Source organism: Macadamia integrifolia, chromosome 2 (genome assembly GCF_013358625.1).
Source record: "Macadamia integrifolia cultivar HAES 741 chromosome 2, SCU_Mint_v3, whole genome shotgun sequence".
Taxonomy (NCBI): domain Eukaryota; kingdom Viridiplantae; phylum Streptophyta; class Magnoliopsida; order Proteales; family Proteaceae; genus Macadamia; species Macadamia integrifolia.
The window spans coordinates 2,851,802-2,923,672 of NC_056558.1; the positions used below are offsets into that span (position 1 = coordinate 2,851,802).

The 71,871-nt window shown below is 38.6% G+C and overlaps 2 protein-coding genes and 2 pseudogenes across 6 annotated transcripts; 2 read left to right on the forward strand and 2 right to left on the reverse strand.

Moving 5' to 3' along the window:
* The first annotated feature begins 4,977 nt into the window (after window positions 1-4,977).
* Window positions 4,978-38,767, forward strand: LOC122071911 (MAG2-interacting protein 2). 3 transcript variants are annotated; one of them, XM_042636385.1, is made up of 13 exons: window positions 4,978-5,196; window positions 5,302-5,350; window positions 8,885-9,058; window positions 12,669-12,870; window positions 14,381-14,580; window positions 14,798-15,806; window positions 16,196-17,172; window positions 17,805-17,893; window positions 19,897-20,256; window positions 33,910-35,152; window positions 35,328-35,593; window positions 35,985-38,618; window positions 38,651-38,767. In XM_042636385.1, exons 1-12 carry the CDS (start codon window positions 5,113-5,115, stop codon window positions 38,613-38,615), a joined length of 7,284 nt encoding a protein of 2,427 aa, XP_042492319.1. In that variant the 5' UTR covers window positions 4,978-5,112; the 3' UTR covers window positions 38,616-38,618; window positions 38,651-38,767. The 3 variants fall into 3 exon arrangements, with proteins under 3 accessions (XP_042492319.1, XP_042492318.1, XP_042492320.1); XM_042636384.1 differs by having other exon boundaries at window positions 35,985-38,767; XM_042636386.1 differs by lacking the exons at window positions 4,978-5,196; window positions 5,302-5,350; window positions 8,885-9,058; window positions 38,651-38,767 and adding an exon at window positions 11,395-12,162 and having other exon boundaries at window positions 35,985-38,632.
* Window positions 38,768-44,989: 6,222 nt separating this feature from the next.
* On the forward strand, window positions 44,990-58,617 carry LOC122072049 (inosine-5'-monophosphate dehydrogenase 2-like). 3 transcript variants are annotated; one of them, XM_042636573.1, is made up of 5 exons: window positions 44,990-45,203; window positions 52,779-54,014; window positions 55,791-55,970; window positions 57,224-57,481; window positions 57,599-57,811. In XM_042636573.1, the coding sequence occupies exons 2-5, from the start codon at window positions 53,019-53,021 to the stop codon at window positions 57,689-57,691; spliced, it is 1,527 nt and encodes a 508-aa protein (XP_042492507.1). In that variant the 5' UTR covers window positions 44,990-45,203; window positions 52,779-53,018; the 3' UTR covers window positions 57,692-57,811. The 3 variants fall into 3 exon arrangements, with proteins under 3 accessions (XP_042492507.1, XP_042492508.1, XP_042492509.1); XM_042636574.1 differs by having other exon boundaries at window positions 52,782-54,014; XM_042636575.1 differs by lacking the exon at window positions 57,599-57,811 and adding an exon at window positions 58,271-58,617 and having other exon boundaries at window positions 44,991-45,203.
* A 2,005-nt stretch (window positions 58,618-60,622) lies between these two features.
* On the reverse strand, window positions 60,623-62,390 carry LOC122093024 (annotated as a pseudogene).
* A 1,134-nt stretch (window positions 62,391-63,524) lies between these two features.
* Window positions 63,525-66,311, reverse strand: LOC122093044 (annotated as a pseudogene).
* Between the last annotated feature and the right edge of the window lie 5,560 nt (window positions 66,312-71,871).

The window sequence follows — 71,871 nt, forward strand, 5'->3', positions numbered from 1 at the left end:
GAAAAGCAGACCACCAGATGTCTGTATAATACCAGCAAAGATTGCACATAACCCAAAATACTACCTTTTTTTAAGGTAAATATGTTAATATGATACATTTTTGTAATTAAATATATGAATATTTATATTCTTATATATAGTGACCATTTAATTATCAATATATGTCATAGCACTGTATTGGCGCCATAGATGGTACTCACATCCATGCAGTAGTTCCAAGAGAGGATCAAACTCGATATAAGAATCGAAAGGGGATCACAACTCAAAATATGATGTGTGCATGTTCAATTGACATACGATTCACACATGTGTATGAGGGATGGGAAGGTAGTGCAAATGATTGTCGAATACTTGAATAAGCAAGGAATGATCCTCAATTGAGTTTTTCACATCCACCTCCAGGTATTAACTTTATTCTAGTATATTAGATTTTCATTTGAGTATGTAATAACATATATTATTTTTCGTTTGTCGGAAAGTATTATGTTGTCAACTCTGGGTGTGCTAGCCAATCTGGATTTTTGACACCATTTAGGGGTGAGAGCTACATGACTATAAAGGGCCTAGAAGATCCCCAAGAATAGCAAAAGAGTTGTTCAATTATAGGCATTCATCACTTCGGAATATCATTGAACATACATTTGGGGTATTGAAGAACAAATTTCATATTTTAAGGCAAATGCATGGGCACCAATTCTCAGTGAAAGTTCAGGCATCAATCGTACTGGCATGTTGTGGGCTCCACAACTATATTAGAGAAGAGCATGTTGTTGATGCTGAATTCGTGGGGATGAGTAATATTCAAAAGTTCCAGAAGATGAATTGAATCCGCCACATGAAAATTTCATTGATCATTCTACAGCATAATCAAGTCAACGAAATAGGGTAAAAGAGATGAATATCGCTAGGCTATGAATTACAAATGTAATGGCTAAACAGCAAAGAATGCCTGAACTAGTTGAAAACTGAAACTGATAACTAATTGGACAAAGCTGAAAACCTAAATTGATGTTTCAAGTGATGTAGTACTTGTTTTATGTTACATTTATGTAGGTGGTACAAATTTATATATTATTAAGAATGTCATATATTTGGATGCTATTTTAACTTCTTTGATATTTAAATTACTGTTATAAATGACTTCTTCTACGCCTCCACTCATAATAGCAAATTGTGAAATTTACGGGAAGAGTTATGCTAAATATACAACTAAGTCGGGTAAAAATATTGGAAGAGAATTTTTCAAGTGTCAAGATTCATGTAATTTTTTCATATGGGTGTACCAACTACATCTATGTAGATGTGGTAAAGGTCAATGCAAAGTACGAACTGCGATGAAAGGTCCAAAGAAGGGATAGTATTTTCTATGTTGTCCAAATTCAACTGGGATAATTTATTTCTACGATTGATCTATACCTATGGATAATTTTAGATTCTTTTTTTAATTTGATGTTAAATTTCAACGACCCTAATCACATCTATTATTTTATATAGGCTGATAACCGTGGATGTGATATATTTGTAATTGAAAGATGAAACACATATCTCTACTATACAACATACATTATATTCAGAAAGCTCAACATCAATAGCATCCACACCACCGTCCACTTCGAATGAGTACATGAAAGGATATCTGGAAGGGACACTTAAAGGATTATAGGACCAAACAAATAAGATGAAAGAGATCCTCTATGCATTCAGGTCTTTAGATTTTGACAAAAAGTAAAAATTTAGGGAATTATGTAATGCATAATTAACTTGGACAAGGCATTGTTAATTCTGTACTTTATTTATCCTTAAACCATTTTTTTTTAAATTTGGTATGTAATACTTTATTGTCCCAAAGGATAGTAATTTCTATTAGTATTTTAATGTTATTTATGTAATTATTGATTTAAAAAAATGTTTCTGAAACAAGCATTACCAAACGGCACAACTATCATTTTTCTATTCTAAAACTATTCCAGAAACAGATTCACCAAACAACCTTAAATCGTTTAAAAATGGCGTTTTGACACAGAAACTGAAATTTCCATTTTTTACAAAAACGATACCAAACGGAGCCTTATTATTTTCTGCAGTTGGTCACGTTACTTTGGAGACTTGGTCGGTTTTAAGTTTTCTAACCAACATCTATAATCCTTGCTAAAGCAATAAACAGAACACGAACTGAACTTGGCAGCTACCCGGGTTGCAGCCAAGTAGTTGCAACCCCATGGGTACGGATGGAAAATTCCATCCTATGAATGTATTGTCCAACCTACTACTTTCCCAACTGTTATCAAGGGTTGCAGCCATGGTTTTAGATATTGGTATTGATTGAGGCCGATCTGGATTGGATTTGATATTATCGTACAAAATACCTAATTTTTATAAAAGACAGATAAAATTGACCGATCCAATGATGCCGATAACTAAATCCTTGATTGCAGCTGATGAAATTTAAAGCATCATAATTCCTAATCAGATTAAAAGATCTTGCCAACATACCATGAATTGTTTCAATACAAGAAGGGGAAACGATATATCGTTTACCATCAATGACGTGCTGTTCCTAGTGGAGCTTGACGCAGCCATTGATACTATTCTTGGATGAATGAACAACCTTCTTCTTCTTCTTCTTCTTCTTCAATCGTTATCATTGTCATCTTCTTTTTCAGTGGAATTAGAATGGGCGGTGTGGCTTGCAGCAGCAAGAGGCAGTTGGGGACATTGGGAGAGAAAGAGAGGAGTTGCAGTGGAGCCTGTGCTTTTGGGATGGAGGTTGGAGAGGTAAGTGGGTTGGGGGTGTTGGGTATGGGTCGAAATAGGGAGTGATCGGTTAAGTTGGTAAAGTTATTCTTCTTTATTTGCAATCATTGGACTTGTTCCCTCCATGTGTTGCGCAATCAAGCCCCTATGGGCACTCTATAGGCAATGCACCCTATGGTGAGGATCTGGATCCTCATGGATTCTCTTTTATTTCATATATTTATTTATTTTGTAATTTGTAATTCTCTCATAGAATAATGAAAACCACACGAAAGGAGGAGGCAGCTGCCAGCTAGGGTCAGATCAAGGCAGGCCCAACCTTAGGGCTTTCAGGGTAGGCTGAGCCGGGCCTGTACTGATCTAAGAGGACCCAGAGTTGGGCTTGGAGTTTTAAAAAGCCAGCCCAATCCGGCCTCGTTGCATGAGAGAGTGCCAAACCTTTTTTTTTTGGGTAATTTATAACGCCACCCCCTGGAGAATGCCAATAGTAGAGGGAAATCCCCTCTCTTTCTCCAAATTAGACTCAGACCCCTTGCTGTTAGTCACTATTAAATGATGTTGTAAAATGACAATTTAGCCCTTATGAGTAAAATAACCTTATTATATTATTCTAAAAATACCCCTCTATTCACCCTTATCACTTTCTCTCCCTCGTTCCTTTTCCTTGCCTCAACCCTTCTTTGCTCGCATTCTGCAGTCCCCAAGAGCCTAAATTTGTTATGCAGGAAAACCCTAAAACCTCAAGTTGTTCAATTTACTTAGTAGACCATGAAGAGAGCTTGGAGAGTCTCCGAGGCAGCAAAGTTGGAACTGCTTATGCAAAATTGCTCTATAGAATCCAAGTCTAAGTCTTTGTCTTTGTTCACTCCACTCTAACATCTTGAGGAGCTCAAACCGCAGTTTCATCAGAGAAATCTCAGGTCAGATGCCTAATTGCTGCTCTAATGGCATCCCGAAGTTGTTTAGTTTACTCACGAAGAAGAAGCCTTTTATGGGCCTCATCACTGAAGAGGATATGACCCAAAAAGTGTCGGAATTGAAAAATAAATTGGTCGCTCATATTGAGGACTCCAAGAAGATCTCCTCACTGTTGGAATCCGGAGCTCCTTCCTTGATTCATAACTACTATAATGGATTTGGGTTGATTGAGCTGTTGGAGCAATTGGGTTCATGGCCTGAGTTAGCCGTAGAGGTGCCATTCTTTCTCCTCATTCCAATGTTTACGAAAGCCTTTGGATAAGTTCAATTCAATTGTACCTTCTAAAGATGTTTGCTTCTTCAAACTATAAAACCTACAACAAGAGGACAAGACTGCAAACACCAACAAAACAAATTTAATTTTTTACAAAGAGGATTTTATATACGAGGAGAAGAAACAGAGGAGATGAATGGGAAAATTTTGATTTGTTTAATTTGTTAAATTATAATATCCAGGTATTTAACTGGGGAAGGAAACAAGCTGATGATGTTGGTATACCAATGGTATCTAAGGAGTATGCCAAAGGAATTAGAATTGCAGGCAGAGATAATAATAATGTTGATCTATTGAATGTTTTACGGATGCTACTAATAAAGGAATCAAATCAATTTCTATACATAATGCGCTCATGGCTGCTTATATGTATAGCGGTTTGGCTAAGAAATCTCGGTCACTTTTTTGTGATTTAAAAAGAGAACCAGATTGTAGACCTACGATTGTAACGTACAACATTCTCATCTCAAATTTAAGGGCAAAATGGTATTTAGGAAAAAAAAGACCTGATGATGTTAGTATTCTTGGTATATTCTGTAACACTAAGGGCCCGTTTGGTATCATTTCTGTTCTAGAAACGCCATTTCGTGTCAAAAACGAAAATTTCAGTTTCTGTGTCAAAACACAGTTTTTAAACGAAAAAATGGTGTTTCAAAATTTCAGATTTTTATCGGGATTTTTTTTTTTTTTTTTATGTAAAATGGAACGAAACTGGGAAGTTCCGTCCAATCTTGTTTTTTCAGTTTTTTTTTTTCACTTTTTGTTCCAAAAAAACAAAAAGGGACCATAAGTGCACCAAGCAGAAGATTCTGTTTTTTCGTTCTAATAAAACAAAAAAACTCTAGAAACGTTTTTTTAGAACGATACCAAATGGAACCTAACTGACGGTAGGGGTCCAAGTACAATTTGGTTAAAAGAAAGGCGATGTCCCTCTAATATTGGCATTCAATTACCTTTTTTTTTACTTTTTTAATACATACGAATTGGGTCTTGATGAGTGAAAGCTTTTTCCATGAAACGAAGAGAAGACGACATTCACAAATTTTGAGCAAATGGGGTTTTGAGATCTCGGGAGGAGGAATCGCAGTTGACACAAAGATACTCCAATGGAGGAATCCGTTAGAGATGTGGTATTCGAGAAGCGTTATCATGCGTCGAGGCCTTTCTCTTCTAATTATCCTCCTCAGCAGGTACTAAACTTCATAGATTCTTTTCATTGCTTTATTTTCTCTGATTTGAAGGGAATCACTTTCCGTTGGATGCTTTGGCAATCTGATTAGGTTTTGAAATTTCAGTTAAATGACGGAGCTAGGGAAGGTTTCTTATCGTTTCTCTCTGCTAGAGGTATGCTTTGTTTTGTTGTTTCTGTATTTCCCCCCTCAGATTATGAATCAATCTTTATTATAGAAGCTAGACTGGAGGAATTGGTCACTGTGATTTCCTGGAGCTTTGTATAATACAATTTCATGGAATTTAGTTTCTGGGTTTTCCTGCTGAGCTTGGTTTATGGCATGTACCAAATTTCAATTTTTATCCTGGGTGGGTAGAGAAATCTTATTCTTGGATCATCTTTTTAATCTAATGTATCATTCTGTCTTGTGCAAGTTTGATGTTTATATGAATTGAAGCTTTTCGGAATTTATTTTCTCTTATCTACATGCCAATCAAATGGGCTGTCCTTGTTATTAATAAATTAAAATAAGTCAGTGGTTGCAGAAACATGGCTGCGTCACTGATTCATTACACATTCCTCTAGGAACTCTTTACCCCCCTTTTCCCTTACAGTAGTGAACTGAGTGAATAAATATACAAGTGGAGCTCATGATATGAAACTTCAACTACTTCATTAAGAGGTTCTGTTGTTCATTCATTATCATTCTCTTTGTTGAGTATATTTAGCCAAAAATTCTACACATCTAGTCCCATTTTTATAAGTTTCAGAAACTTGATATTTTCTATTCGTTCTGCTGGGCTTTTGATATCATCTACTAGTACTTTATTTGCCAGCCTGGTTTTTTCTAAGCCTTACACAGATTCTGGTGTTGTATTGGGAATTGTATTGCGCTTCTGAGTCTTCTGGATCCACTGTCTGCAGCCAGCTTAAGTGTTCAGATTGCTTTTACCTATGGCAGCTCTTCAGCTGATCCTGTTTGGCACATCCAGTGTTGAATATGCCCATGCTGCTTACCAGTACTGAAACAGATAGAGCACCGTCAGGGCTAAGACAATATGGTTTCCATCCTTCAGTTGCTGGGTATAAGTGGCTATAATTTTGTGCCTAGGTTGATTAGGAAGATGAAGAAAAATTTACCTTGGAAATGGATTTGGAGAGATTGCAAGGGAGAGTCTGGCATCTGTAGGGAGGTGTTGCAAGTAAATGTGGTTATGCAAATATGTTGGAAGAGAATAAACAATCAGTCGAGGGATGGTATGGGCCTGTGGTAAGGCATAATGAAGCAGCGTGAAAACTTCTTTAATGTTATTTGTTTAGATATGGTAAAAGTGACTCTGTATCTCTTTGAAAGGACAAATTGGTGCAGGATCTCTGCTTCAAAGACCTATTTGTACCCATTTTTAGAATTGCCAGAATAAAATGGGCTGCTGTTGCTATGATACTACGGACATATCAACCTTTCATTTGTAGACTGTTAAGTTATTGGTTGGTACTTCCCTCCTTAGGTTGATCTTCTAAGTTGCCTTAAGATGGATTCAATCTCAAGAATGGAGTTAATAGAAGGGTTTAGACTTTTGGAAATACAGGTACTTTTGGTCAATGCCTTCTGTGCAGGTCAGCCTTTGATATCTTCTTCATAGGATTTTTCAGTTGAGTCTCATTCCTAGCAGACTGAGATTTCTTTTATGGACATGGGATAGAATTCTGGCCTTTTATTTGAGAACCAAGCCCAATATCTGATTAATGTTTGTGTTATGTGCATGGGAAATGAGGTAGCAATGTTCATTTCCTCTTGCGACTTGCACTTTTCTTATGCTGGGACAGTGTGGCAAGAACTTATATTTGCAAGTTGATGTAGTGGGCTTTGGGCTTGAGATATTCTCTTCGATTTGATTCCTATTCCTTTCCTTTTTAGAGCTAGAATCAGTTTGATAGTATGTTAATTTAGGTTGGATTTTTATTTTAGTTGCTATGTAGGTTAGTTTCCATTTTCAAATAGTTTCCATTAATTGTTTGATTTTTCCTTTATATTAGTCATGTAATGGTTAGAGGAACTCAGTCTTTTGAATTGAATGAATTGAAAAAATTATGTTTTGGTTGGAAACGATGGCTGCCCTTGGTGGTTTTCTTCGTCCCCTTCTCTGATATTCTTCTTTCTTCCTCTCTATTATTCTGATTTTTCTCTTCTTATCTTCTTTATTTTCCCCTCTGAAATCTCTTCTTTTCTCCTTCCTACCACTCCTATTCTCTGTTGCTGTTATCGGTTCCCAGTTCTAGGCGAAAGTTGCAGCCCACGGAAACTGGGTTCTGCTCCTTTGTGGCTGATCTATTTGAGCCAAGGTCTTGAGCGAAGGGATCCCTCTCCTAGGTGACTCCACCCATTGAATCCTAGACCAGAAGCCTTACTCTGTGTTGAGGATCCAAGTCTGCTACTGAACTGCTAGAAGCTCCACCGCCAGGTTCTGTTTCAGGTTCCTCCCGCAGCCTTCCAACCTACAGATCCGATTGTTTGTCTTGTGGGTTTGCTAGAGCCCTGTCCTGAGAATCTCCACTTGAAGTTTCAGAGCAAACCGAGGCCTAGTGAAGAGTTTCTCTTGATCTGAGTTCTCCTAACTCTACCGCCCCTGTTTTGGTCCTAGGAAGAAGATAACAAAATCGTGAGTTGCTCCTTTTTTCTGTCTTTTAATTCTGATTTACCATTATGCCCTTCTTTTTGTCCCTAATTCTTTCATATCCCCTGTTCCTATTTTATTTCCTATTGTAGCCTCATCAAATTACTATTAATTCCTTTTAAGTCCCCTCTTCCAAACAGCTCATTAATAATCTGGACATTTACAAGTCTGCCACTCTTTTATTATTTCTGTTTATTTACAGTATTGCCACTGCCTTTGTTTCTTGAGTATTCCTATTTGGGTGGGCTATTAAGCGAACCGAACAGGATTTTCTTAAACCTTGGTTCTGCATTACAAGTTCTACTATCCTGCTGGCGTGGGGCAAAATATGTGTAAGTTCTAGTATTCTGCTGACATGGCTCAAATTGGGATAAAATGGTTCGTATCATATCTAAGCTGTTATCAGCAGCAATTTGCTGGTCTTTGTTGTTTGAAAGGAACCATAGATAGTTTGACAGCTATGCTGAACATACATACTGACCAGCCACTGAATTAAGGAGCTTGTGAATTTTTAGACTTCAGTGAATAACTAGCTTAGTGGAGTTACTCATTCTGATTTCAGGGTGAATCCACTTTTCTTTATTATTTCCTGGCCCTGACCGGCTTTTGTGAAGTTTTTTGTCTAGCTTCTTGTATCTTGGTAGGCTTATGGCTGTCTTATATGTAATGATGGGCAGTTTTTGGCATTTGTTCCTTTAATAAAATTTATAATGGGTTTGTTTTATTTTATTTTATTTTTATTTATTTATTTATTTTTTAAGTAATGCCCTTCACAGTTTCATTATTGGTCACTTAAGAGTGTCTACTTAAGATGTTATATTTTATTTATTGCTTTCTTGAGTGATATTTATGAGATGAAATGATCCATTATTTGTCTTGCTCTCCTAAATACTATTTTCTTGGGCATCTTTTGCTGTCATGCGACTTTTTATGATGTCAAGTTGACCTCAATGTGGCTATCATGATGCTTCAATAGAATTTGTTAATTCTGATAAAATATAGAACCACTGATCCATTGCTTATGAAATGAAGGTGTTAGTCAGCTAAAAGAGAAATGGAATGAATATAAGCGACCGAGAAAGCTGAAGAAGTTTGTATCCTTATTTATCTCTCCCAGTGGTCAATACATTGCTGTAGCTGTTGGAAATCAAATAACAGTCTTGCATAAGGATGATGATTACAAGGAGCCATGTGGCATTTTTACCAGTAAGGGCCACTCTGATTATTTTTTTTTTTTTAAAGAAATGTTAATGAATTGTGATTTGTGATAGTCATTTTAATAACAAATAATATTATAGACTGGCTTCATATAGATGTTGGTTTGCATGAAAATTTCTAAGTTATGTGAAATTAGGGTTATTAGTTGTAATTTGTTCGGTCGACCCTATTTAGATCGGAAAAGGCTCAGTCGCTGTTGTTGTAGTTTGTTATTTGTTTGATTTGTGATCGCAGTAATTGCTTTTAGCCCTATTCAAAATTGAGAATTTATGCACCTTAAATTCCAGCTGCTAATCTGACACACCTAAGCATCCTCATTTATCAGGTTGGAACTGGCAGTGCAAAAGCTCTGTGGAGTTAACAGTCAAGAATTTATTTATTTATGTAAATTAAAGAAACAGTGGCAACGTATTAATGGATCTTCTTGCGATCAAAATCAAAGTTTGCTACTTTTGTATTTCATATGCTTGGCCAACTACAGAATATGGTTATGTAAATGAAAACTTTGTTACTGATGGATCTTATTCTGTAGGAAAAAAAAAATGGTGCTGCTTTTTATTTTTTAAATATCATCTGTGTGGAGAACTACAGTTTATGGTAATAAATGGAAGCATGATTTTTCATTCAAAGTAAGAACTTAATCTTCAAAACTTCATTTAAGATGAAGAAATGACACTAGGGATTTTTTTCTGATTTAAAACAATAGTTGTGCAATTCATTTTCTTTATGTAAAATTACAACCCTGTTGATTTGGTCATTTGAAATTATGTGCTTTGTGTTTGAATGGTAAGCTGTATATTTACTTGTGCTATTAAATGGTGGATTGAACTTGTTGGATGTCACGAATACTTTTGGGATAGGGTAGCAAAAATGATCAAGAATATAATAACACTTTTGCTATTAAATGGTGGTTTGAACTTGTTGGAATTATTTTGATTCCCCCCATCACCCCCTTAGGGGTGTATCCTATTTCTTTTGGCCTTCCGATCTTGTATATTCCCCCCCTTTTCCCCTGTTTTTAAATTTTCATATTCACCAAAAAAAAAAAAAAAAAACCCAGCCTTGTCCCAACAAAATAGGGTTGGTTACATGGATCCTCTTTCGCCATTCCACTCTATTCAACGCCATACTTGAGACCTGTTTTAAGCTATGTATGTTTTCTCATCACTTATCTTAGAATCATCTTACGCCTATTACTCGCTCTTTTAGTTCCTACAATTTGAATCGTATCACTCTTTACTGGAGCATTCAAAGCATAGTGTCAAGACGACCCAAGGTGGTGGAGGGGTGGCTAAGTGCTTAGGTTACAAGTTTCTTGACTAGGTGATAAAGGTGCTCAAGTGTTATTTTTTATTTTCCCTCTTTTTTATCATTATTTATATGTTATATATACCTTGTTTCATAAAAAAATCAGTATTGTGACACATCAAGTTATAAAAAAAGCAACATTAAGCCACATTAAGTCATCAAAAATCAACATGAAGTCACATTAAGTCATAAAAAATCAACATTTAGAAAAAAATATTCTTGTTCTCTAATAAGTTTGACTATTCAAATGATTTTATTTTTACATGAGACTTCTTGTATTAGATAGAGCATAACACTAGCTTCCCAACAAGTCTAAGATTACTTAAATATAAGTCGTAATGACAAAGTTATGTTTTGATCAAACTTATTTTAAAGTGCGCGAATGCTGTTAAAATTGTTTGAATGAAAATAATTTTATGGACATCAAAAAAAAAAAAATTATTTTACCGCACTTTTGGTTTTTAGCAATGTTTTACCATATGATAAGTTTTATGAAATTTTGAGAATTGAGAAAAACCTAAGCATTAAATTTTGAAAATCGTCTTTACAACAAAAAATCCAGTTTTTGTTCTTGGATTAGGGGGTTGACTTTTTATCTTTTTGAAATTTGATTTTTTAAATATTTTATTGGATGGGTATTTGCTTATTTATGAATAATATATTAAGTAAATGAAATTAAGTGTTGTGCCTTGCCATAAGGCAACAGTCGCCTAGACCCCAGCTAGGCCGCCTAGATGCCTAGTCATTGCCTAAGTGAAGCCTTGACAACTATGATTTGAAAGGTCATTGTTGCATATGTACATACCAAATCTAACAACTTTTTATCAGCTCATGTATCTAAGCTACTCCTAAAATTAGTTCTAATTTGTTCATCCCTTATTTTAAGTAAAAATGATAAAAAACATATAAAGTAGTCCTCTTGCTGAATAGCATTTCTGCTTTTTTGTTGAACTTTGCTGAACTTCTTTTCCTGCTCTATTAGATTTAAGCAGGCTTCAACACCACCCCCCCCCAAAAAAAAAAAAAAAAAAAAGATTTAAGCAGGCCACTGTCATTGGGAATGTTATAATAGGATGTTGATGATAGTATGATACCGCAGTTCAAGCTTATTGGCATCTATATAATGGAGAAGCATGATGATGGGAATCCAATGGGGGTAAAATGGGAAGAAAGAAGAAAGAGAATCCAAATTATGTGCTATTTCTGTTTTAATTATAATAGGGTCTACACAGAGACTAGAAAACCACTTCTAACATTTTTCCCGACATCCATACTTTTTCTTTTCAATTCTTTCCTAATATCCAACTATGAACCTTAGCAGACCTGCTTTTTCACATTTTCACTGGAATACTAGGTGTCACTGGTGAACAAGCCAACTGAACCTACTATACCTGCTTAGAAAACCTACTTTGTCTCATTGAAAACCTATTTTCTTGAACCTTAAGTCAACCTAAACCATCAAGTTGGTACCCTCATTTGTGGGGAGCTTTGTAAAAAATTAATAAACAGCAACCATTCTCTTTGTACACTTGCTGATTGCTAGGAAAGGGTTGTTTTGGTGTTACTTGCACTCTTTGGCACATTTGTTATTGTCTGAACTGTAGTGCTACATCTCTTGACGACTATGATTACTTAACACCTTGCCGAGTGACTGTGATATGTAGCTATGTTGAGATCCCATTATCAGATGGTATTTTCCACCAGGAGGTTTGAGATCCCATTATCAGATGGTATTATCCTTCAGGAGGGTTGATATCCAAGGTCAATTACATATTTCTCGAGATGTGAGGCTCCCTCTTTTCAAAGATTTTTTTATTCCATGACAAATTTTCATGATATGCAATCGATATATTGGCATTACTATCGTCCAGAAGATTTGACAAGCTAAAAACTTTCCAAATGCTCTGTCAAGCATTCATAAAGTGCAAGCATATGGGTATCCATTTATCAGATGGTGATATCCTCCAGGAGATTTTTCATGCTGAAAAATTAATCGTGTATCTTTTTGCTGAACATTCTCCACTTGGCTCAGATAGGATAGAACTGTTTATGAGCTAAGCGCAAATAAAATCTTCATAGCATAAGAATGCTTTGAAGTAGATTACATATGCAGATGGCCAAACATTTGGATACTTTTTTTTTTTTGGTAGAACATTTGTATGCTTGTCAGTGTTAAAAAGGTAGATGTAATATGGCTTAAGCTAGCTATGTTCAATGTCCTTTCGATTATACAATGTCTAACCATTCTGGTTCAATAAAACCATTTCTCTCCTATATTCTTTACAACCAGATGACAGGATGTCTACATTCATACATGGAGCTTGGTCAGATTTCCATGATGTTCTTGGAGTTATTGATGAGGAAGATACCCTTTATTTCATCAAACCAAATGGAGATGATATAGCAAGGATAAAAAAACAGCAGCTAAAAATAGCTGTTCCGATCATTGGCCTGATTGCACAGAATGATCATGATGCAAAGAGTTCTTGTTTGTAAGTGTTAAATTTCCATCTGCAGTCCTGCAATATTTCAATTTACACAACACACAGATGCCCTTGTATGGTTTGGATTTTCATTTCAATTGCCGAAAAAGTTGGGAACATGGTTCAAGAGATTGGAATCGGTCAAGGATCAGCAGGTATCTAGAAACCCTGATCTGAATTGGCCAGAATCGGGATCGGTGTTGGCCAATTCCGATCTGAATCTGCCTATTCCTCCGATCCCTATTCCTCAAACACTGGTTCAGAATCAAGTTGATTCATCTTGCATCTAATATAGTCTCAATGCCTAAAATTTTTTTGCTACCATTGTGATGCAGTTCAGAGTTCTAGAAAAAATCTAGGGATAAGAGCTACAGTTACATCCGGGATCACTTAGAAATTAATAGAACAACCAGGATCACTTAGAAATTAATAGAACTAGAAGAATAATTAAAAACGTTTCAAACCAATGATCAGATCTAATAAAATTTTGGTCGAGTGAGAAGGGTAATCTGATCTATCTGTTGATATCAAAAGAAAATCAGATTAGGTTTTGTAGAAGTTTCCTATGGTGCTTTAGTTTCAAGATAAATTCAGTATTATTAGCTGCTCAATAATAATGTTAATTGATCTCTAATAACCAGATTTGGAAGATAGGATTCAGGTTCAGCAAGTATATAGGCAGAACAATAATTCGATGAATAGAGAGGAAATTAGAAGAAACCCAGAAAGAAGTAGTGAAAATAGAAGGAGTATAGGAAGAATATGAAGGATAAGTAGAAGGGATAAAAGGAAAGAGAATACCTGGTGAATTAATTGATCAGCTAGGAGGAGGAGGAGAAGACTGGACTGGACATATCTGGAAAACTAGTCTTGTATGCACAGCCAACAACACAAACTCTTAAGAAAACTCAATATTTTCTTTACTCAATTCATTCTCAATTGATTTCTTTCGCAGGTGTTTTGGGGGGGGGGGGAGTTAATACATATATATATGTATCTTTAAAATTACATAATTAAACCACAAAGGGAACCCTAATTTCTCTTGTATACGAAGGAAAAAAACCTTTTAAAATTCCTTAATTAACCCACAAAAGGACTCCTAATCACTCTTGTATACTAACTAAGAAAAGCAAACTCAAATCCAGACTCTGTTGTAACTAATCCTAATCCAACTCAAACCCTTAACTTAAACACTAAGACACTATTACCATTTTCTAACTTAATCCCGCACATATGGACTATAGATTAAACCCGTTACAATGAAACCTATGCAAATAAAAATGCCCCACATATATTATAACTACCTATAGCTTGTTTTCAGCTCATTTGGATTGCTTCCAGAACCTTGTGGGCCTTCCAAGCTTGCTCCCATGCTTCCATATGGGATCATATTGATTCAACGAGTCTAAAACAACTCCATCACATTGACTACACTAGTTTACTGGTTGTTTATATTTTTGAGAAGGTTTAAGACTTTATTTTCCTGTTTATATGAGTGGTGTTTACTCGTTTTTGGCAGGTGTGGCTTCAATATTCTTATGTCAGATGGTTTGCTTCATTATATTGAGGTTAGTCGGCAGTCAGATGCATCGGTTACCTCTATCCCCATTTCAAGTAATCGTGCTAGCCTGAAGAAAAACTTTCCTCCATACATCTCATGCCTGGACTTCCATTCAGAACTTTCCTTGCTGGTTGTTGTTGGTAGTGCTGGTGATAATGGTATGATTTTGTACCCATAATTATTTATTTATTTTTTGGCAGTTAATTCTTTTCCCAAAGAAATAGTACTTAACCAAAACATCCAAGAAAAAAAAGTACTTGGCACATTCTTTTCTTCAAGTAAGGAAATTTTATGACATGCCTGCTGCTAGAGACAAACATCTTATTTGACAGGGTAGTGTTTCTGCCTCATCATTTTTCTGTTTTTTTCTTCCAGGATTCTATTTTCTTTCTCTTGGGCGTATATCAAGGAATGCAGATCTAGATCTTGTGTTCCAAACTCCTAAGTTTGAAGGTTATGTCTCTGCACCAAAAGGTTATATAGGTGCTCTGTCAACTCCGAAAGTGCTAATCTCACCACTTGGAAAGTATGTCGCTGTTCTTGATTTAATGGGGGGCTTGGATGTTTTTAGCTTGGATTCTGAACTTTGTTCTCTTTCCATTATCGAATGCGGCCAGAGGAACTACTCACATACAACCAGTATCTTAAGTGGAAGAGAGAAATTTTACAATGATGTTGTAGATTTCACTTGGTGGTCTGATGAAATCCTTGTCCTTGCAAGGAGGATTGGTGTTGTCACCATGATTGACATCCCTAGTGGTGTAAAACGTATGGAGAATGATCCAGTATTCACTGTGTCTGTTTTAGAAAGAGTTCAGCAATGCCAAGGTTTTGTTTTTCTTTTGGAGAGTACATTATCAGATGCTTCACATGTTGCATCTGATTCTGTTGGAACTACCAATGTGCATGATATAGGGCAGACTGCTCAAGGTCAAAGCAGGTTTAATCAGTTAGATATTGCTAAATCACACTGGAGTTTGGTGTCATTTTTGGCGAAATCTGTTTCAGAAATGTATAATATTATACTTAGCAATCAGGAATATCAGGCTGCCATGGACTTTGCTAACCGACATGGGCTGGACAAAGATAAAATCTTCAAATCACAGTGGTTACATTCTAATCATGGAAGAAACGAAATAAACATGTTTTTGTCAAATATCAAGGATCAAGATTTTGTTCTTTCAGAATGTGTTGATAAAGTAGGACCGACGGAAGATGCTGTGAAAGACTTAATTGCATATGGTCTTCGTATCACTAACTGGTACAGATTTTCAGAACCGGAAACTGGTGATTGTAGGCAAATTTGGGATTTCCGGATGCGAAGACTTCAGTTACTGCAATTTAAAGACAGGCTGGAGACATTTGTTGGAATAAATATGGGCAGGTATGTAATCTCTCTGTAACCTACGCTTGAAATGAATGATAGAAATGAATGCAGTGTAAACGCTTTTTGTATTTGTATGATAACTGCTGTCCCATTTGGACTTCTGTGTTCCCCTTGAAGTAGGTGCCTCATTGTGTATCTCTTCATGGAGGGATGCTCTCCAATAAATTCCCTTGTTGTAAATATTTTTTTAGTGAATGGATTTTGGGTAAGGAATTTGCGACTGATCTTCTATTTAATTTAATTCCCTGACTTGGATATTTCATTTGATAATGATTCCGTTGGGTTTGCATACACATTTTTGAGTCCTCATATAAGGGACCTTGGTGTTGTGTTGCTTAGTGGTTTTACTTGTGGAGAAATGTGTTTATTGACATATTTTGTTGCAGGTTTTCTGTGCAGGAATACTGCAAATTTCGGGTTGTGCCTCTCAATGAAGCTGCTGTAAGTCTTGCAGAAAGTGGAAAAATTGGGGCCTTAAACCTTCTTTTCAAACGTCATCCATATTCTCTTGCTCCTTTCTTGCTGGATATTTTGGCTGCCATTCCTGAAACAGTTCCTGTTCAGACCTATGGGCAGCTTCTTCCAGGGAGGTCTCCTTTCACTGCTGCTATGAGGGAAAAAGATTGGGTTGAGAGTGAAGAGATGGTAAATTATATTAAAGAGTTTTCAAATAATCACGAGAATGTTATCCATACTAGAACTGAATTCATTCTGAATCAGTGCTTAGGGTTTGTTTGGCCTTCTATTGATGAACTTTCCCTTTGGTACAAGAATAGAGCTCGAGAAATTGATAGTTTGAGTGGACAGCTTGACAACTGCCTTCGTATGGTGGAATTTGCTTGTCAGAAGGGTCTTGAGGAGTTGCAGCAGTTTAGTGAGGACATCTCATACTTGTACTCGCTTATTTATACTGAAGGAATTGATGATGAAGTAAACATCACTATTAGTCTCACTGCATGGGAGCAATTGTCTGACTATGAAAAGTTCAAGATGATGCTCAAGGGAGTAAAAGAAGATAAGGTTGTGGAAAGGTTGTGTGAGAAAGCTATTCCATTCATGCAACGTAGATCTGATGCAATGGCCTCAGTATCTGGAGATCAAGGGATTGATGATCAGCATGTGGTAGGTTGGATGCCTGCTGACTCTTTTCTGGTTCGATGGCTTCTAGAGATATCTTCAGAAAATTATTTAGATATTTGCTTGATGGTCATCGGGGAAGGGTGCAGAAATTTCCAGATTGATGGCTTTTTTAAGGATGGAGTTGAAGCTATAGAATGTGCCTTGCGGTGCATATACCTGTGCACTCTTAATGATCGGTGGAATACAATGGCCTCCATTTTGTCGAAGATTCCACAGATAAGAGGTAGCGTACTCCACTTATAGGGTTTTGAAATTTTCTTAGTTTCCTGATTGTTAGCATAATTCAGATCAAAGCTGGAAAAGTAATTTATTGTTTTTGGGCTGTCTAGCTATAAAGAGTCTAGCCCCTGTTCACAGGTAGAATGAAGATCAAAATGCTCTGAGTGTTTGACACATGTCAATTTGAGGGCACTTTGGTAACTTCATTCACACTTGTGGGTTGCATTTTAGTTTCTCAGCTCCTTTTTTTGAGTTACCAAGACATTCTTATTTAGTGTTGAGGGTGTACAGATGGCTTAGTTTTGGTTGAGTAACATTGTGATTCCTCAATAGCATGACTTAGGGTTACCTGATGAGTCATTTCTGAAATATCTAGACTGGTGCTGATTGTTTTCTTCCAGTTTTTACAATTTTATTGTGGCTTGAGTTAGTTTCTGATTTATGCTGACACTTGGAACTGTTTACTAAATATACCGAAGCCTGAAAACTCATCAGAGATTTTGTTCGAGTTGTGAACTTTAAATGCCACATCACATTTTTTGAATTGTATCTTTTGTTTCTCTCTCTCTCTCTCTCTCTCACTCTCTCAATGAGAGATAATGTATTAGACCATGATGGAGCTTTCTGAACTGACAGATACTAATTTCCATCCTGCGGACCTGGACAAAAGAATTAAACTTGCAGAAGGCCATGTAGAAGCAGGGAGGCTTTTGGCATATTACCAGGCTCGTATATATTTTCTTTTCTATCTTCATGTCAGTGAAAAGGAATTTGAGAGTTCTTTTGTACCAGTATATTGTCACTGCTGAGTCCAGATAAAGCTATAATTTCTTGACACACTATTAGACAATAGTACCTTAAATTTCATACATTCGTGAAATCCTATCTTTCTCTGTTTCTAGTCCAGTTGATTTATGTGATACTCTTACAAGGTTCTCGACTGTTAGTCTAGTTCCTTCTGACTGGGGAGAAACCTGTGCTTGGATAAGAACCATACAGCTATCAAGTGAACTTCTCTTTGTATATCCTTGGTTACTTTTTCTGAGTTCATGAGATTCCTGAACTAGTGGCAGTGATGTCTTGTTTTCACAAAACTTACTTGTAGTTGACTTCTTTTTTTTTATTTGTTGGTTGTCATTTGTCAAATCCTCTACCAGTCTACAATCTAGTATGGACCCCTTTTTAGAAACCATTGACTAGTCAATAGACTGTATGGTTTTGATGATAGGAGTGAAATACTTGCCTAATGTGGTAGTCAAGGATTGAAGTATGACTCTCTCCTGTTTGATCTATCCCCATTGATTGACCCTATTACATGGTCTTGTGTGTGTTCTTAGTTTGTTTGACATCACATGGTCTACTTCTTATGCAGATGTACCATAAAGCAAGACATAGAATAAAGAAATAATCATCACCCTCACAGGAAAGAAGGAAAGCTTGACTCTTATTCACACTTTTTTATATAAAATGGATCACTGCTCTACTTTTGTATTATTGGCATTCTTAATAAAGCGTACCATCTTTTAATTCTCTTATTATTATAAGAAGGCAAAAGGTTATATATATGTGCGCGGCCTGCATTTAATACAGTGAGATGGGCATAAATGTCCATTTGAAATAAACCATAACACCCCCACTCCCCTATAAAAGGGGTCGATGGGAGGCAACTCCCATGCATGAATCCCTTCCCCTTTTAAAAAACTATGGGAAAATGGTATGTGGGGTAGTGTGGCCCCTGTGCCCAGACAAATGGGGGGCAAAATGACACCCTGGCCCCCATAAAATGCAAACTGAGTCCCTGTTGATGTTTCTTCGTTCGCCTCTATTGGCCCCCCTGCACGCACAGGGCCACGCTCCCCCCACGGGAAACACTGCCTCCAAAACTATATTTGATTCTCTTTTTAAATAGGCAAGAGAACTCTATTGATAGAAGAAAAAGCATAGAAGGGAAAGAATCTGCTTACCCCTTTCCTGCCAAAAGTGAAAAAAAAGCCTGCACAAATCTATATAGTCACTATCATCCTTTCAATAAAAAATAATACCTAATGAAGCAGCATCCCTTCCAAGACACTCAAATCAACCTATAAACAAGGTTATAGAACCTTAATCCTTTTGGACTCTCCACTTCTGCTACCTCTAAAATGGGGATACTGGTCAACAGTGGTTTTTTCTTTTCCCCATAACAATCTATTTTTCTGGATCATTATGCTCCTGTGATTTACTATCGTTTTAGCTGTAGAACATGTTGTCAAGTTGATGCTATACTTCTGTGCTTCTTCTTTGGATTTAGTTAAACAACTGTCTGATAGCATAACACATGTTCTGCATAGTAGTAAAGGTCGAAATGTTTTTACGGCCAAATTTCACAAACCATTTAGCAGTAGAAACATCTTGGACAAAACCTATCTTTCATGTCCTTCGTAGCCCAGGGTTTCTTTGGAAACAGAAACTATCACTCTAGCTTCGTCCAATTGGAAACAATTAGTAGTCTACAGTCCATTACCTTCATGTCTTGTTGTTTCTGTAACATGTTTTCCGGTATGGTGTGTTTAATGCTGTGCTGCTGTGTTCATGAGAATGTTTGATTGTATGACATGAATCCTGGATGTTGTGTATTCATGCCTTTTGTGACTTAAGAGGGGTGTAGTTATTGAAGATTGATCTAATTTGATACTTCTGCATTTATGCCTTAGGGCTTGACTTGCTTGTGTTTCTTGTTTACTTGCAGGTCCCAAAACCAATTAGCTTTTTCCTAGAAGCTGCTTCTGATGAAAAGGGTGTAAAACAGATTCTTCGTCTTATTCTCTCAAAATTTGGTCGTCGGAACCAGGGGAAATCAGATAACGATTGGGCAAACATGTGGCGTGATCTTCAGTGCCTTCAAGAGAAGGCATTTCCTTTTCTGGACTTGGAGTATGTGCTGATGGAATTCTGTAGAGGACTGCTAAAGGCTGGAAAGTTTTCTTTAGCTAGGAACTATTTAAAGGGAACAGGTGCAGTTTCTTTGGCAACAGAGAAAGCAGAAAATCTTGTTATTCAAGCTGCAAGGGAATATTTCTACTCAGCTTCAAGTCTTGCTTGCTCAGAAGTGAGTATGCATATTCCATTGAATAGAATTTTGATGTAGGATGATATGCTGAAACAGATCAACACTAATACACCTACATAATTCAAGAATCATAGTGACCAAAACTACAGAATGTATGGATAACATAGTTGTCACGGACTCTAGGCGATCCAAGGCGTTGGAGGGGGTCCAAACGTCCGCTTACGTAACCAAGGTGCCTGGATGCCTAGGCGACGCCTCGAAAACTATGATGGACAGGGTATGGATTAGTTAATAACTCAAAACCAAACCAATGGATGGCACTGATATTATAGTCGAAGGAGGGTCCTTCTATGCTGAGTTATTGCTGGGAATTCCAGGTTCATCCAATTGGGGGGGGGGGATGGGGAGAAATAACATATCAAAACCTCAATTCAATTGGATGTTTGGATTTTCTGGAATTAAAAACTAAAGGTCAAAACATGTTGCTGTCAGAAAACCCTATCGCATGCATTAAACAGGCTGGATAAATGTCAGAACGGATTAGTGGATTGAAGGGCAATAATAATCAGTCAGATGACAATAAGTCAGCACTGTTGTTACCTGGATGGGAGCCACGACAATGAAGAATGGCTGCTGGACTCTACTGAACCAGAATTAGAATTGAAAACAAAAGAAAAGATAGGAAGGAGGGATAAGGAAGGGCCTCTCACCATACAGTCTAAGACAGTAACTGACTCACTCAGCATACAACGCAAAGCTCATTATTTCAACATCCAAATCATGGGGAGGGTTCTCTCCCTTATCTTTATTAATAGATTGCATTTACAAGAAGAGAAAAATGGAAACTAGCATCCTGCACATGCCTTTAGAAGGCTGCCAAATCGTGTCTAGATTCCCACCACCCCTCTTTACAAATTAGAAAGTGGAAAATAGACCTATCAAAATAGAAGCTCAGCCCTTTTGTTATCAAATCAGAATAACACCAAAACAGTTACTATAAAATAGAAACTAAAGAAATAGGTAGTAAACAAAATAGAAACTAATCTATTTACCAAGATCTACCAAATTTTTTAACACAGAAGAAATCCTCTCATGAAATCTCTCCACAAAAAGGGCAGAATAGCTCCCACGAAATCTAGCAAATCTCCAACAGAACCTTCTCATGCAAGCTGTTTTCTCTTAGGGGCAGAACAAAGCTGGAACATGGGCTTAAGTATAAGCCATATATTATAGGGAAAATTACCTCATTACCCACTTTTATGTTTCACTTTAAAAAATTACCGAACTTGTATTTCAGTTAATAACAATCTCCAAAATCAAGTTTGGGTTTACAAAACTACCCAAAACAGTGATTCTTCCTCAACTATTTTTGTTCTTTTTCCATTTTACGCCTGACTTCTTGCACCCTACCTTCTCCAATTTCCGATCACCTTCTCTGCAACCCTCAACCAACATTCTCCTATCACAATGTTCACTCCGACCGAACAACAGTAAAGCGGGAACTTACCATTCTTCCTAGTATGACATGCTTGTCTTGAAGCGCTTTATCAACTATTGGTGGATCTGAGAATAGAACAAATCCAAATCCTCTTGCACTCCCTGTATTCTTGTATCTCATTATCACAGATTCCGCAACATCCCCATACATCCTGAAGAAATATTTCAAAGTTTCTTCACTGGTTTCCCAAGAAATTCCTCCCACGACCAATTTTTCTTGATCAGAATCCAGGACGAGTCAATCAACAAATCAAAACCCTAACACCCACAAAAGCAGAAACCTCAAGAAACCCATCTTGTCAGGGGTGTAAGGCAACTCGTCAATGATAGCTAAGAGACGATCGATCGTGTCGACACCTACCAAGGTGAACACACTTTGAGAGGGGAGCGAGTTCCGTCTTACTTCGATGGACTTGTTCGTCAATTTTTGGAAGCCTTTTAATGGGGGCCTTAGCTAGTTAAAAAAAAATTGTTCACTCCGATGATCACCAAGGCCATAGTCACACCCAACATTGGCAACCATCCTAGGCCAGCAGCCACGGTCATGAAGGGAGGGCAAAAGGTTAGGTGCAAGAAGTCAGGGGAAAAATGGTAAAAAAAGAAACATAGTTGAGGGAGAATCACTGTTCTGGGTAGTTTTGTAAACCTAAACTTGGAGACTCTTATTAATTGAAACACAAATTGGGTAATTTAGTAAAATGAAACCCAAAAGTGGGTAATCTGGTAATTTTTCCTATAACATATCACACCGACTCTATATCAACCCACAATATTGTCCGTTTTGGCCCGTGGGCCTCACGGCTTTAAAATGTGTTGTGACCATGGAAGGGCTGCTAGAGGTTATCAATTAGCTTAGTCTCTTCCGCTTAGCTGATGTGGGACTAAAGAGATGAGCCCCTTAATGCCTCTCCTATGTCCTGCCCAACCTTTGGGTTTCAACGGATCTAGGTCGTGTGTTGGGTGTGACAATCTTCTCCCTTGTGGCACAACGTCTCTGTTGTGGCCCCACATGGTGTTGGGTCCCTCTGATACCATTTGTAACGTCTCGACCCCATACCATGCTTCCTTGCCGTCCCTGTCTCCCCCACACCCACGAAAAACCTGCAAAACCCCCTCCCTCTCCGGCTCTCACTCTCCCCTTCCCTGCTCTCTTCCCCCATTCACTTCCATCACAGAAGACTATTGAGGGCAAAATTGGCATTAGAAAAAGATAGGGTACCTCAAATGTAATATAGGTGAAACGTAAGGTACCTCAAACATCAAATTATGAAACATAAGGTACTTCAAATGATAAGATTCCAAATGTTGGGTACTTGAAGTGTCTATATATACATGTGTGTGTGATTAGATTGGGTTGATGTGTGTGTGTGTGATTAGATTGGGTTGACTAGTTTCCTGTGTTTTGACTAGGAATTTCTTTCCTATTATAGTTTTGATTATAGAGTTGTACCTTGTCTGTGATTCATTGTCTGAGAAGGAAATTTGGGTTGTAAACTTCTCTATAAACAACATGCTATTGGGGGCTGTTGTGCATGGACTTCACAACTCATAGCAGTCCCTCTTCTCCCATCTTCTCTCATCCACACTTGTGTTTACTGGTTTTAGATGCTATGATATTGTTTCAACATATAGGGATTTTCTTATTGGCACCACTTAAGGTGTGTGTGGTCGCCAGATCTGTGCTCAAATTATCTACCTTTACTGGTTGTGTGTCTTCACCTCCTTTAGTCCACCATCAAAGCTATCGAATCCCTTCTTTGCTCTTTCCTTTGGAAAGTTGTTGATTCAGTGAAGTTCTTCTATTCTTTTCGCTGGGCCTCTGTCTGTCTCCCTGAATATGAAGGAGGCCTAGGTTTGAAAAGAATCAAAGAGGTCAACACTGTGGGCGCCCTCAAGCTTATCTGGAAAATTGTGTCTAAACACACCAACATCTGGCTTTCCTGGATCTACATCTCCCCTTTCAAGAATGAATGCCTCTGGACTATCTCTCCTCATCTCCCCTCAAGAATGAATCCCTTTGGACTATCTCTCCTTCCTCTTATTCCTCCTGGATCTGGCGCAAAACCCTAAGCATCAGGTCAATTGCTCCGGGGGCCATCTCCTTGATGCACTTGGGCGATGAGTTTAGAAATGTCTTTTGATTTGCTTTCCTTTTTAGGGTTAGAATTTAGTTTGGTAGTCTTTTATTTAGATTGGAAGATTTTGAAGAACTGAACAGTTGAAAGACTGTTATGGCTACGGTGTGGCTTGCATCTCCCTCGTCCCATCCTTGATTTTCTTCCATTCTTCTCCTCTCCTTCTTTTTTCTGGTTGTTTTCTCCCAGCCCCTGTTCTGGGCGACAGTAGCAGGTTCAGAAGAAAGCTTCGCTGAAGCTCATCTCCAGTCGATTGACTCTGATATTTGGGTCAAAGGCTGCTAACCTGAAGGCAACCCAAACCCCAGAGAATCACCTCCAAAGTCTATCTCTAGTGGGTTACGAGACTGATTTCAGGACTGAACTTTACTCTTCCACCAGGTTCTCTTTCTAGTTCTTCCCGCAGCCTCCCAGCCAACAGATCCAAGTGCTTATCTTGTGGGATCGATAGAGCCTCTTCCTGAGAAGCTTCGCCTGAAATTTCAGGCCAAACTGAGACCTGTCGACTGAGCTCCATCGAACTGAAGCTAATCTCCATCGCCTGCACTGTTTTGCTCCCAAGGAAGAAGGTCTAACTATGTTGTGAGCTGATGTTTTAACCCTAATTCCCTTTATACCCCTTTATCTAACTTTTATCCTCTCATGTCCCATAAACTTAATTGTGTTACCTAGCCTATCCTCAGTAGTTAATTAAATCCCACTTGTGTCCTCTTTGCTTGACTAACCCATCTAGGCAGTTGGAATTCCTGATTATTTACAAAAGTGCCATTCCTTATAGAAGCTTCACATTATTTACAAAACTGCCATTATTCTTGATAATTGTTATCTCCACTATTGAATGGGCCCCTAAACGATCCAATTCCTACTTTTGGAACACGGATCCACATCACTCACATTCATTGGTAATGGTTCCACAACCTCCTTTTGGCTTGACTCTTGGCATGCTTTAAGTGTGCTCCTCTCTTTTGTTACCCCAGGATTGACAATTTATTGGCTCCCCTCTTCCACTAGTTTGTTTACCTCCTCCTTCGCTTTGGGACCTTGTTAGATCTAAAGGTCCCATTGTCTCTTGGCGCAAGATTATCTGGTTCAAAGGCCACATCCCTCATTACAGCTTCACTGCTTGGTGAGCCACCTCTTATTGCCTCCCCATGCAGTATTTCCTTATACATCGGCACATTCCTATTGCCCTCTCTTGCTGTCTTTACTGGAATGGCACTGAAGATGTTGATTATTGTTGTTTTATAGTTGTCCTTGTTGGCAACCTCGGCCACATGACTGTGATAACGTGGCCAGAAGTGGTGACGTGGCAACGTTTGGTTTCTCCGATGAGATAAACAGTGCTATATGGTGTGTACAGAGGTGATTGATACATTCATGGTAGGTGGTGCGGAATTCTGGGTCAAAACTGGTAAATTTGGCTTATTTACTCTTGGGGGCATTTTTGGTTGTGAAAATAATGTTTCTGAAAGAGCGTTTCTTCATGAAAAATTTAAGAGTGTAATTTATTCTGTCCAACGCACTTGATTTCGTCCAATTTCAATACTGTATAAAGAAGTTATGCCATCCGCAGTTAAAAACTGGCTTATGTGGTAGTCGGGGATAGTGATGCAGATTATTCACCAAACTAGGCTTGTTTTATTAGGAATAAGTCTAGGGTTGGATCTTCAGTCCATGTGGTTTTGAGTATAATAGGCCACTTTTATGGGCTTGAAGAGGGACTCTAAGGTTGCATACGGGATTACTAGTTGGTTTCCTTTTTCATTAGTTTCCTTTTTTAGCTGGGTTTAATTTAAGTTATTTTTGTTTCCTTAGGAGTCAAGTTATTAGTTAAGTCATTAGCAGTTACTTTCCTTTTTAGTTTCAAATTTCAGTTTTTAGTAACTATTGTATTAGGAGAAGATTTGGTTTCCTTTTTTAGGAACCTTCTATTTTTTAATTCCCTCCCCCATCAACATTATAAATAAAGAGGAGGAGGCTCCTAAAGGAAGGATGATTTTGATAAACAAATTAATGGTTGTTGCTATTGTCTTCTCCATGAAGAGTTGTCTTGTGTTTGATCAAGGCTAATAGAATTGGCATTTGAGCCAATTGACTCTTTGCAGTGTGAAGCCCGAGAGGTTCTTCTTCTTCAAGTATTCTTCTTTTATTTTCTAAGGTATACAAAGTGTTCAAGTGCTCGTCTGATGTCACAGTTGGGACTAGGTTTTTGTCAATCCTAGTTCTACATTAGATAGTTTCGGCGTTGAAGATGAATTATTTTGAAAGAAATGTTCTCCATGTAACCTTGCGAGAAAAATCCAATGATCGGAAAGGTTCAGGGGCATTATGGTCTTTTTCCATCGCTGAGTCTCATGATCGGATCGTCTAGGAAGTTGTAGAGCATCGAGACGTGGTTCCAACGCTTTTCGTTTTGTCTTGATCGGAGATCATATGAAGAAGTTATGCATGTTTTCACGAGATCGGTCCAAAAATTTGGAACTGGAAAGTGCCAATACCTCTCGCTGATGGGAGGGTTTATGAGAAATTGGAGTTGAAATCAGGGGGCTTTTATATGAATAGTGGAAGTTCTGGCTTGGGGGGTCTTTGACATTAAATTATATGAGGGCAGGGTACTTTGTGTAGTTAAATGTTGTGAAGAGCGATGATCAGACGATTTGATTAAGCCACACTGTCAGATGCTGATCTGGTGGCTGGAGTGTGCGGATCTAGATGATTCGAAGATTCCAATTGTCGGCATATAAGTGGATTGTGCTGAAGAGAAACTAATACAATGTTTTAAGAAGTTCTCACCTTTTTGGAGTAAAGCCGATCCAACGGCTGGTTTTAAATATACTTTATTTGAGTGATATACAACCTTCCTCAATTTCCGCCAAAAGCAACCAATATATGCTCGACAACGAAATCCATTCTGATGTAGGTGCTGTCAGAATGAGTAGAAGTTGATGCCAGATCTATGGCTCTCATTAATTGTCCTATTTATAAATCCTATGGTTCAAATTTAAAGTGCCAGGTGGATCCAAGATCTACGGTCAAGATGAGTGTTGTCTTTTCCTGCTCTGCCTGTGCAGCCCACGCCACATCTCCGAAGATTCCAAATGGTGCATTCCTGTTAGCCCAACTTCAAGGGGGCATAACTTTCTAACCCTAGGGCCAAATTGATTCGTCCAAGTTGCAAATTCTTCATTTTTTTGCCCTCTACACTATAAAAGCAAAAAATCAGAGTTTTGGAAAGAGGAAGGTTCCGGATTTTTGAGGTGAAACTCCCCCCTCTATTATTGGCTTTAGAATGAGCTTTAATGCTCTATGCTTGTGATATTTACTCCATTGAAGGGCCATAGAAGAGGTTGGTGTACTCCATTGATGGTGAGTTGATTCCAAACCAAGAGAGGGAGAAAGGGGAAGAGATGAGAGCAAGTGAGGGTTGCTTGATGCTTTGAAGAGCAAGAAGACAAGGGGAAGAGAAGAAAGCAAGTGAGAGCTTGTCAGTGCTAGTTCCCAGTTTATCCCAGGCAACCGGTTGTGAGATTCCCTAACTCATAACCCTAGGTTTACATTACATATATGTATGTGGTAATGTATGTATCCTATGAGTAGCTGTGGATGTACATGCTAGGCAAGGCTTGACTATAGAGCATTGATATAAGACTCAATTAACTGTATTTTTGAATTGTGTGCTTAATGGGTGCTAAGCATTGGGAGTGCGTACTCTCGTGTAGTGTGTGCTGCATATTATATCGGCACTGGGTGTGCCATCTCAGCTGCGACAACTGTGGGTGCAGTCAAAAGTAGTGCATTGAGTAGGTACGAAGCCTTTATAGGCACTATTCTGGGGACGTAGGCATATTGCCGAACCTCATAAAAACCTTGTGTTGTGGGTGTGCCCATTTGCATTGTATACATTGAAGTACGTTGAATGCGGAATGAGTGTGCACGCTTGGAAGTGCTATGAGAGGCTGAGTGTGCATAAGATTATGCCAACAAGGATAGGTACATCAAGGTTTTCCAAGTCAGATTTCGGGATAGGTTTTTGGGGATCGGAATTGGACTCACTGATTCACCCCCCAGTGACTACCGAGTTACAACTGTAGAAACGTAACCCTAAAAACGATATAGAAGATAATGGAAAAACAAGAAAAAGCAATGCACGCAAGTTTACGAGGTTCAACAAGATTGCCTACGTCTTCGGTGAGGTGAGATTCTGCTTCACTATCAATGGAGAATAGGATTACAGCGCTCGTCCTCACACCTCTCAATATTGCTTGCATTACAGAGAGAGAAAACCTCGTTACAAATATAAGCGGGACCGCCGTTTTGTTCTGTCCAGGCGCCTGCACCAGTACTCCCTGAATTAAACTGCGATGGAATACAAGACATCGTACACCAACAACAACAATTTGATTATCTCTTTTTTTCTTGCCCCTTCTCTGCAACTATATGGAAGAGGGTCTTTAGCAGTTGCTGGCCTTCTAGAAGAAGCGTTCTCCCCCTTTACAAGGAATGGATTTAGGTTGATATGAATTTTGTTGGTTCCTCCATTTATGACACACCTAGGGAGGCCTACCTCTTATCCCACCATCAACCATATCTAGCTGGAGTGAAATTTGCTTAGATGGACGTCCAACTCTCGGTCATATGATAAGATTTGGAAGGCCATTTACTGCAATGTCAGCTCCAAGCTTGCTTTTCTCCATCACCGCACTATTGGGGATTACCCAAGGAACATGCTTATATTTGTGTACTGGGGTCTCCCTACCTCCATCTTATTGCCCCTCCCTCCCTTCCCTATGATTGCTTTGTTCCCCTTTTTGGTTTGTGGGTTGTATTTCTTCCCCCCCTTGTTGGGTTTGTCCCTCTTTTGTAGGCTGATTGTAATACCTCCCCCCTTGGGGCTCCATGTATATTCTTCTTTCTATCAGGGTAATGAATTATTTCTTCATAAAGAAAGGTGTCAAATGGTTTGTAACCTTACTTTTTTCCCTTTTTGGTATAAGACACTTTTTTTTTTCAAAATGGTAAATCCTATCATTTCACATATGTACTCTAAAAATGTGTAAAGACATAATAGCTTTGATAATGAAATAATGATAAGTTACTTCCAAATTATTTTTGAAAACCTTTTATACCCTTGACTAAAAGAACTTTGGAAATAAGATAAGGGGCAATTAAAAGGTGTCAAGTTCTAAAAAACCTATAGAGGTGTCGTTTGAAATATATATATATATATATGGGATAAAGAAGCCTAAAAGGCAGCGTCGCCCTTGCATCCAGACACAGTGAGGGAGGTGACATGACCGCTTCACCCCTCATGAATGGTGGAAATCCTGCCCCTGTTGATGCTTCTACTAATTCTCCCATTACGCAGTGGCCACACTGCCTTTTAGGGAACAAGGAACCCTCCTATATATATGTATATACATATACACATAAGTTGCAATTTAAGAGTTGCAAGGAAGTAAGGAAGCAAGGAAGAGGGCTTGCCGCTTGACTTTGTTCTAGTGATGGTCTTGCTGGGATCCCCCTGATCCTCCCTGTAGGACTAGTTGGCCCCTTCTTCCGTCGGCATTCTCGGGGCCTGCTGCTGCCCTTCCTCTTCCTCGAGTTGCTACTTGATCGGGTTTTGCTATGTCACCGTCCTGCTGCTCTGACCTGCTCCTTGACCGCTTCGTTGGCTCCTCCACCCCCTCCGCCTACGCTCGCTGGGCCTGTTGCATTGTTCGAGTGTCTTTATGCCGCTGACCTAGCCAAGCTCTCATCCGGATCCTTGGCAGACCAAATGTTTTCTCATGTTTGCTCCCTGATCGAATCATTTGTCTCGATGGTTTCTTGGCAAGCTCTTTGCAAGGCTTGCAACCCGCAAGGTTGCCCAGCCACGCTCAGCTGAAAGCCGCCTCGTTGTCTCCCTCCGAAAGGCCCGCACAAGGCCCGCGCCATACCGCCATGCCTGCCTTTTATGTCGGAAATTCAATTCATGTCTTGACGGCTAGAAGTGAGAGTGATGAGATATGTTGGTAGGGTTTGGTGGAACCCTACCTGTTTTTTCCCTTTTTGCCCCTCCTACTTTGGGCTATTGGGTTCTTGTTCAGCCCATGTGGGCTTTTGAATTTTATGTTGTTGGGCTTCTAGCTCCTTTTAATTATGCCCATGTGGATTTTGTGTTGTATTAGACATGTCATTTGTGTCATGTCTTCCACTCCTCAAGCCCACTGGGCCTTGGATGCTGCCCTTTTGGACTTTGGTTACCCTCATATGTTTGTAATCTCCCTTGGGGGATATAATTCACCCCCAGGAAGAATATAAGAGAAAAAGAAGACGAAGACAAGGAGGAGGAGAGAAAGAGATGGCGGGAGAACTTGCTGGGAGAGATTGCACTTCTCTCCCTGATATTGATTCATTTAGTTTAGGAAAGGGAAATTATATCCTTACCCCCATGCTAATATAAGATAGCCAAGGGTAGTAAAAGGTAAACAGTAAACGCATTACAACATATTACCACATAATGGGCATGTGCCTAAAGTACCCTTATTAACTCTAACAATACCCCTCAAGGTGGTGAATAAATACATTCCCAGCTTGCAAAGAAGGGTTTTAAATTGACGAGGGAGCCCTTTGGTGAAGATGTCAGTCAACTGATTATTTGTTTTCACGAAAGGTGTACATCATAGTTGTCACGGCGTTTAGGTGACCCAAGGCATTGGAGAGGTTCCAAAAGCAAGGCGCCCAAGTTGACGAAGGTGCCTGGAGGCCAAGGAGTTAAGCGACAGCTTGGCAACTATGGTGTGCATATGTAACCAAAGTCAATATTTTCTTTGATGAAGTGTCGGTCCACCTCAGTATGCTTTGTCCTGTCATATTGCGCAAGGTTGTGAGCTATTCTTATAACAGCTTAGTTGTCACAATAAAGTCTCATAAGTTCCTCAGCATCAAACCCCCAACTCTTGGACCTACCGTTTCTACCACAGGAGTTCACAAACTCCATGAGCCGTAGCCCTGAACTCAGCCTTTGCATTAGATCGGCCTGCCATATGTTGTTTTTGTTTTTCCATGTGACTAGGTTACCACTCACGAATGTACAATAGCTTTGATGTAGATCGCCTTTTTGGAACCGAACCAGCCCAATCGGCATCATTGTACCCTTCTATACTTAGATGGTTGTGTCTGGAATACAATATTCATTTCCTTGGGGTGGACTTCAAGTACCTGAGGATGTGGTAGACAACATCCAATGAACACTCTTGGGGGCATGCATAAACTGGCTCACCACCCCAGCTGCATAGGTGATGTTTGGTCAAGTCAAGGGAAGATAGATCAGCTCCTCCATTAGTCTCTGGTACTTCCATGCATCAATAAGGGAAGAACCACAGTCTTCTCCAAACTTGTGGTTTTGCTCAATAGGAAAGTTTGCTAGTTTGCAAACCAACATTCTTGTCTATTTCAGTAAGTCTAGCACAAACTTCCTTTGGCAGGTTATCCACTTCTTAAATCTTGATACCTCAATTCCCTAGTACTTCAAGGGTCCATGATCTTTAATCTCAAATGGTTGGGCCAAGTAGGACTTCAGTCTCATTATCTCAATCCTGTTATTTCTAGTCCCCACAATGTCATTCACATAGACAATAAGGGAACCCTCCCTTTCTCTCTCTCTCTCTCTATATATATATATAAGTTGGAATTTAAGAGTTGCAGGGAAGCAAAGAAGGAAGAAGATGAGAGAAGAAGGGAGAAGGAGAAGAAGAAGATGAAGGCCAGGGGGAGGAGAGAAAGAGATGGCAGTAGAACTTGTTGGGAGAGATTACACTTCTCTCCCTTATATTGATTCACTTAGTTTAGGAAAAGGAAATTACATCCTTACCCCCCATGCTAATATAAGATAGCCAAGGGAGGTAAAAGGTAAAAAGTAAAAGCAAATTACACACTTCTCTCCGTTATATTGATTCACTGAGTTTAGGAAACGGAAATTACATTCAGACCCCCCATGCTTATATAAGATAGCCAAGGGAGGTGAAAGGTAACAAGTAAAAACACATTACAACATATTTCAACATGATGGGCATGTGCCTAAAATACCCTTATCAACTCTAACAATATATTATGCTAGTTAGAAGTCATGTCAATGATATATGATATATTTTTGCTAATAATGACCTAATATCAGTGAACCAACATACAATAAGCGAATCATAGAATTTAACATTTGTATATTCATCCAAAAAAAAAAAGCAATAAATAGTAGGGCGAAAGACACAGCCCCTGTTTTCCAGGGGGGGCTGTGAAAAGACACCCTCTGTCCCCCTGAAAACAGGGGCTGCGTCTGGATGTGGGGTACGCAGACGGGTAGCATTCTTCCTCCTCAGATAATAAATCAATGTGAAGTGTCAAAAAACCCATATAATATAACTATATAAGCATATTCATTTTATGTTCCTCTTTGAACTGGCATGCACAATAACACCAGGAAATGGGCAGTTGAATAATAGTAGAGGTAAGTGTATATTTACTCAAGAATTTTATATGTTGCAGTTGAACAATATTAGCATACACAATAATTGGCAAACACAAGAACACCATCTATAATCTTATGTGCAAGATTTTCATACGATGCAGCTACTGTTTATCTCAAAACACACAGGAAAAAAGAAAAGAAAAAACTACTCACTAAGGTGCCTGCCCAGGCCACAAAGCATGCCAAGGCGTTCAGGGCTATGCCTAGGTGACCAAGGCGGTTGCTTTTCTTGCTTCAAGTAAGGCATGTTGTTGCCTTGGTGATGCCTTGATAACTATGGTTTTCATTCATTTCTTAAATTTATTTTTGGCACATCCATGTGTATCCACAGTTTCCTTGTGAAGTTGCTTTACCTATTCTGCCCCCGACTTTGGTCATTGTTTATCTATTGCCAAGGTAAACTAAGGATAATTTGAATACATAAGCTTTGTAGTGTTGCTTTCTCATCCCCCTCTGAACTTTTTGGTATTTGGATATCACTTAGTAATGATACGGCTCTGTACATGGTTGTGGGGAAGTGAAATCCTAAAGCATCAATTGTCGGACCTTCCATTGTTGAGGGAAATCTCAACTCTTACTCGAGAACAGAGCACATTGTTTCTCTCAAAGTTATCCATCCCCCAAACCTTTTCTACTTATGATCATTTTACCTGAAAACATGCAAATTAAAGTGCTTAGGATGTGTCATGTAGATTGTAAAAGTGTAAATGGTGGACTTTGTTGGTAAGGTTTCGTCTGGACATTGTTCCCTAGAAGTTTATGTAATTCAGTTTGCAGGCATGTCTTGTAACAAATTTCAATTTCCACTAAAGGCGTATTGTTAAAGCTATCTTGTAGCATCTAGTATAATAGAGGGGTATAACTTGTAGTGTACGAGTGATTCAGTAGGAAAAGTGATGCTAAGGTCATGATTCAATTTATGCAAGTCAGCTTTTTGCATTTTCATATTCACAACCAAGCACCATAAGTGTCAAGAATGGACCATCATTGTCATCCTTTGGCATCATATGTGCAGACTCTGCTCCACTCCCATTTACTCCCCAAATCCTTATCTCGTCACCAGGGTTGGCATCCTTTCTGATTTTCCACTAGTCATAACGGAAGCTCTGACTTGCACCATGGCACTGTTTCTTGCTGTGTGTAACATGGTGGGAACACCACAAATAAGACCTACAGAAACAGTTGAGGGTTTATTCATTCCCCCCCACCCTCAAAAAAAAAAAAAAAAAAAAAAAAAAAAAAAAAAGAAAAAGATAGAAAAAATAAAATATTAAAGGGTTAATGCCAAGGAACGATAAGGTGGGACTTGGGAGGGGGATGAATAAACCTAATTTACTTGCTTGAGATGGGTTTCTATCAATCACGAGCCTAATTAAAAGAAACAGAAGGGGCGGGGCAATAAACTTGAAAAGATTTATTCTGATCTGGCACTCCTACCCTTTTGATACTATGTCAAAATTTTAATGTTTTTTTGTTAACAATATTATATGAAAAATAGGCTTTTCATCTTGACACTATTTATTTTACTGATGGAAATTTTTATTGCATCTGCTTCAGATCTGGAAGGCTAAGGAGTGTTTGAACCTCTTTCCAAATAGCACAATTGTTAAAGCAGAGGCTGATACTATTGACGCGCTTACCATTAAACTTCCCAGCCTTGGCGTTACCCTTCTACCCTTGCAGTTTAGGCAAATAAAAGATCCAATGGACATTATTAATATGGTAATTACGGGTCAACGTGGAGCTTATCTCAATGTGGATGAACTCATAGAAATTGCTAAGCTTCTTGGATTGAGCTCCCAGGATAAGATAGCAGATGTACAGGAGGCACTGGCAAGAGAAGCTGCTGTTTCTGGTGATCTGCAACTGGCATTTGATCTCTGCCTTGTTTTGGTTCAGAAAGGACATGGACCCATTTGGGACTTATCTGCTGCAATAGCAAGAGGTCCTGTCCTTGATAATATGGACATAAGTTCTCGAAAACAGCTGCTAGGTTTTGCTTTGAGCCATTGCGATGAAGAATCTATTGGTGAGCTGCTGCATGCATGGAAGGATCTTGATATGCAAAGTCAATGTGAAACGTTAATGATATTGACAGGGACAAATCCTCCAAACTTCTCTGTTCAAAATTTTTCAATCACCTCACTTCCAATTCACAGTATTCAAGATATAGTGACCCTGAGAGATTGCTCTGAAATGGTGGGTGTTGGTAATGGTGACCAGGAAGTTCATTTTGAGAACATAAAAAATATACTTTTTACTGTTGCAAAAGAGTTACCTATTGAGAAAAGAACAGATTGGGATTCTCTTCTAAAAGAAAATGGAAAACTACTGACTTTTGCTGCATTACAGCTTCCGTGGTTGCTTGAATTGAGTAGGAATGCGGAGCATGGGAAAAAAAATATTCCTGGCACAAAAGCCCTTGCTGGGAAGCCGTATATGAATGTGAGAACACAAGCTGTAGTGTGTATACTGTCCTGGTTGGCAAGAAATGATATTGTTCCTAGTGATGATCTAATTGCATCTCTAGCGAAATCAATAATGGAGCCACCTGTTACTGAAGAAGAAGACATCCTTGGATGCTCATTCTTATTAAATCTCGTGGATGCTTTTCATGGTAAGGAAATAATAGAGGAGCAGTTGAGAACAAGGGAAGCATACCATGAGATCTCTTCTATCATGAACATGGGGATGCTATATAGTTCGTTGCACAACTTTGGTGTGGAATGTGATGGTCCTTTTCCGAGAAGGGATCTGCTGCTGCAGAAATTCCAAGAGAAGCACAAAACACTCACTTCAGGTTATTTGTTACTCTCAATATTGTCTTCACGTGATCCTTAGTGATTTTAATCATGGGTCTAGTCTTGTTATGGGAATCTATATCTTTAAAAATTCATAAAAAAGAAAAAAACTATAATTTTTCAAGATATTACTCTCTCTCTCACTCTATCTTTTACCTATCATTTATGTATCAGATGCTATGGTGAAGATTGATGAAGTGCAATCTACCTTCTGGAGAGATTGGAAATCAAAACTAGAAGAACAGAAGCGCATGGCAGATCAGTCTAGGGCACTAGAGCAACTAATACCTGGGGTTGAAACTGCGCGGTTTTTCTCTGGGGATTATGTTTACATTGAAAGTGTTATTCTTTCCTTGATTGATTCATTAAAGCTGGAAAAGAAACCTGTGTTGAAGGAAGCATTGAAATTAGCTGATGCTTATGGCTTGAAGCAAACTGATGTATCTCTCTCTCTCTCTCTCTCTCTCTCTCTTAGTTGCACCCCTCATGTCATAGGAGATTTCTGCGTTTTCAATTTTAATTGATAGATTTGAAATACTAAAGCAAGCAACAGATTACTATTTTCAGATTTATCAAATTTCTCCCATCTTTCTTCAAATCATATTGACTTCTGAGATTTTTCTTATGTTCTAATCTGTTTTCTAACTAATTTGGATTCTATCTGCTATTTATTTTCCTTTTATTTATCTTCTTCCCCCTTTCATATCTGCTTCTATCTTCTAAATCTATCCAGGTTGTACTTGGAGTTCCACGCCTGCATATTAATTATGTATTTATAGCCTTCTAAATGTTTGATCTATTCTAATACGTGGTTGTTTCCTTTTTATGTAGGTGCTACTACTGTTCTTTAGTTCTGTCCTTGTTTCTGAGGTTTGGACAAATGATGATATTGTGGCTGAAACTTCGGAGCATAGGGAGATAATGCATGCTTGTGCTGCAGAAGTCATTAAAACCATTTTCTTAATTGTCTATCCTGCAATTGATGGGTGCAACAAGGAGCGCATTGCTTTCATATACAGTATTCTCTCTGACTGCTACTTGCAGATGGAGAGAACTGAAGAACCCTTATCAGTCACACCCCCTGATTTATCAGATACTTGTAATCTTGGTTTAACACAACTCTACAGGGTTCTTGAGCAAGAATGCAGAAGGGTTTCCTTTATCAAGAATTTGAACTTTAAAAACATTGCTGGGTTAGGTGGTTTGAAATTTGAGTGCTTCAGCAATGAAGTTTACAAAAGCATCGATGAATCAAGTGTGGAAGCTTTAGCAAAAATGGTTCAGAATCTTGTCAGTATTCATACTGATTCTGAGCATTTTGTGTCGTCACAGGAGGTTTACAAGCACTATGTTTTGAGTTTGTTGGCAACTTTCAATGGTAGAACCAAAATTTATGGTCATCCTGATGATCCAGAAAACTTTCAGCGCTTCATAAGTGAACTTGAGCAGAACTATGATCATTGCAGGTTCTATATTGAATCCTTGTCCCAATCAGATGGCTTGAACATTATGTGGCGATACTACACATCAAGCCTTCTCACAGATAAATCTTCTGGGAATTTAAGAGGTGACTCAGCATGGCTGGACTGCCTTATCTCGCTTTTGAATTTCTGGATTAGAATGGCAGATGATATGCAAGGGATTGCATCATATGAGAGTTCAGAAGACTTGCTCATAAAGCTTAATCTGAAAAAACTATGGAAATGTTTGAAGGTTTTCAGTAGCTTGGTGATGGAGGAGAAAGTTTTGGTAAGTCAAGGTTGGTACACTGTTCACAACTATGCAAAGTGTGAGCTTGTGAACAATTCCATTGATCAGGTTTTTATTTTCTGCAAAACCATGGTTTTTTCTGGCTGTGGGTTTAGAGCCATTGCTGAAGTCTTTTCTGAAGCCATGGTGCCGGACCCAACCAGCTCAAATTTGGACCCGGATAATGAATTTAATCTGGATTATACTCAGAATCTTCCACAACTTTACATAAATATATTGAACTCTGTTTTGTTTGATTTAGCAAGTGAATCTGCTGAACGCCAGAATTTCCATTACTTGTTGTCATCACTAAGTAAATTGGAGGGTAATCTGGACAATTTGAAGAAGGTTAGGTATGCTGTCTGGGGAAGATTGGGGACATACTCTGGTAATATGCAACTGCAAAGTCATGTTCGAGTTTATGCTTTAGAACTTATGCAGTCCATCATGGGTAGGAATCACAAGGGTCCATCCGAGCCCTTACCAGATGTTCAACCATGGGAAGGGTGGGATGAATTTCATGCTTCCACGGCAAGCAGTGAGACTCCCAATCTGGGTGGGGTGAATCTCTCAGATGCATCAAGCTTACTTACTAATACATTGATTGCCCTTAGGTCGACCCAACTGGCAGCAGAAATTTCACCAAATATTGAAATCTCGTCAGATGATCTTTTGACGGTGGACTCAGCAGTCTCTTGCTTCTTGAATTTAGCTAGAGTTGCTAGTACTAAATCACATTTGGATGCTCTACAAGCCATCCTGGAAGAGTGGGAAGGGTTTTTCTCTAGTGTGAGAAACGAAGAGGATTCATGTGAAGCAGCTGATGTTGGAAACAACTGGAGCAGTGATAACTGGGATGAGGGCTGGGAAAGCTTTCAGGAAGAACCTATTGAGAAAGAAGGGAGAAATGAGAGATCTCTTTCTGTCCATCCTCTACAGATGTGCTGGATGGAGATAATCAAAAAGCTTGTTGTGCAGTCCCAATTTGTAGATGTGATGAGACTGATGGACCAATCCTTATTGAAACCTAATGGCGTTTTGCTGAGTGAGGACAGTGCTCGGAGCTTGAGTCATTTTGTTTCTGCCATGGATTGCTTTGTGGCTCTAAAGATAGTGTTGTTACTTCCTTACGAAGCTGTTTGGTTGGAGTGCTTACAAACTGTTGAGGCTAAGTTGAAACAAGAAGGTATCACCAACACAAGGAGCCGAGATCATGAGCTTTTTATCCTTATTTTATCATCTGGGCTGGCGTCGAACATTGCCACCAACTCCAATTACAGTACCACTTTCTCATACTTGTGTTATTTGGCGGGGCATTTCTCACACCTTTGTCTGGAAGTGGACTTATCCCGAGTCAAATCTATAGTGAGGGAGGGGACTAGTACTGGTCAAGATGACTTTCTTTTTCTCTTCAGAAGAATTTTATTTCCGTGCTTTATATCAGAGCTTGTGAAGACAAAGCAGCAGCTTCTAGCTGGTTTTTTGGTAACTCAGTTCATGCACACGCATGCTTCTTTCAGCCTTATCAACATTGCAGAAGCTAGTCTGACAAGGTATTTGGAAGGGCTGGTTTGCCTGCCGGAGTGTGCTGAACCCATTCTTGGTGAAACTGATTCTTGTAAGTCATTAGTAAATACCATCTCTAGATTGAGAGGGAAGTTGGGAAGTTTGATACAATCTGCATTGTCATGTCTTTCAACTAATATGAAATGAAAATCTCTCTCTCTCTCTCTCTCTCTCTCTCTCTCTCTCTCTCTCTCTCTCTCTCTCATTTAGATATATATATCGGGTTGCAGTAGACAGGTGATGTACAACAAGAAATAGAATTTACATGCATTAATATATTTCTGTAACATATTATGTCATTCCGCAGCAGGGTGTTCAGAAAAGTGCAAGGACCTGTGGTACCATAATGTGTTTTCATACTTCCGCATCTTGTCTGTTGATTGCTAGCTCCCATAGAACTGTGAGTCTTGCAGGATGGCCTAAGCTATTGGAGATCTAAGGCTGCTGCTAGGAAGTGGTAGTAATAAAGACAATTAAGCATTAGACAAAGACAAATTGTCTAGTGTAGAAAATTGGGATGCAATGTGGAAAACAAGGACACCCATGACTAGGATCACATTCTTGGTGCAGTAATAGGATAACAAGCCTTGCTTTCTTTGTTAAATTATGCATAGTAGGAGTAGGATTATATTCTTTTTTCATTCTACAGTTAATAATTCTGTTGTATTATGTCTTCCTTAATGATCAACCTTAAAAGATTTATGCAGTAGACCTACTCCTCCAAGGTGACTCCAATGTCTTTCTAATGTTTGCTTGCTTGTATTCTACTTGAGCCCCCTCCTTTCCCCTGCAAATAAATGGATTGGCGTCGTGGAGACTTTATTTCTTGATTTGTTTGGGTGCCAGTTTGAGCTGAAAAGGACATCTCATTTTTCTCAATCTGGCTTTGTATTGACAGATTATGTGCCACACCTACCAAGGCCCTTTTCTGTTTTGAGAGTTCTACAGATCGAAAATGTTTTAAAGAGGTAATAGAAATGATACACAACAAAATTTCTATTTCTTTTTTTATCAATGTCTGTACTGGTGAAAAAGAGATGAACTAACCCTAACGGTCCTATAACCCAAATTCTTTTCGAATTAATGCATGACAGTAGAGGATGCCAATCCATTTCAGGCTCACTTAGTTCTGAATTGATGAAGTGGGAAAGTTTCTTCTCTGTTGGTAATCCTACATGGTGCAGCAGAGATCGAAAGATTCAAAGGTATAATCAGACCAATACGATAGTTCGGTAGTGTAAAAGGATTCAAAGGTAGGATCTGACCGATATGATAGGGTAGTGATCGAAAGGTTCAAAGATGTGATCAGAGCAATGCAATAGTCCGGTAGTGATTGAAAGGTTTAAAAGGTGTGAGTGTGTGACCCAATCTATTTCTACTTGACAATAACAACTCCGAAAATAAAACTCTCAAAATAACTCGTTTCCAGTGAAAGGAAAAAAGAGTCTTACTACCATGAAGCCATGAATCCACTGGGAATGCAAACTTTCGTAGGCCTCTCATAGGTTCATACAGTTAAGAAGAAAGAAAATCAAAATTCTGCACTGTGGTGTAGTATATTGTTGGGAAAATTACGAAATTACTCACTTATGAGTTTCTTATTACAAAATTATCCAATTTAGGTTTCACTTAAAAAAATTATGCAATATTGAGTTTAGGTTTACGATGCTACCCACTACAGTCTCTCCCTCCCTCATGGCATTTTTGTCCCTGCCATGCCTTCTCGACCCTCCCTTCCTTGCAACTCCATCTTCCCCTGTCCCATGACCACCGCAGTTGCCGGCAACGAATCTACTGCCTCCATTGTAGTAGTGGTGGCATACCGCATCTTCTCTCTCTCTCCCATCTTGTTTTCTCCTCTCTCTTGCCCCGCTTTCCCCTGCTTTCTCCAATAGAGAGGTTGTCAAAGTTGGGCATCATCTGTCAAACCCCTGTGCATCTCTGCCACACCCACCACACCCGCTGCACCAAACCAGACGCTATGTGTCGCCCTTGAGCATCACACCTCAGCCTCCTTGCCATCCCTCGCCTGGCCACACCATCCTACGCATCACTTCCACACCATCCTGCAACCCCGCTCAGCATCAGTGGCATTGCTAGCTGCACCGCCCAGCCGCCAAACGCCTCAACCATCACACCACTGCCTAGTCACTCCAAGCTCCAGACCACCCTGCGCATCACACCCCAAACATAAGAAAAGAACAAAGGAGAAGATGCTTAATCAATCCAAAATATTAAAACCCACCAAGAATTCCTCTCACCATTTGAATATTCTTTTGACAATTAAACAAGAAATTTCTACGAAAAAAAAGGACAATTAAACAAGAAATAGAGAGGATCCTAACAAATCGAACACCAAAAATCCATTGGAGCCCTCGAATGTGGGGCTAATTTCAACGGGACACGATTCAACGACGGAAGGATTTCTCTGCTGCTACACCCCAAAAAGCTTTGGAAATTAGGACTTGATGTTGGTAGCGTATCTAATACGAATTGAGACACAAAATTTCCTCTTTTGCTTATGATGTTGGTAGCGTATTTGAGGAAGTTACTGGTCTGCGGCACTCAGCAGTAGAAAGAACAGGGGAGAAGAAGAGTGATCGTGGTTCCAAAGAAGGGAGAAGACAAGTAATCGGATTTGGATCTTCGAAGCCATAGATTTCAAGAGATGGGATGGCATCATGAAATGCAACCTCGTCTTCAGTTGGGAAGGAATAATGATAATCAGATTGGATTGCAGTTGAGGGTGGGGCATGAGTAAGAACCAGTAGGTGGTGGGGTTGGAGAATGAGGCCCTCCTCCTTGGGAGAGAAGTTGCCTTCCTTAAGATTAGGCCTGACTCAGGACCAATAGGCGACAGTGGGCACAACTAGCTGATTCAAGCAGGACGGGTTTAGGGCATTTTCACCACTAGGTTACCAATCCCATTGGTAGGGAATCATCCATTTCACTACAAGCAAATGTAAGTGTACATAATAAAGTAATGATTATTTTCTATTTCCTACAAAAAAAAAAAAAAAAGCAGGTTATGAAGATAAAACAGTTGGACTTACAAGTAATAATTAAAAGTCAAAACCCGCCATGTGGCTAAATTCCACTCCATGACCGGTGGACAACCTCTTCATCATTAATATTCTTAAGCAACAATCACAATCAATTCCCTAGAGGATACAACATACATCTTTCGTGAAGGAAATGTAGTCATTGATCCTCTAGCCACTATCGGAGCATTTACTCAGAGCCACTCTGTTTGGGCTTCACCCTCTTTGTTCCTTTGTTCTTTGTTGTTTTTTGATAGTTGTACTGTTCTTTCCCCTTGTTCTCTCATCTTCGTTGAATTAGTTAATTTTCTATATATAAAAAAAAAATAAAAAAATTCACACATCTGATTTTGGAAGATTCTCTTTTACCAAAAAAAAAACAAAAAGACAACCATTAGAATGAAGCCACGCCCTCCGACACAAATGACGCTTGCATGTGCCTAAGCTCTGTAGAACCCACTCCCTCCCCCATTGTCCCTTCTTGTTTAGGCATCCCCCTTGGGTGCCCAATCTGTTGAGTTTGGCCTCTCTCAGTGGGTGTGGTAGTACCACAATAATAACAAAAAAAGGGAAAATTTTCTATCTGATAGCGGCCACTACATCACAGACACAGGGGTTCGCAATGATTATCGTGTCCATTCGGGCGGCCTGCCTTTGTGTCAAGGTGCATGGGCTGCTTTCAGACAAAAAAAAAAAAAAAAAACCCAAGAAAAAGGTAGGCCATTTCCACAAAGTTGAATATTTGAGATTTATTGTTGGGTGTAACATAATGTAACAAAAAAAATTCTCAAATGCTGTTGACTATTGCTTCCCATTTCCCCCAACTCGACCCACATTAAATGGCTTCCCAAAATTAAAAAGGAAGGAGAGAAAAAGGGAGAAAGAATGTTGTCGGTCTATCATTCCCCACGCCCAAACGTTTAGGGGGTTATGAAAAGGCATCTTTGTCACCTTGAAAACAAGGGCTATGTCTGGGTGTGGGTTTCCTCCAAAAAAAATGCCAATTTTTTTTTTTTTCACCTATGGTGAATGAAACTATTAAACCACTGGGTATGGCTGCTTGATGGAACTGAGGAAGAGCCTTTTGAACCTTCAACAGTAGAATATGGGGATCAAAGCCTCAAATCACCACGGTTGAAGAGATTTTTTCTTCACCTTGGTTGGAGGAAAACTATTGCCAAAAAGAAAAAGGGTGAAAGAAGAAAAAGAAATAGAAAACTTTCAAAAAAGAAAAGAAAAGAAAAAGAGAACTTTTAGGCAAAAATATTTCTTGTTGCATCAACCATGATTCCTTCATAGTTGGCACACTTATTTTTGCCAGATAGAGGAATGATGTGGTATTATAATCCTCTCCAAACCTCGTAGTGGTGAAAGTTTCATGTATTAGGTACACTTTTTAGAGGGATGATTTGGCAATTCTAACTAATGTTGGATGTTTAGGGAATGGTCTAGATTGGCCATTTATCAAACATATAACAAAATTCAATCATTAATCCATACACCTTTTTGGTGTCCAAAATTAAATACGTTTCATTTTGCTATTTGGCACTCTATTGGACTGAATTCTCACATGTGATTGGAGGACTTGTGGGTCAACCAAAAAACTTGCTCTCCTCAAAATTTGATTACAGAATTTGCTCATTAAAAATAAATGAAATATTGTATTGTTTTAGGGGAAAGTTTTCATCTACCCGCGGATGAAAAGAACGCTTTGTCCATAATATAATTTTATAAGAACACTTGTGAAAAGAACCGAAATTTATAAGGGTGTACACATTTTGGAACATCATATTAATATATTTCTTTCCTTTCCTTTGTATTTTGGCTGATTTGAGTGGAAACTATTGTTATCTCTCCCAGCGAAGTAGAAAACTTTGGAGACCCCATAAATATTTTAAACTTTAAATTTTTAAAAAAGTTTAATTCTACATTTTCATTTAGTCAAATAAAATTTTTAATAACCCCAATGAGGTTGCTCTCTTGGCAAAGTTCAATACCTAAAAATAAAGAGGTCCTAAATTCAAATCTCCTTAGGGGCTTACAAAATTAAGTGTAATCCCAAATTTTGGGCCCCACCACTCCCTAGCTATGCCTGAAATTGGATTGGGCATATATTAAATTGGAAAAAGATATTCCCCCACCTGTATAAAGTCTAAAATGCCCTTGAGATTGCTCCATGCATGAGTCCCATCTAAGTTTAAAGTGATGGATAAAGAGATTGGTGTACATACTCCCATCTATAAAGAGATTCTCTCTTAACCTTGGTTCAAGAAAAACTTAGTCCTATCAAATTGGAAAGTCAAATGCTATCTTCTTCCTGACGAGTGCATGGAGGTGTAAAGTTTTTACCCTTGCATTACTTATAGGGCACAAACCACAACTTTTTTTTTTTTTATTTCCAAAAGAGAAAGGGACATCTCTCATCCCGAGCCGATGGGTGCATAATAAATGAATTGTATTGGGAATCACCTAATTCAGATCAAAATTGGTGGTCATTGATCCCGATTCTTGATGATTTGATGCAGCCAATTATTGAATAATGACACCAAAATTGTAGGAATAATCCTCAAATTTTCCGATTCTAGGGCATTCTTAGTCAGATTTAAGCTTTTGGATTGGGATTGCAATGATAATTTTTGTCCTCAAATTAAGACCCTAAAAATACCAAAGGATTCGTGTATAGAAAGTTCACATGATCTGGGATAATAGAGAATATTAGGAAAGAGATAAAAAAAAATTTCATGAGGGATGTGCACAAGTGTGTGTATGTACACCAATTCCTATATTCGTTTAGGGGAAGAGAACATTATTTGGTCATGTGAATCCTAAGCCCATACACAAGATAGTGCGATTTTGTAAAATCATAAAACTCCATCTTTATTGAATCCTTTAAGCTCTTTCATTAACCACATTGGTTCAGAGGCTACACGATCAGGTGGGGATCTCTTATCCATTTTTTTTTTAGGGTAAACATCTCTTGCTCGGTGAAAATCACATTGGTGCAGGTGCAGGGACTACACGACCAGGTAGGGATCTTTTGTTTTTTTTGGGGGTTGGGGGGGGGTGGAGGTGTAAAGATATCTTGGTTGGCCATCCTTTTATGAAGGTAAGTTGTACAGTACAAGAAGGTATACTGTGCTTTCAATGTCGGATTCATGCCTTGTCCTTCAGGAGTGGAGTGGATTCTCCACCAAAATCTCTCCTCCACCTGTTCGACGTAAGTTTTAGTGGCTTTTGACTCACTTTCCACGGACAATGACTCATATGAATGGTTTGTTTAATTGAAACTTTGGGAGAAGAATAAAAGAATTAGAAAAAGAATGACTTGGAACTTTGGGAGAAAAGTAATAGAATCAGTTACACGTTTCGGCCGAAATTTCCGATACTGAAACGATATTACCCATCTACAACTTTTTACCCAAGTCTATAACCGATTTACGATTTTGCCATTTTCGTATTTTATTCACCTTCTTCCTCTCTCTCTCTCTCTCTCTCGTCCCAACTTCTGCACTATCCTCTTTAAACCCATAGGGCTACGCCATAGTGCTCTACCCTCCACTCCAGACTCCACTCTACTCTCCTCCATTGTGAAGAAGATTGAAGAGAAGAAGAAGAAGAAGAAGAAGAAGAAGAAGAAGAAGAAGAATAATTAGAGGAGGGATTGAGTAAGAATCAACTGAAGCATCTCTCAAAGGTGAGTCTTTTCTGCACTTATGGGGTTTGTTGATGATTTATATATGAATTTTGTTATTTTTCATTATGATTTTGTATAATCTGCATTTGTTTCTACCGAGGTATGGGCTACTTCTTCCATGTCGCATGAGTTCTTTGTTAAATTAATAGTTGAATCAGATGTTGCAGAGCTTGCAATGTGGTCTTCTTGCTCTCTTTAATCTCTGAGCATGGGCCTTTTTCTTACTTTTTTCGCTTTTCTCTGAACTCAGTTGTGATTTTTATTATAAAAGAGACTTCTTTGAAGTAGATTGACTAAAACAAATTGGTAGATTCAAGGTCTGCACAAAATCCTGACTTCAACTCATATATTGGAGCGGAAAGGATTCATCAATTATGATTGAACTGCTGTTGGATGCTCTCTGCAGCTTAGTGATCTTTATTTGTCCGCCATTTTAAAAAAGCATAGCTTTTCTTTGAAGCAATTTAAATTTATTCAAGGAAACATCAATATGATGTTTGTAGGGATTTTGTTCTAATTTCTTCCTCCCATTTTGTCCCTGTCTTCCACTGGCATCCATTCTGCTTCCCAATAAAGGGGCATACCCAGTGCACGAGGCTCCCACCACTGCAGTGTCTAGGGAGGGTGACAATGTATGCAGCCTTACACCCGCTTCGTGGAGAGGCTGTTTCCAGACTCGAACCCATGACCACTAGGTCTCAATTGAGCAACCTTACCATTGTGCCGTGGTCTGCCCTCTATCCATTCTCTTTCCCCAGGATGTACATAAATCTACATGGTGGAGATAGACATTGAGGAATTCTGCTGGGATTCAGCATGAGTACACCCAGTGAGGGCTCTGGAAGCAAGATTTTGGATTGCATAATAGGTTAGATGCATTGCTGTCTCCTTTCTGAATAGCTTGGCTATACTGGTTTTCAGGTCAAGGTTTTCCCCCCTTTTTAAATAAGCTCACCAGAGTTTCTTTGAAACTGGGTACCTTCAATAGAAATCACTGCTGCTGTTTTTAGTGTGGTCCAATGGCAAGGGTGATACGATTTTTCATTTCTTCTCTCTCTCTCTCTCTCTCTCTCTCTCTCCCTCTCCTCTTATCAGGTCAATATATAGTCCATTGAGATCTTCAGCTTTTTATATGACCATTCTGTCATAGATGATTGGGCTCCCTCACCAGCATTTTATCATGAAACCTTCTTTAACTTGATACAGTGGCCTTCTCTAGCATTGCTCAAAACAAAACTCAAGCGACAACAAAGCTTAGCCTGATCCCAACTAAATGGGGTCAGCTACATGGATCCGCAAGAATTTGACTCAAAACACAACTCAAAGTAAATTATATAATTATGCATAACCCGTAAGGAGATTGTTAGACCAGAATCTGTGTTGAGGAATACAAAAGACTGAACCAACAACTTGATTGAAAACACATAAAAAATGAAAACACATAATAGAGACTCATATGCTTTTATGGAAAGAAATGTTTTAGTTCTCTACATACAATACACTGAGTGAGCATTCAGCATTTGATGCTATTGTCTAATGGAGTAGAGATTATGGTTTTCTATTCACCTAAATTCTGACATGTGCATTTCTTGAACGTAAGAAATTGTTTCATTCAAGATAATTTTTCATTGAAAATTCATTATGGTACATATTATTCAACACAAAGTATCTTATCTGAAAGAGTATGGAATGTATACTTTTCTTTTCTCCTCATTTCTTTGATTTTTATGATACTATCTATGATACATAAATTCTCTTTGGGGCAACATGAAAATAATAAACATTCATACTGACTGCCATATAATAAATCGATCTCTGCCAAAATTTTCATGTGTATGGTTAAGTATTAGAATTTTCTGATTTCCACTTATTCTTGCTTTGAAAAAAAAAAAAAAAAAAAAAATTCAATATTGCACACATTCCTTAAAACTGAAGATTAAAAAATCTTGTGTGCCAGAAAGTGGATGTGTAGATAAACATGTTTTCTGTTTGGCCAAACAAGGAAGGAATCTTTGGTTGTCCAAACTTTTTTTGCGATGCGCTGAGTTGTATGGGGCTGAAATTTGGTGTACATGTAGATCCCATAGTCTTCTACTCATATATCAAGTTTCAGCCTAAACGGAGTTTGCCACATGAGAAAAGAAGCATTGAAAAATTCTGGATGACCAAGAGGGTGTATGGATGAATGAGGGGATGCATACATCGGACTGTAAATGATTGAACATGGCTCTGAATTTGGCATGTGGCCAATCTAGACCATTTCCTGAAATCCAATGGTTAGAATCACCCCATCATCCTTCCACAGGACCACATGGCACAGATAAGTATACAAACCAGGAAGCTATCACGGTTGGCTTTTTCCTTTTATTTTTTTCCCAATCTTCTAACGTCCTGACTTTGTTAACACCCTGGATCGTAGATTGCTTTCAGATTTTGGCAGATTCTTGCAGTTGTTTTTCATTCACCCCAGTCTCTGGTGCATATGGTTACTGAGATTTTTGAAATAAAAGGCTAAACTGCTCATACTTTTGATATGATTCGACATCTCATCATTGTCATAACCAATGATGCTCGTTGACTTTTTCTACGAAGGAGTCTGAAGTTCTTAATACTTGGTAGCTGTTGAGAGTTGAAGCATTGTCATCTTCATTGTTTTTCTTATAAATATAGCTTGGCACCCTCCTAATGAGGACCAAATTAAGTTTACAGGTTTTGGTTTCTCTATGGGAAATCCTCGAAGTATCGTATTTTTCCCCCTTCTGCAACTTTAGAAGGAGAATAATCCACATTTCCACGGGTCCTCTGGCATTGTGTACACCCAAGGGCTTTCCTCCCCTCAGGGAAAATATATATATATATATATATTTTTTTTAATTTATTTATTGGTTGGTGCTAGCAATTTTTTGGGAGATTGATTAGTTTGCTATCCTATGAATGCCTTGTTTGTTAGTAAGTCTGAACATTGTAGAAGTGCTATCATTAGAAAGCTGGTCTTGGTGAATGTTACGCTTTGGCTCTCTTTGAACATTCTCAAGATTGTGAAGATCGGTCAAACATCAATTTCTTATAGAGAGAAATTTTATACAAATCTTTCTTCCCTAAAATATTGAAAAATTTTACGCACATATTTCTTCAGAAAGTGTCCCTTTGTTTTGCCAGATCTCTCTCCTCTTAAAGTTTCTCTTTTATCTTTTTTCCTGTGTCATTAGATCAATTGACAGGAACGCATTGAAGGATGACATACAGATACTGAATATGCTGTATGTTTGAAATTTGCTTTCTTTTCTTTCTTTCTGATCTGTAACTAAAATGTTTATAAAGTGATTGAAAGCATATTGCAGCTATATAATTTAGGTGGATATAAGCTGGCCCCACTAGTTTGGAAAAGGATTAGTTGAGTTGTGCTGTATATTTAGGTGGAATTGAAGCTCCACAAAAGCAAAGAGAAAAAAATGAAAAGAGAAAGAGGGGATACTAGGGTGGCTAATGTCAACAAATAATTTCACGGTCAACACTCAAAGCAACAGAATGATTCCCTCCCCCCAACTCCTTGACACCCAGGAAATACACATCTAGGTCCTAACATCACAAAACTTCGTCCACCCCCTCTGAACCACTTCAGTAAGATGGATTGGATTATTCAATTTACTTGTGTCAGACGGATACCCAATGAAAATTTACATGTTTCAGATCGATTTTGTGTAAGTTAAGGTCAGCAGATTTAAAAGGTTTTCTGTACTTGATAGACTTCTACGTAGATAACAGAATTAACAAAAGATCATCCTAGTAAGTTGGTTAGAAACCCTAAACAAATCCTAACTGAAGGAGTTAAAAAAGAGCAACCCAGGGCATGAGGTTTCCGGTACTGCAGGGTCTGGGAGGGGCATATGTACACAGCCTTACCCTCTGCTTTGCAGGAGAGGGTGTTTCCCAGTTTTGAACCTGCAACCAACAGGTTGCAGTAGCGCAATGTAACCGTTGCGCCTGGTTGCAGAAGTTAATTCTGAATAAATAAATTTAAATAATTTCGAATATATTGAAATAATATTAATCTGGAGTTATGGTAAAACAAATTGGGAATACTATTAGTTAATGGAGTTACTATAGCCTCTATAACACGCCAAGGCTAAATAGATCTTAAAACTAGGGTGAAGTAAAGATGATCAACAGAAAATAAGATACAGATTGGGTGAAGGTAATATGGAATGACCGAGAAAAACTAAAGAACAATGATGGAAAAACATACAATAGAGGTTGGGAACAATTAAGAGAAGATAAAGAATTGATAGAAGAAGAATAATAGGGGAGGGTCCCCCATCGATCAGCAGATTTCAGCCTAGATTGCAGCCCAGATTTGGTTTCCTTTTTGGGTCCTTCTGGCCAGCTCAGCAGCAGCCTTTCTGTCCATCGACCCAATCTCAAGAAGTGCAGCAACAACTGTTAGAATCTTCAAGAAAATATCTACTGATTTCAGTTTGAGCGCTATCTTGCCTTAATATAAAGATATAGCTGGAGGAAAATAAAAGAAGTTACTGTTCATGTTATTTCTTCAAGGATTTGTTACCTTTTTGGTGTTTAGAATCTTTTGTTAGACAAGTAATTAGTTTAGGAATGTTTTAGTTGTTAGTTTCCTAGTTACTTACTTTCCTCTTCTTGTTAGTTTCCTATTTTGTAACCTTCTATTATGAAGGAGCTGCTGTGCCTATTTAAGAGGCTAACTGATTGTAACTGAGGGAGACTTGATTAATGAATGAGTGCATACTCTTTGGCTGAAAGGCTGTTATTGAGAGGTGAGATGCCTAAACCTTTGAGGGGTGTGATACTCAAAACCTAAGGGGTGAGATACCCATTCCATTGTTCTCTTTCATCCTTTCTCAACCCTCCATCTGTTCTATTTTCTTCTTTGTTTCAGTCTGTGAGAGAGTGTGAGAGTGATTGATCCAATCTATTTTGAAGTTCAAAAGTGCCAATACAACTCAGATTGAAAGCAGCCAAAAGGGTGGACCGAAGGCAAGCCAACTCACACGGTTTTCTTGTCCATCGATTTCTTCAATATCTCCCAGAACAGCAGGGATTTGCCCTAGGCCTTTTGTGGTTTTATTGAGGTCATCAGGGACAATCTTTGATCAGGAGTTGAGGACTGTTGAAGCCCTCCAGAGGAAGCCGCAGGATTTCTCCCATACTCTGTTGAAACCTTAAATCTGTCAGGGACGATTGTTGGTTCTGTCATCCCTTCTCAGGTCTGATTCAGCCACTGTTTAGGAACCTACAGAAGTATTCTGTGGGCTCTTTGACCAGGTTTGACAGTCCAAACATCCATCCACTTGTGAGTTCCAGTTCAACCCTTCTTTTAGGATTTGTTGTTGCTTTACTTGGTCCCCAAGTCTGAAATCAGGACTAATATTGGTTGAGGGGTGTTTATCTTATTATGGCTTATTTACCTATTTTAAACTAGCTCTACATTAGTGGCCCCCCCTTTGTCTCTCTCTTTCCTGTCTTTCAGAATCTCCTATTGTAGGAGTGTTCTTCATCCCCTATTCTTTCTTTTCTTCTGTTAAGTTATTATGCTATTGCGTGCAATCATAGTTGTCAAGGCAATTTGCCTGGGTCCTAGGCGACTGTCACCTTATTGCACTGCATGTCGCCTTATATTTCTGGACTTATTTATGCCAAATATTATTTAAGTACTTAAGATATTATTCATAAATAAGCAAATACCTCCTATTTGAATCCAATAAAAGTAGTTTAAAAATCAAATTCTAAAAAGATAAAAAAGTTAACCCCTTAGTCCAAGAACAGAAATTGGATTTTTGGTTGTTGGGGCGATTTTCAACTTTCAAATGCTGGGGTTTTTCTCAGTTCTAAAAATTTTATAAATCTTATCATGGTAAAACATTGCTAAAAACCAAAAGTTCGGTAAAATAATATTTTGTTTTGATGTCTTTAAAATTATTTTCATTCAGACGATTTTAAAAGCATTCTCGCACTTTAAAATAAGTTTGACCGGAACATAACTTTGTCATCGCAACTCATATTTAAGTAATCTTAAACATGTTGGAAAGCTGGTTTTGTGCTATACCTAATACAAAAGTCTCATGTCAAAAAATCATTTGACCAGTAAAACTTATTATAGAACAAAAGTATTTCTCTAAATGTTGGTTTTTTATCACTTAATGTTGACTTTTTATGATTTGATGTGGCTTAATGTTGATTTTTTATGATATAAAATATATATAACATACTAAATAATGTAAGAAAATAGTGAAAATAAAAAATAACACTTGTTCGTCTTAAGGTGGGCACCTTGTTGCCTAAGCGCTTAGGCAGCCCTCCAGCGCCTTGGTTTGCCTTTGTGCCGTGACAACTATGCATGCAATACTAGTTAGTAAAGAAACTGTGGGATCTCCCTGGTTACTTGCTTATTTATCCCAATTCCTGGGTTTTTGCTCCCATCAAGACCTTTGCTGTGAGAATCAAAAACCTGCAAACCAGGTTACTACAACGCTACTGCTAGATCTGGTTTTACAGATTAATACCCTCCTCACACTTGCTGATTTTCTGGCTGCTTGGGGTTCAAAGGCCTACGCCTATAACCTCAGATCAAATAGAATAAGGGTGAAGAGATCAACCTATGCCTAAAACCTCAGATCAAATAGAATAAGAGTGAAGGAGTTTGATGCATTGGAGCCTTGAAGGTGCTGCTACTGCAGTTGGTTTCTTTCCTAGTGTGACTTAAGATTGAAGACAACCTAATGTCTCCCCCCCTTCTGACATGATTACCTTTATTTCTGTAGTACCGAAATTAACCTTCTCTTTACCTCTTTTTCACTACTGTCCTTTAGTTACTTCCAAGTTTACCCCTTTCATACAACTTTACTGTTACCCACGAATTGTTCCTTTTCTTTGTTGGCTTGATTTCTATTTATTGCAGATTTGTGATCCATTTGATTATTTGAGTTGTGTAGTATCCGGGTGGGCCCATAGCGAACCCAAATAGAGTTTTGTGATCTGGGTTTTGCATCACTTGATTGGCGGCTTCCTCGTGATCAGTGGTGTGCTCGATCTCCTGGAAGACTTGTAGGAGCATAGTCTTTAGAGATGTAATGGAGAGAGTATGCCTTTCTAATTTTCTTCATACACAGCCTTCACTGCAAAAGGGTTTATCATACAAGGTATTTTGAACTTTTGCAAAGTTAGAGAATAGAATACTGTTTGAATGTGGAAGTATCATTGGAGGCGGATGCTTAAGATTACAATCAGTCTTCAGTGACTTGGATTTATGCCAGTCAAAACTGTTGGTTGAAATTCGATGCTAGGTTTATGCAAATTGCTCTTTACACCAATCTAGAAGTTCCATTTGAAAGGCATCAGCAATTATCTAGATCTTCCATAGATGTTATTTAAGACTAGAAAGCGTTTTCCCACTTAATTTTTACCAAATGAGATATGTGAACTCGTGTAGTCATGTGTATTTACTTGTGCAACATTTGATTTTGTTTTACTACTTAATTCTCACTGTCAACAAATTTGGTTTAAAGAACCTCTCTAACATTTTGTTTTCTTATTGTTTTGCAGCAGACTACATACATTCCTTTGGCTAATAGTTCCTCCACTCTAGTTTCTTCATCTATTTGATCTTGTGGGACAAAACTCTATATCAGTTGCAGGTACTTCACAAGTGTCCCCCCCCCCCTCCTACCCGGTCCCTACCAAGCTGTGTCTTTGTGGTCTGCCTAATTCTTCCCACTAAAACCCCTGAGGTAACCTCTCTTTGCCCCAGTTGCAAGTTCTGGGATTTTGGTTCATTTCAGAGCTATGGATGGAGTCTTGCTTGAAGATGGTTTCCCAGCTGATCGTCTTTTCAACCAGGGATATTCATATACCTATGATGATGTTATCTTCCTTCCTCACTACATTGATTTCCCAACTGACTCAGTCAACCTAAGCACAAAACTGACAAAAAATATTGACCTCTATATCCCTTGCGTTTCTTCTCCAATGGATACTGTGACTGAATCCTCCATGGCAGTTGCAATGGCTGCTCTGGGTGGCATTGGCATTATTCATTACAACAACCTTGCTCATGAACAAGCTGCATTAATAAGAGCTGCCAAGTCCCGTCGGATTCCGTTCATCTCAGATCCAATTTTTAAGTCACCTTCTGATTCAATTGATTCCATTGATGAGTTTGTACCTTCACCTTGCATTTTTGTTACTGAGTCAGGGAATTCAAAATCAAAGCTCTTAGGTGTAGTTGCAAAATATGATTGGGAGAGCTTAACTGAAAAAGAAGCTCCAGTTTCTGATTATATGTTGGGCTCACCATTTTCAGCTCCCTCAAATTATACATTTGAGCAAGCTGCTGCAATTTTAGCAGAAAAAAAACTTGATTATGTAACTTTAGTGAGTGAGCCGGATGGTGAGGTTGTAGATTTGTTTACAGCAACTGATGTGGAAAGAGTTCGTGGGTTTCCAAAATTAGGGCTTCCTTCACTGGGCCGAGATGGGGAATTCATGGTGGGGGCAGCAATGGGGACGAGAGAACATGATAAGGAGAGGTTGGAACATCTTGTTAAGGCTGGGGCTGATGTCGTCATTCTGGATAGTTCGCAGGGAAACTCGATCTATCAAATAGAGATGATCAAGTATGTGAAGAGGACGTATCCTGAGTTAGATGTCATCGGTGGTAATGTTGTAACAGCTTATCAGGCTCAGAATCTGATCCAGGCTGGGGCAGATGCTTTGAGGGTTGGGATGGGTTCTGGGTCCATTTGCACCACTCAGGAAGTCTGTGCTGTGGGGCGTGGTCAGGTAACTTCTTTCCTTTATCATCACCTGATGATGTAATCAAATATTGATGTTGTAAATCTCTTTGTAAGGATATTAAGTGACTTGACCTCCGTCTTGGTTCAGTTCAGTGGCCATTATTTTTTATATTTTCTTGGTATCTAGTTCTGATTTCATTGATCAATTGGCTCACCACAGTGATCTTGCCTTCACAAGTCCTTTTTGTTTTGCTTTTTTTCCCCCTTAATAAAAGTTTGACCATTACATCTGCTTTTATGATAACTCTATGAAAATTTTCATGTTGCATTCTTATTGTTGCCTATTCAATTTATGAAGATCAAGGACTTATATTTGACAACCCCAAGGGGTAGCCGAGTTGGCAAGGGACCTTCGCCTCAGGAAGCGTGTGGTTCTGTGTTCGACTCCACTTACCTCGTTGGGGCCACTCACACGGGGGTGTTTTTTCCTACTCACGCTGCTAAAAATATTCTCAGCTGAAACTGAAATTATTATTCTTGTTAAAATTGAAATTGGCACTATCAGCTGTAGATAATTTTGCTCTATTTTAGTCCTTATGTACGAGATCAATATTAGAACTTTTGTCCATTATTTGCTGTAATAAGAGCCAAAACTACAACTCAGCCTGTCGGCTACATGGATCCTTACCCTTCAATCAGCTCTATTCAAGGTCATACTTGACATAAGGCTTAAACTATGCATGCCTTTCCTCACCATTTCTCCCAACATCATTTTAGGTCTGCCCTTGGCTCTTTAGCTTCTTCAATCTGAATCAAATCACTCCTCTGTGATGGAGTCCACCCTTGAACATGGCCGTGCCACCTCAAGCGACTTTTTCGTAGCTAATCATGTATCGGAGCAACTCCCAAATCAGCTCTAATATGATCATTCCTAGTTTTTCCACACATCCAATCCATGCATGTCTTTCCTCATCTTTCCAATGTTGCCTTGTTTGCTTGATTCCATATTTTCTTTGATCATTTCTTTGTGCTCTTGTGTGGTTGCAGTTTTCTGTAAACCATATCCCATTAGTGATGATTTAGAGTATTAAAGCTGTTTAGTGGAGCCAGTGCTTAATAATACCTAGTAGGGAAAAAGAACTTTGCCTGGTCGCGTGGCTCCTGCTCCCAGACACGAGCGTGCGAAATTACCATCATGCCCCTAGTGAAATAAAAAATTCCATCTATGTTGATGCCTCTGCGCACACTATCATTGGCCTCCATGCTGGTGCAGGGGCCACACGATCGGACAACGATCTCTTGTCCTAAATAGTGTATCCAATTTCTCAGTCATCATTTACGTGGTAAAACATAATGGCCTATGGCCCAAGCTATTGTGTGAAATTTTGTTTGTAATAACTCTCAAGTGTTCTAAAAGAACCTATTAGTGCCTTTTTTTTTTTTTTTTTTTTTTCTTGCAAAGGCTCACATCAGTAGAATTGTAGTACAGTGATCTGCATGTGCTTGAACTACTTTTTCAACCTTCTGACTGATTGTTCTTAATTCTGTATTTCCTCACTATGGAAGATGCACATTATTCCTTTCTTTAGCTTATGCTCTGAATTCATGCATGAATTTGTCAAGTGTTTGGCAGATAATCTGAAAACTGAGAGTAGTTACCTGTATACCATATAATTCTAAATATACTTCACAAAGGCCTAAAATGCTATTAATTGTGTTACTTTACTGTGCAGATAATTCATATATCTTGTTAAAAAACTTACTAAGAAATTGGCACTTCATTGCACTAGCTTACTAAACATATTCTTGCTTGAATTTTTAGGCAACAGCTGTTTACAAAGTTTCATCCATTGCTGAGAAAAGTGGTGTGCCTGTCATTGCGGATGGAGGTATTGCAAACTCTGGACATATCGTCAAGGCTTTGGTGTTGGGAGCTTCTACTGTTATGATGGGAAGTTTCTTAGCTGGCAGCAATGAGGCACCTGGGGCTTACGAATATCAGGTTCATTAGTGATTGATGGAACTCACTCTATGATCTATATTAATATGAACAGTTCATTGCTTATAACAACTAATGATGTTTTCCCTTACTCTATGGTAGTGTTGCATAATCTTTTCCCCTCTAAATATTACCTTCGAACACTTTTTTCCTCCAATTTGACTTAATTAGCTTTCCTTTATGCTAATGGTAAATTTAAGAGTATAAAATTCTTTAAAATGGTTTGACTTTTCTTTGGCTGAATAATTTTTACTTATTACAAGGTATGCTTTACAAAATTTCTGCTTTCATATGGCTTCCTCTCTTAGGAAATCCTCTCTTGCCAAAGATCTTTCCCCTTGAAGGGGTAGAGACTGTTTCTAGTCAGTTTAGGCTGTTCATCAAATTCCTTGAATCTAACCGATGCCTATTTTTGGGGGGACCGGGGGGTGTGGGAGAAGGTAACTTCACTTGTCAATGAACTTCATTTTTGGTTCTATTATATGGTTTAAATTGGTTCTAGAATCTGTGCTGACATGTATTTCCTTTCATTAGCTTTGATATGTCTTTCCTTCATTAGCTTTGATTGAGTGTCACAAATAGGTAGTCCCACATCAATGCTGGTTTGCATTGATTGAATAGAAATTCATTTTTGATATAGTGAGGGATAAGGAATTAGTGGACAAATAATAATAAAAGAATAAGGGTTTAAATGATCAAGGGGCTTCTTGGGATAGAGATGGATATGATATTCTAGGCAATGGATGGATAAGGTGCTAGAGGACAAATGGTGTAATGGCTGAACGTTATGGCTGGACATAGTCCTATTCAAGTCTATACACAGGCCTATTGGAGGCATATAAATGTGACCCTTAAGGAAGCCTATGGCTGGGCCAAAAGGCTGTAACTTTGCTGATTTACAGCATTACTTGGTGTTTTCTCTCATTGCTGCATTCTTGCATTAAATGGTCACTGGTTGTATCTTATCCGAGATTACTCTGTCAATGGCTTCCTTAAGGAATCTTGGATACTGAATCTATTAATTTATTTGGACCAGTCTGTTGCCACATTATCTTCCATGTCCTTCAACGGATTGGTTTATGAATCTGCTAGCAAAACTTACACCAATTGCCTCAATGACTGTCACATTCACACTTCTAATAGTGTACAACTGGATGCTATATGTGCATACATTCACATATGTATATTCCCCCTTCTTTGCTAGTGTTGTATGTACCTGCCCTCTTATTTTGTGAACTGTGACATCATGTTAATAGGGTGGTCGTCGAATTAAGAAGTACAGAGGTATGGGTTCCCTTGAAGCCATGACAAAGGGAAGTGATGCCCGGTACCTGGGTGATACATCTAAGTTAAAGGTGGCTCAGGGAGTTGTAGGAGCTGTAGCAGATAAAGGTTCTGTATTGAAGTTTATTCCTTACACGATGCACGCTGTCAAGCAAGGATTCCAGGATCTTGGGGCATTGTCTGTGCAGTCTGCTCACAACCTTCTAAAAACTGGGGTGTTGAGGCTGGAGGTACAGTTGTGCGTTTGTTGTTTTTGTACATTTTAGAGGTTACAATTTATGTGCATAATGTATTCTCTTACTGCTCAATGTTCTTTTAGATCCCAATGAAACATTTTCTTCATGCAGGAACAAAGTGGATGTTTTCTGTCTCAACTAAGTTATAATATAAGGAGCCATTTTTTTGTTGGCCACAGAATGCAGCCAGCACTAATGCTTTGACTTTGTTTTGAATTCGGTGCCTCTTTTGTGCCCTTGCAAAAGAATTGAATATAGTGGTACGGAGAATGTTTTCAAGCCTATTTTGTAGTTATTTGTCCCATCGAACCCTGTGATGGAGCTTTAATTTTGAGGACGACTTGTGCACTGCACTTAGTGCAAGTGTTGCTGGCAGATTTACAAACCTGCGGGTAACGAGCCCAAATTTCTAGCATGAGGCTATGATAGTACCTTCTTTCTCCCTTTTTTTTCTTTTTTTTTGTGGGGGGGGGGGGGTGTGTGTGTGTAAATGCTACTGTCTAGGAACTGAAATATGCAAATGAATCCAAGTTTGGTCTCATGGTGAGTTTCGGAACTAGGATCAAAGCCAAAGAATCAGTAGTTTGAGAATTCAAAAAGCTAGGATCAAACAAAAAGTGTATAATTGGATAATTTGGATTGGTTTTTGTGTTTCCATTTTTTTCAATGGATGATTGCACCATTCATAAAGCTTAGCAAGTGGTAGAAATTTTTATCTTTTTATTTGTTTTGCTGGGTAGTGGATTGATATAGTTTAACTGTAACCTTTTCTGTGTTTTGCAGGTGAGGACAGGAGCAGCACAAGCTGAAGGTGGTGTTCATGATTTGGCTCTCTACGAAAAGAAAGCATTCTGAGATCTGAAAGCTGTCAAATTCATGCCTTCTTATTTGGATAATCAAGCCCTTAAATTTTTAGTAAATGTTTAGAGCAGGGACATCAGACACTATCTACATTCAAAATGAGAAGTACCAAATGTATCCTAATCACATAGTGATCCTCTAAGCTTATCTGCATTAATGAGTTAAGAGTTTGTGTTTGGGCTAAGATTTTTCTTCCAAGTCAACATGTATGCAAAATTATGCCCTTGATGGCTTGAGTTTTCTGCCAATGATTGAAATATTTGGCCAAAGCATTTATTGCATAGAATTTGAAAATTCTTAAGCTTGCTTGGTGCAAATGTTTTCCACGTTTGACCTGACAACATGCAGTCTATTGTTGCAGAGATCCAAGGCAGAGATATTAAATAACTTCCAAAACCATTCTGGTATGGTATCTGATATATACTGATCCAACCAGTTGAGACCACAAGGAGGAACCTATTGTTGTCTCACACAAAACTAATGACTTATTTAAGATGATGAAGATATCAATACTGATACCTCTTTCAAATTTGTGAGCTTCGTATAATGATGTGGAATAGCTCCCTCCCAAGAATTCCTAGAGAGATCCAAAGAGACCAACTCTGAAAACTTTCAGGAAAGACCCACTTATTTGATTCCCAGGGAGTCAAGTTCTTTTATAAACAAGAAGCATCCAATCGATTTAGGTAGATGCCCACTTAGGTTATTCAAACCCAGAAGTAGCATCTTCAGACAAACTATCTACAAGTTCACCCACCTCACCAACTGTATATGTTGTTGATGATAGATCTTTAGTGCCTGTAACTTGTAGAGATTTTCTAGTGTTCATAAAGTCCTGGCACTTCCATTTGAAGTTTATAAGAAAAGCTTAGATTGAACGGTTTGGAGCTAAGATCAACATTTGCAAGGTTTGTAACATGTAACAACCAATTGGGCATTGAGGCGCCGAAATCGTTACAGTAGATTACAAGATGAAGCATGCAGCCTCAACTCTTGATGAAAATCTTATTGCATATTTGGAACCATTCATCTGCTACAATACTAGGAGAGACCAAGAGCCAGTGTTGGTTTTCAACATATAACCCGAAAGGAATCTAAGAATGGAAAAGGTAACCAATCCAAACCAGAAAGACTTAGATGAGTCGGGCTGGATGGATTACTACATAAGGGGGACTTGCCCTGAAAAAATGCATTGGAGAGTTTGAAGTACCTCAACTTCTTGAATGACCAAGGAAGCATGGGAGGATATGCATTCCTTGGAAATAATTTGTGCTCAATTTTGAAGAATTCAAATATTTCAGCTGAAGCTCAGATGGATTAATCTATCTCACCACCAAGCATAATCTCCTATAAGCTCCAAAAGTATCATATAAATCATACTGAAATTGAGGTGGACAACACTCTGTAACAATCTTTACCGACCCAAGAAGAGAGCCAACTAGTGTTCTCTTTGACACGTTTGTACTACTATTACCACTACTACTAATCTGCAACGATCTTAACCAACCCAAGAACCAAGATACTACCTGTGAACATCCCAAAAGAACAAAAACTAATCACTCTGGAGTTCAAAAGAACAAAAATTAAATTCTCTCTCTCTCTCGACTAACTTTTTATTTTTTTATTGGAAAGAAAAAATTCATTCATCGAGTAAGATAAAACATAGAGTTAGAGTTGTTAGTAAAGGACTGATTGTTCATACTACGCATGAGTAGAACCAATTCGTTTTTAGGCCTGAGACAAAAATGTTGTATAGACAAATAGTTATGGACATCTAAAAAATGTATATAGGGCTCAAAGGCTACGATTTGGTGCTACCACCAGAAAATAACATTTCTATCCTAGTTCACCCAACTAACTTGCTAATCAACACTAAGTTTATGGTCCCCTAGTCCTCTGATCGGGTATCAAACTCATTAAGGATTTACTTAGTTTTATGAATAGCTTATTTACTGACTAACCTGCTCTGATTTTGGTTATGGGGACCTTACTCAACCTTGGCCAAAACATTGCTTGTTTGGTTTAAGGGTATAGAGATCTGAGCAGAGTCTTTGGGCTTATCTTGTGTCTCCATATACATTGTAATTCAAGAATTAGAGCCTTCTGATTACTTGTGTTTCCATTAAGGCTACCAACTTGCATTGCATTTTTTACCTTTAATCAAAATTGGAAACAGGGAAAGAATGGCCACTAAATAATATCAACGTCAATTTGTATTCAAATGGATACTTACTAATTTTAAGCGCTTCACTTGACTTGTTATTGTAGTGACTCTTAAACACCACTCATCACAAAACCAGTGGAATAAATATTGTAAATGTCTGACAGATCAGCAGAGCTCATAGTCCATACATGACCTAGTAATGCAAGTGGAAGAATGCCATTTATCTCCTCACTTCGCTCTTCTACAACAAAAGCTTCCCTCAATTTACCTTTCTTCCAAAGACTCTTCACAAGTAATGCTTTTGTGGTAGCATCATGGATCAGATTCAAGTTCCTCATGTCTTCAAAAACTTTCAAAGCAAGAGCTGCTCTCTCACTCTTACAGTAAGCATGAATTAGTATCTGAAATATGTAGGCATCTGGGTTTACACGCCTTTGCCTAACCATTCCAAACAGCCTCTGTACCATTCTCAAATCTCCTTCAAGGGCCAAGTATTGCATCAACCCACAATATATTAAGATATCAGGTTCAATCCCTGATAATATCATCTCTTCAAGTAAGTCAATAGCACTCAAACCTCTCCCACGATTGACCAATGTCCGCAGAAGTGATGAATACAAAAGCATTAGATTCAATTTTGACACGGTACTGCATACAAGTTCAACATTTCGGAAGACCTTCAAAGCAACATCAGCTTTTTTAGAAATCCCATAGAAGTCAACAACTAATATCACAGTGCTGACTGATAACTGAATCCACTCTCTTCTCATAAGAATAAGTTGGTCGACTAATTCGACATGTCCATGGCGTGCCAAAATGACAATCATCCTTGAGATTGTATAGAGATCATGAGTAAATCCTCTAGGCTGGCATGCAACTCAACAGAAGAACTTCCATGCCATCTCTGCTCTCTTGAAACTCCTAAGCATCTTACAGACCAACCAAGTTGTCCATACAAATTTTGCATCTGTCAATGTTGAAACCTCTGTATCACTCCAATCACTCAATGTGCTTGCTAGGGAGCTCGGATCCATCTAAAGTTTCAATTGAATTGCATCAACATCAGCATCTCCATTATCATCTTCACTATCCAACTCCTCATCATTGTCATTGCAATCTGTGACAAACCCGACATTACCAATTCTCTCATCTGACGCTAATTCCCTGAGGAACTGCTATGTTTCATCAACATAGCTAGCCTCTTGCATCCATTATAGTGACAACTGCATAGCTCGACCAAGTGATGACAACTGTGTATGTTCTTGAATTAGGGTTTGCACCTTAGCTAATCATCTCGTGGAACATCTGAACATCTTTTGAATTTTTACCCTTCTTTGCAAAGAGACTCATGAGGATGTTGTAAGACTTAGTACAAGGATGTCTCTTTCCATCAGAGAGCACAAGTCTCAACTCATTCCAGGCTCAGACTGCCGAATCAAAGTCAACAACAGCTACATACCACCTTAATTGGTCCATATAGCTGACCTGTGTGACATTCATGAACTCTCCAGCATTAATGGCATCAATAAGGGTTTAGAGCTCAGCAATTCCCTGAGACTTGGATAAGATTTTAGCTATAGTATGAAGAGTAGTTTGGGTATGTGAAAAATTTGGGAGGGAAAGGGCTGAGTTGGGTGAAGGAGCACAACGGAAGGAATGAATGATAAAAAATGAATCAACTACAGGATCATTGAGAAGGGAAATAATGGAGTGAGGTGATTTGGATTGAAGTGCAAGTTTGATTGAATCAATGAGTCTAGCTCGGTGAAGGTAGAGGGAGACATGGTTGGCGACTAGGATAGAGGAAAAGTTGTGAGTTTTCTTAGTTAGGAAGTTTGTTGAGTTCACCATATAGTGGAAGAAGCGATTGAGAAGCATCTGCACATAATTGCTTGCTTTGGTCTGAAATACTAATCAGTTGTAATTATATTTAAAACAATTCATACTCGTCTGCTTGAACATGCACATTGTGAGCCAGAAAGGAAGTAACAACCAAGAAAACACAGAGAGAGAGAGAGAGAGAGAGAGAGAGAGAGAGAGAGTTGCCTAGATGTAGCCATGTGACGGGCACAACCTACAGGAAGTTTTCCCTCTATATATAGTAATAGCTAGAGAGGGAACAAGCAGGAAAATAGATAAATTGCTCTTGATAGATCGGCATAGAACTTGAATGTTGTTGCTCTCGAAGCCCGTGAGGCGGTGAAGAAAATGCCCCTTCTAGAAGGATTTTTGTTGTCTTTTAATCTCTGATGTGCTCGCAAGGATGAAGAAAAATCAGGCAAGGTCGATTGGATAGGCAACAACTCAATGAATCGTGTATACCGTCACCGTTTTCAATATTTTCGTAATGGGCAAGAGAACGCACTCTCCAAGCGTAGGTGAACTCCAGAGTCCAGAGGAGTGCGACTCTGTGATTGTGGTACATGCCGTACTTATTAAATGTTTTTGTTGAAATAAACATTGGATGATCAAAAAATGTATATAACACTCAAAGGCCACGATTTGGTGCTACCATCAGAAAATAACATTTCTATCCCAATTCACTCAACTAACTTGCTGTCAACACTAAGTTTATGGTTCCCTAGTCCTCTGATCGGGTATCAAACTCATTAAGGATTTACTTAGCTTTATGAATGGTAGCTTATATACTGAATGACCTGCTTTGGTATTGGTTTTGGGGACCTTACTCAACCTTGGCCTAACCTACACAACCACACCCAAGAATGGAACAATTGACCAGGCTAGAACAATGCTTGTTTGGTTTGAGGGTACAGAGATTTGAGCAGAGTCTTTGGGCTTATCTTGTGTCTCCATATACATTGTAATCCATGAATCAGAGTCTTCTGATTACTTGTGTTTCCATTCAGGCTACTAACTTGCATTGCATTTTTTACTTTTTATTTTTTATTTTCTTTTAACAATCAAAATTGAAAAGAGGGAAAGAGTGGTCACCAAATAATACCAACATCAATTTGTATTGAAATGGACTTTTAAGTGCTTCAGTAATAACTCTTAAACACCACTCATCACAAAACCAGTAGAATAAATATTGTAAACTTCTGACAGATCAGCAGAGCTCATAGTCCATACATGACCTGGTAATCCAAGTGGAATAACGCCATTTATCTCCTCACTTTGCTCTTCTACAGCAGAAGCTTTCCTTAGTTTACCTTCATTCCAAAGACTCTTCCTAAGTAATGCTTTTGTGACAACATCAGCGATCAAATTCAAGTTCCTCATGTCTTCAAAAATTCTCAAAGCAAGAGTTGCTCTCTCCCTCTTACAGTAAGCACGAATTAGTATCTGAAACATTAGGGCATCCGGGTTTACACTGCTTTGCCTAACCATTCCAAACAGCCTCTGTAGCATTCTCAAATCTCCTTCAAGGGAAAAATATTGCATCAACCCACAATATGTTTGGACATCAGGTACAATCACTGATATTATAATATCTTTAAGTCAATAACATCCAAACCTGTTCTACAATTGACCAATGTCTACAGAAGCGATGATTACAAAAGCATTAGATTAAATTTTGACATAGTACTACATACAAATTCAACATCACAGAATACCTTCAAAGCAACACCAACTTTTTTAGAGATACCATAGAAGTCAATAATTAATCTCAAAGTCTGATAACCAAATCCCTTCTCTTCTCATCTTAAGAATAAGTTGATCGACTAATTCAACATGTCCATGACGTGCCATAATGAAAATCATCCTTGTGACTGTATAGATATCATGAGTAAATCCTTGCCATGCAACCCAATAGAAGAACTATCATGCCATCTTTGCTCTCTTGAAACTCTTAAGCATCTTACAGACCAATTGAGTTGTCCAAAAAAATTTTGCATTCGTCAATGTTGAAACCTCTGTATCACTCCAATCACTCAATGCGCTTACCGGGGAGCTCGGATCCAGCCAAGGTTTCAATTGAACTGCATCACCATCCATAACTCCATTATCATCATCATTATCCACCTCCTCCTCATTGTCAGTGCCATCTATGACAAACCCGACGTTACCGATTCTCTCATCTGGCACTAATTTCCTAAGGAATTACTCTGCTTCATCAACATAACTGACCTCTTGCGTACATTTTAGTGACAACTGCATAGCTTGACAGGAAAAATCCCATCACTCTACATGTCCTTGATCAATGTCTTAACCTCATCAATCTCTTTGTATCAATGAAACCTTTGGCCAAAACATGATACTGCCTCAACGTGTGTCTGATTCTCATCAAGGGTAATCTCTTAAAAACCTTAATTGCTGAGTCCAACCTTCCAGAACTCACAAGGTGCTCGATGACAACCGTGTACGTCTTCGAATTAGGGTTTGCACCTTCACTATCTGGTGGAACATCTGAACAACTTCTGAATTTTTCCCTTCTTTGCAAAGAGACTCATGAGGATATTGTAAGACTCTATACAAAGATGCCTCTTTCCATCAAGAAGCACAAGTCTCAACTCATTCCAAGCTTGGATTGCCGAATCAAGGTAAGAAACTATTGCATTCCACCTTAATTGGTCCATATAGCTGACCCGTGCAACATTCGTGAGCTCTCCAGCATTAATGGCATCAATAAGGGTTTGAAGTTCAGCACTTCAAGGTCATACCTGATACAAGGCCTAAGGTATGCTTGTCTTTCCTCACCATTTCTCCCAAAGTCATTTTAGGTCTGCCTTTGACTCTTTAGCTTTTGCAATCTGAATCAAATCACTCCTCTATGATGGAGCATCTATAGTCCTCCATTGAACATGGTTGTGCCACCTCAAACGAATTTCTCATAGCTAATCATGTATGGGTGCAACTCCCAAATCAGCTCTAATATGATCCTTCCTAGTTTTTCCACACATCCAAGCCATGCATGTCTTTTCTTATCTTTCCAATGTTCTTTGTTTGCTTGATTCAGTATTTTCTTTGATCATTTCTTTGTGCTTATGTGTGCTTGCATTTTTCTGTAAACCATATCCCTTTAGTGATGATTTAGATTTTAGAATACTAAAGCTGTTTAGTGGAGCCAATGCCTAATAATACCTACTATGGAAAAAGAAATTTGCCTATTCGCGTGGCTCCTGTGCCCAAACATAAAAGGAGCGTGCGAAATTGCCGTCCTGCCTCCAGTGAAATGAAAAAAATTCTATCCATGTTGATACCCTTGCACACACTCTTCTTGGTCTCCACTTTGGTGCAGAGGCAACACGATTGGTTAACGATCTCTTTTCCTAAATAGTATATCCAATTTCTCAGGCATCATTTACATAGTAAATCATAATGGCCTATGGCCCAAGCTATTGTGTAAAAATTTTGTTTGTAAACTCTCAAGTGATCTAAAAGAACCTATTAGTCCCCCCCCCCTTTTTGTCTTTTTTTCTTTTTCTTGCAAAGACTCACATCAGTAGAATGGCAACACAATGATCTGCATGAGCTTCAACTACTTTTTCAACCTTCTGACTGTTCTTAATTCTGTATTTCCCCACTATGGATGATGCTCATTATTCCTTTCTTTAGCATATGCTCTTAATTCATGCATGATTTTTATGAAGTGTTTGGGAGATAATCTGAAAACTGAAAGTAGTTACCTGTATACCATATAATTCTAAATATATCTTCACAAAGGCATCAAATGTTATTAATTTTGTTGCTTTGCTGTGCGGATAATTCATGTCTTGTTAAAAAAACCTACTAAGAACTTGGCATTTGATTGCACTAGCTTACTCAACATATTCTTCCTTGAATTTTTTAGGCAACAGCTGTTTACGAAGTCTCATCCAAAAGTGCTGTGCCTGTCATAGCGGATAGGGGTTTAAATGATCAAGGGGCTTCTTGGGATAGAGATGGATATGATGTTCTGGGCAATGGATGGATAAGGTGCTAGTTGACAAATGGTGTAATGGCTGGACATAGTCCTATTCAAGTCTATACACAGGCCTATTGGAGGCATATAATGTGACCCTTAAGGAAGCCTATGGCTGGGCCCAAAGGCTGTAACTTTGCTGATTTACAGCATTACCGTGTGTTTCCTCTCATGTCTGCATTCTTGCATTAAATGGTCACTGATTGTAGCTTGTCCGAGCTTACTCTCTGTCAATGGCTTCCTTAAGGAATCTTGGAAACTGAATCTATTAACTTATTTGGACCAGTCTGTTGCTACATTACCTTCCAAGTCCTTCAAGGGATTGGTTTATGAATCTGCTAGCAAAACTTACACCACCAGTTGCCTCAGTGCTGTCACATTCACATTTTTAATAGTGTACAACTGGATCCTATATTGTGCATATGCACATATATATTCCACCTTCTTTGCTAGGTGTTGTATGTACCTGCCCTCTTATTTTGTAACTATGACATTATTTCTTTTGACATTATGTTATTAGGGTGGTTGTCGAATTAAGAAGTACAGAGGTATGGGTTCCCTTGAAGCCATGACAATGGGAGAAGTGATGCCCGGTACCTGGGCGATAAATATAAGCTAAAGGTGGCTCAGGGAGTTGTAGGAGCTGTAGCAGATAAAGGTTCTGTAGTGAAGTTTATTCCTTACACAATGCACGCTGTCAAGCAAGGATTCCAGGATCTTGGGGCATCGTCTGTGCAGTCTGCTCACAACCTTCTAAAAACTAGGGTGTTGAGGCAGGAGGTACGGTTGAGCGTTTTTGTACATTTTACAGAGGTTACAATTTAAGAGCATAATGTATTCTCTTACTGCTCAATGTTCTTTTAGATCTGCATGGTATTCCAATGAAACATTTTCTTCATGCAGGAACAAAGTGGATGTTTTCTGTCTCTACTAAGTCATAATATAAGGAGCCATTTTTTTGTTGGCCACAGAATGCAGCCAACACTAAATGCTTTAACTTTGTTTTGAATTTGGTGCCTCTTTTGTGCCCCTGCAAAAGGATTGAATATAGTGTTAGGAAGAATATTTTCAAGCCTATTTTGTGGTTATTGGTCCCATCCAACTCCTGTGAGAGGGCTTTAATTTTGTGGAGGAATTGTGCACTGCACTTCGTGTAATTGTTGCTGGCAGATTTACAAACCTGCGGGTAATGAGGCCAAATTAGTAGAATGAGGCTAGGATAGTACCTTTTTTTTTGTTTTGGGGGGGGGGGTTGGTGGTGGTAAATGCTACTAGTATCAGCTGCTAGGGTTTTCACTGTCAAGGAACTCAAATATGCAATTGAATCCAAGTTTGGTTTCATGGTGAGTAACAGAGCTAGAATCAAGGCCAAAGAATCAGTAGTTTGAGAATTCAAAAAGCTAGGATGAAACAAAAAATGTATAATTGGATAATTTGGATTGGTTTTTGTGTTTCCTTTGCCTTTTTTTTTTTTTTCAATGAATGATTGCATAATTCATAAAGCTTAGCAAGTTCTAGAAATTTTTATTTTTTTATTTGTTTTGCAGGGTAGTATATCAATATAGTTTAACTGTAACCTTTTCTGTGTTTTGCAGGGGAGGACAGGAGCAGCACAAGCTAAAGGTGGGTTCATGATTTGGCTTTCTACGAAAAGAAAGCTTTCTGAGATCTGAAAGCTGTCAAATTCATGCCTGCTTATTTTGGATAATCATCCTCTTAAATCAGACACTCTCTACATTCAGAATGACAAGTACCAGATGTATTCTAATCTCATAGTGATCCACAAAGCTTATCTGCATTAATGAGTTAAGAGTTTGTATTTGGGCTAAGAATTTACTTCCAGGTCAACATGTATGCAAAATTATGCCCTTGATGACTTGAATTTTCTGCCAATGATTGAAATATTTGGCCAAAGCATTTATTGCATAGAATTCATCTCTAAGAATTTGAAAATTCTTAAGCTTGCTTGGTGCAAATTTTTTCGACGTTTGACCTGACAACATGCAGTTTATTGTTGCAGAGATCCAAGGCAGAGATATTAAATAACTTTCAAAACCATTCTGGTATGGTATCTGATATATACTGATCCAACCAGTTGAGACCACAAGGAGGAACCCATTCTTGTCTCACACAAAACCAATGGCTTATTTTAAGATGATGAAGATATCAATACTGATAGCTCTTTCAAAATTTTGAGCTTCGTATAATGATGTTCTGGAATAGCTCCCTCCCAAGAATTCCTAGAGAGATCCAAAGAGACCAACTCTGAAAATTTTCAGGAATAGACCCACTTATTTGATTCCCAGAGTGTTTATTCTTTTAAAAACAAGAAGCATACAATCGATTCAGGTAGATGCCCACTTAGTTTATTCAAACCTGGTAGTAGTATCTTCAGACAAACTGTCTACAAGTGCACCCACCTCACCAATTTTATATGTTGTTGATGATAGATCTTTAGTCTCTATAAGTTGTAGAGATTTTCTAGAGTTCTTGGAATCCTGGCACTTCCATTTGAAGATTATAAGACAAGTTTAGGTTGAACAGTTTGAAGCTAAGATCAACATTTGCAAGGGTAGTAATATGTAACAACCAATTGGGCAGTGAGGCGCTGAAATGGTTACAGCAGAGATCAAGATTACAAGCATGCAGCCTCAACTCTTGATGAAAAGAAATCTTATTGCAGATTTGGAACCATTCATCTGCTACAATACCAGGAGAGATCAAGAGCCAGTGTCAGTTGTCAACATACAACCCGAAAGGAATCTAGGAATGGAAAGGGTAACGATTCCAAACGAGAAAGACTTAGATGATTCAGGCTGGATGGATTCCTACATAAAGGAGGACTTGCCTTGAAAAAATATATTGGAGAGTTTGAGGTACCCCAACTTCTTGACTGAACCAAGGAAGCATGGGAGGATCTGCATTCCTCGGAAATAATTTGTGCTCATTTCAAGTAATTCAAATATTTCAAGTAAAACTATGATGGATTTATCTATCTCACCTCTCAAGCATAATCTCCTATGAGCTCCAAAAGTATCAAATAAATCATACTGAAATTGAGGTGGACAACACTCTGTAACAATCTTTACCGACCCAAGAAGAGGGCCAGCTAGTGTTCTCTTTAACACCTTTGTACTACTATTACTACTACTACTAACCTGCAACAATCTTTACCAACCCAAGAACCATCAAGGTAGGGCAACTAATTCGTCTTTACCAAATAAGGGATATGGCTTGCCTTCTACTAAAATGGAATCCCCGCTGCTTGGATTTTACACCTTTTTACTACATATGAGCATCCCAAAAGAACAAAAACTAATCACTATGGAGCTCAAAAGAACAAAAATTAATCATCCTCTTTCTCTCTCTCTCTCTCAACTAACTTTTTTTTTATTGGAAAGAAAAAATTCATTCATTGAGTAAGATAACTTAAAACATCAATGTCAGAGTAGAGTTGTTAATAAAGGACTGATTGTTCATATTACACATGAGTAGAACCAATTAGTTTCTAGGCCTGAGACAAAAACACGGTATAAACAAATAGTTGTGGACATCCAAAAAAGGTGTATAGTGCTCCAAGGCCACGATTTGGTGCGATCATCAGCCCAGGTCACCCAACTAACTTGCTAATCAACACTGAGTTTGTGGTCCCCTAGTCCTTATCGGCTATCAAACTGATTAAGCATTTACTTATTTTATGGATGGTAACTTAAATACTGACTGACCTGGTTTGGTATTGGTTTGGGGACCTTCCTCAACCTTCGCCTAACCTACACAACCGCACCTATGAATGGAACAATTGACCAGGCCAGAACAGTGCTTGTTTGGTTTGAGGGTACAGAGATTTGAGCAGAGTCTTTGGGCTTATCCTGTGTCTCCATATACATTGTAATTCAAAAATCAGAGCCTTCTGATTACTTGAGTTACCATTAAAGCTGCCAACTTGCAGTGCATATTTTATATTCTTTTAACAATCAAAGTCTTTCCCCTGATTCAAAGTCTCCAATTCTCTACATTATGAGTGGTTTCAAGTCTTCCAATTTCAAGTATTTCAATTGGCAAAACTGACTTGTATACCTTCTTTCATCCATTTATAAAGGTCCTTCTGCAATGTATTTCCATTCGTTCTTAGTCAAGTTAGTGCTCTACTAGTGGTGTAATGCATGGCAGGTGAGTTTGACAGATAAAGAAGAGTATAGGCTAGAAAAGGAAATTTAGATTTAGATTTAGATATTGTAGGCAATGGTGTACTAGATATGTCAGCAATCGTTTGATAACTAGGGTGAAGTGGTGAACAGACTAGTCTGCTTCCATAGGGTTTTCAGTGAGACTACAAGATTCATTAGAGAGCTGCCATGTAATTCTTGGCATTGGATTTTGAAATCCACCCATGATGAGAAGGGCAAGGTGACAAATTTTCTACATTAGAGTATAGGACATGGAATGAAGAAACATTTTTTCTCTCTGATAGGTCAAAGATGATTTATTTTATAAAGAAAAGGCCTGCCATGCTACAAGGTCCTCTACAAAAGCAAGGCCAAAGCAAGACAAGTAACTTCCAGTTCCTTTAATTTCAGCAACTCAGGCTCATAAAAGCTTTAAAAACAAAGGCCCCCTAAATGCCAAGAAGAAAAGTGAGTCAATTTATCACTCAGAGGCATTATTAAATAAAAGCTAGTTAGCTCCTGTAAAGGATAATGTTTCATATGGCCAGCACTCAGACATAATTATTTGATACTGTGTTAATAAACCACTATGACACTACATTCTAGCCTTATTACATTCATCATCAAAAACCATCAGATTGAGTTCACTTCACACAATAACGCTCAGGGGGTAATTCTCAGGGTTAGGGAGATAGGAATTGAGACCTGCCAATCATCTTGGGCAAGGCATGAACAGCGTTGGCCCCTTTTTTGGATGCAGACCAGGATCTCAAGCAAGCAGTGATGAGAGAGACAGGGGGAGCAACTATTGCCAGTCATATGCTCTTTTCTTAAGTGTGGTGTCTTCAATACAACCTTCCCTAAAAGTAGAGGTAGGAGATCCAGTTAACGAATAGGCTACCCTACTGATTATCCGATACTAATTCTCCTCTAGTAGCTAGCTTGCTTTGAACCCTCAGCTCTTAGTTCCATCCATACACAAGCATACTCTTCTCTCTAACAACAACAAGTAGTAACCTACCTGTTCTCTAACAAGTAAGCCAACTACCTTATTGTAGAAACGCAACCCTAAAACGATGCAGAAGATAATGGAAAAAAAAAACAAACAATGCACACGGATTTTACGAGGTTCGGCAAGGTTGCCTACGTCCCCGGTGAGATGAGATCCTGCTTCACTGTCAATGGAGAATAGGGTTACAGCGCTCGTCCTCACACCTCTCAGTATTGCTTGCATTACAAAGAAAGAAACCCTTGCTACAAATATATAGCGAAAAACCCTAATCCGAAAAATACACAATTGCCCTCAAATAAAAAATTCGAGCGGAATACA

Bases quoted from the DNA above. Each gene is read 5' to 3' on its own strand.
- LOC122071911 (XM_042636384.1), top strand. From the start codon at position 5,113: ATGGAGGAATCCGTTAGAGATGTGGTATTCGAGAAGCGTTATCATGCG. The intron at 9,059-12,668 runs GTAAGGGCCACT...CTTTACAACCAG, and splicing joins GCCATGTGGCATTTTTACCA to ATGACAGGATGTCTACATTC. The intron at 35,153-35,327 runs GTTATTTGTTAC...TTTATGTATCAG, and splicing joins GCACAAAACACTCACTTCAG to ATGCTATGGTGAAGATTGAT.
- LOC122072049 (XM_042636573.1), top strand. From the start codon at position 53,019: ATGGATGGAGTCTTGCTTGAAGATGGTTTCCCAGCTGATCGTCTTTTC. The intron at 55,971-57,223 runs GTTCATTAGTGA...TCATGTTAATAG, and splicing joins CTGGGGCTTACGAATATCAG to GGTGGTCGTCGAATTAAGAA. The intron at 57,482-57,598 runs GTACAGTTGTGC...TTCTTCATGCAG, and splicing joins CTGGGGTGTTGAGGCTGGAG to GAACAAAGTGGATGTTTTCT.